Below are 72,089 nucleotides of genomic sequence, written 5' to 3'. Positions count from 1 at the left end.
TGAAAATTATTCGACAGAGTGAGTACAGGGTACTAGATCAATTGAAGAAAACCCCTACAAAGATTTCGATCTTGGAGTTGATAATGAGTTCTGAACCGCATCGACAAGTCTTGATAAGAATGTTGAACCAGGCGTATGTATCAGATAAGATTCCTACAGATTCCTTTAATGGCATTGTGGGAAATGTGTTGGCATTTCATTTGTTGTCCTTTACTGAAGATGATATTCCCCCTGAAGGAATAGGGCATAACAAAGCTTTGCACTTTTCAGCCATGTGTCATGGAAAGGAGCTAGCAAGTATCTTGGTGGATAATGGGTCATCACTCAATATTTTACCAAAGGAGACTTTTGAGAAGCTGCCAATTGACATATCTTATTTAAGACAAGTGTCAATGGTGGTGAGGGCATTTGACGAAACACGTAGAGAAATTAAGGGAGAAATTGAAATACCTTTACAGGTTGTAAGTGTAACTTTCAGTGTACCGTTTGTGGTAATGGATATCTCACCAACCTACAGTTGCATGTTGGGACGACCTTGGATTCACACCGCAAGAGCCGTTCCATCATCGTTGCATCAGATGCTCAAGTTTGTTCATGATGGAAGGGTTTATATAGTAAAAGGCCGGTCAGAATGGATGGTTGCTAGTTTGTCCAATAATTCTCCTATTGACGCTCCGATGGAGGGGATTGAGAGTTCATTCCAGTCTTTTAAAATTGCTAGTACTAGCTATGTGAAGGAAGAACTTTCTCCCCTAAAGCCACAAATATCCAAGGTTACGAAGAATGTAGCAAAATTCATGTTGAAAACGGGGTTGGCCCGGGAGAAGGACTTGGTAAGAATTGACAGGGAATTAAGAAGCCAGTTGAAATGATGAAACATCCAGAACGTTGGGGTTTGGGTTATAAGCCAACTAGGGTTGAGAGGAACCATGTACAAGCAGAAAAATAAGCGAAGAGGTTTGCTCGTCTAGAAGGAAAGGAGCTGGAAGTTGAAAAGAAATCGGTTCCCTGGCTTTATGACAGTTTTGTGTATGGAGGGATGTAGAACAAGATAAGTTTGGCTGATACCGGGGTAATTTTTAGAAAACTGCCATTTGAAAACTCGACTGATGAAACTGGGGCAATGTGGGCAAATATATATGATCAGTTTGAAGAGTTTCAAGTTGCTGTGGTGGAAGAGGAACATAGTTCGATTGTTAAACCTTGCTTTGTCATCTCACGTCCTTCAAATTTAAACTTGGCAACTGGACCAGTCTGGAGCTCCCAATATCTCTCAAGAACCTACAAGAGTAATCCTGAGTGCACTACCATCGTGGGCCCAACTCATGGCCTTCGTTTGGGTCTTTTGTAATGAGCATGCTACTTTGCTTTCAATAAATTTTATAGTATGGCGATTGCATGTTCTATCTTTGTACATATTTCCCTTTTCCATGAAATGAGAGTCTTTTGACAATTATCCATACTTATGTTTCTTCATTTCCATTTGAGTTTTTCTTCTCCATTCTCAAAACCATTTTTATTCATTTCTTTAACAGGATTGAAAATGATGATAACGAAGATGATGAACTTAATGAACCAGATTTTGATGCACCCATTAGCAATGTTGAATCTGACTATGAAATAGAGGAAGAATTTGAGATTTTACCTGAAATGTTAAGACAAGTCAATCAAGAAGAGAAACTAATACAGCCGCACCAAGAGATAACTGAAGTTGTTAATTTAGGAACTGAAACGGAGAAAAAGGAGGTTAAGGTAGGAGCTACCTTCGAAGGAGAAAACAAGAAGAAATTGATAGATTTATTGTATAATTACCATGATGTCTTTGCATGGTCTTATCAGGACATGCCCAGTCTTGATACAAGTATTGTTGTCCACAAGTTACCATTGATTCTATAATGTACCCCAATGAAACAAAAGCTAAGGAGATTGAAGGCATATATGCTTTTGAAAATCATAGATGAAGTGAAGAAACAGTTCGATGCTGATTTTTTAGCAGTGGCTAGATACCCAGAATGGGTGACAAATATTATACCTGTTCCCAAGAAGGATGGAAAAGTGCGGATGTGTGTCGACTATAGAGATCTCAATCGTGCAAGCCCGAAGGATAGTTTTCCACTTCCCCATATCGATGTTTTAGTGGATAATACAACTAGACATTCAAATTTCTCTTTCATTGATGGATTTTTAGGATACAAACAGATTAAGATGGCACCAGAGGATCATGAGAAAATGACTTTTATTACCCTATGGGGAACTTTCTGCTATAAAGTCATGTCGTTTGGTCAGAAGAATGTCGGTGCTACTTATCAACGGGCCATGGTCACTTTGGTTCATGACATGATGCACAGAGAAGTTGAAGTATATGTCGATGATATGATAACAAAATCCAAAGAAGGTAAAGATCATATTAAGAATCTTCAGAAGTTGTTCGAGCGATTAAGGAAGCATCAATTGAAGTTGAATCCAGCTAAATGCACATTTGGGGCAACCTCGGGGAAGTTGTTAGGATTCATTGTAAGTAGCAAAATGAATTGAGGTAGATCCTGATGAAGTGAAGGTGATCTTGGATATGCCACCTCCTCGGACAGAAAAGGAAGTTAGTGGTTTTTTGGGAAGATTGAATTACATTGCTAGATTCATCTCACAGTTGACGGCTACTTGTGAACTTATCTTTAAATTGCTGCGTAAGAGTAACTCTACTGAGTGGAACGAAGATTGTCAGATAGCATTCGAAAAGATCAAGCAATACTTGAAAAGTCCTCCAATATTGATGCCTCATGTGGCTGGTAGACCGCTTATTCTCTATTTGACTGTCTTAGATAGTTCGATGGGATGTGTGCTCGGACAACATGACTCATCGGGGAGGATAGAGCATGCCATTTATTACTTAAGGAAGAAGTTTACCAATTGTGAAGCAAATTATTCAATGTTGGAGAAGACTTGTTGTTAGTTGGTTTGGGTTGCACATCGACTGCGACAATATATGCTTTATCATACGACGTGGTTGATTTCCAGGATGGACCCTATCGAGTACATTTTTGAGAAGCCGTCTCTTTCAGGGAGGATAGCTAAATGGCATATGCTACTATCAGAATATGATATTTTGTATGTCACACAAAAAGCAATCAAAAGGAGTGCAATAGCAGATTATCTGGTGGATGGAGCGATTGAGGACTTAGCCTATGGATATGAAATTTCCAGATATTGATGTCATGACTATGTCGACAGAAGGGGAGAATTAGAAGGATTTGGAAAAATGGACTATGTTGTTCGATGGTGCGTCTAATATCATAGGATGCGGAATTGGTGCAGTATTGATATCACCTAAAGAGAATGTTATACCATTTACAGCTAAGTTGTATTTCGAATGTACTAACAATGTGGCTGAGTATGAAGCATGTATGATGGGAATTCAGGCTGCTATTGATATGGGGATTAAGAGCCTACAGGTTTATGGTGATTCACGGTTGGTGATTAGGCAATTAAATGACGAGTGGGAAACCAAAGATGACAAGCTCATTCCATATTACCAGCATATCAAAAAATTAGTCAAATTCTTTGATTGGGTTGAGTTTGATCATATCCCAAGGGAGGAGAATCAAATATCGGATGCTCTGGCAATCTTGGTAGTAATGTTTGATATAGACCCAAAAGGGGAAGTGCAAGTAATTAAAATCGAGAAATGAGAAGTTTGAGGTTACAGTTCAAATTTGGAAGGAGAGCTTGACGGTAAACCATGGTATCATGATACCCAACAATACATTGAAAAGAAAGAATATCCATCAGAGGTACTAGAGAATGGTAAGTGTACCATTAGGAGATTGGCAGGATCTTTCTTCTTGAGTGGAAATGTTCTTTATAAAAGGAATGATGGAATAGTTTTCTTGCGTTGTGTTGATGTTGCTAAGACTAAACAAATTATGGAGGAAATTCATGAAGGAATATGTGGGACTCACTCTAGTGGATATGCAATGGCACGGAAGATTATTCGTGTAGGGTATTATTGGTTAACCATGGAGAGGGACTATATAAGTTATGCAAACAAATGCCACAAGTGCCAGATTTATGCAGACATAACACATGAAGGCTTCTAATGGGCATCGTTTCATTTTGGTTGCTATTGATTATTTTACTAAATGGATGGAGGTTGCTTCGTATTCTAATGTGACGAGTAGCGTGGTTGTTCGGTTTTTGAGAAAAGAGATTGTTTGTCGATATGGAGTCCCGGAAAGAATTATTACTGACAATGGCACGAATTTCAACTGCAAAATGGTGAAGGATTTTTGTGACCAATTCAAAATTCGTCACCATAATTCGACTCCATACCGCCCGAAGATGAATGGGGCTGTCGAAGCGGCGAATAAGAATATCAAGAAGATCATCGGGAATATGATAAAGAATTACAAAGATTGGCATGAGAAGATCCCTTTTGCTCTATATGGTTATCGGACATCAATACGCACATCTACCGGGGATACTCCTTTCTCTTTGGTGTATGGTATGGAAGCGGTTTTGCCTATTGAAGTGGAGATTCCATCCCTTCGAGTAGTTCTGGAGGTAAGTTTGGAAGAATCGAAATGGACTCGAACGCGATATGAACAGTTGAATTTGATTGAAGAACGAAGATTACGAGCAAAGAAGATTGATGAAAGCACATAATAAGAAAGTTCGACCTCACAGTTTTAGGGAAGGAGATTTAGTGTTGAAGATGATCTTGCCACCTTAAAAGGATCATCGAGGGAAGTGGACAGCGAACTATGAAGGACCATATGTGGTGAAGAAAGCCTTTGAAGGAGGGGCATTAATTTTGACGAGAAGGGATGGAGAAGAATTGCCTAATCTGGTGAATACAGACGCCATCAAAAAGTATTACCCATAGCAAAAAAAAAAAAAAACTCGCTAGATTGAAAACCCGAAAGCGCAGTCTAGACAAAAATTAGAGTAAAAAAAAACTCGCTAGATTGAAAACCCGAAAGGGTGATCTAGGAAAAAATTAGAGTTAAAAAGCTCGCTAGATTGAAAACCCAAAAGGGCGGTCTAGGTAAAAATTAGAGCAACAAAAATCCCGCTGGAGTGAAAACCCCTCGTGGGCGCTTCAAGCAAAAATTAGGGAAAAAAGAAAAGTCTCTACTAGAGTGACAACCCTTCATGGGAGCTTCAAGTAACATTGAGATCAGAAAAGGCGTGGAGAAAGCAATTAAAGGGAATTGGCAGAGGCCTTTATGAAGATTTGAAAAGAATATGGGGAAATATAGCGAATGACATATGGTAATGTTGTACACAGGTGAATTGATTATGTTCAGGGGTATGCATGATGAGTCTGCGAAGAGAAACTTCGTATGGAAGTAGTTAGATTCAATAATTGTAAAATGGGGGCACACAAAACTGGGGCAGTTTTGTGCAGAATCAAAGTTATCTCATTTTATATCCTGTAAAGATTTCTGCTATTTCCTTTATTTCTAACCTTCTTGAATCATATATGTACTTGATTAGTCTCTCTTGTTAACTATCTATTCTAAAATAAAACTCTATGAGGTCATTCATTCATTTCTGAATTCCTTATTCATTGCTTGTGTTCTTCACGATTTTTATTGCTTGTATATCTTGCCTTCAGAAATCTCATGTGGTACAAGCATTGCCATACTATTGAATTTATTTGTAAGTTAAGTAAAGTAATAAAAGAATTATGACAAGTGCATTAGGACATTGTTCTTAGCAGGAACCTGAGAGATTTTGGTGTTCTTGACTGTAAAGGGGCTAAAAGAAATTAAATGACGCTAAAAGGCATGGTGGAGTCTGAGAGATTGTGGTGTTCTTAACTCCAAGGGAGCTAAAAGAAATTAAATGGCGTTAAAAGGCACAGTGGGGCAGGAGAGATTTTGGGGTCGGAGAGATTTTGTTTGGCGTTAAAGGTATGTCGGATTTGATGGAAATCAGATGTAAACAGTAAATCGATCGAAAGACCAGACAAAAAGAGAATGAAAGATACAAGAATAAGTGTAACATAGCAGATTGAAGATAGGATGGACTCAAAAGATGCAGTCTTCTCATGATGGATGATTATAGGATGATACGGATGATGGTGCTTACAACAATTAATGAAAATCAAATTTTTAAAATGAGAAAAATAAAAGAAAATACAATTTTCTTGATGCATTCATACACTCATGGATATTTTCTTGCATAAAATTCAAACAAACATTATTGGCCAAACTGGGAATGGGCGTAGTGATCCCATGCACTTTCTTTTCATCAGCCAAGCTGGGAATGGCTATAGTGATCCCACACATTTTTTTTTCTTGCTGGCAAAGCTGGGAATGACCATAGTGATCCCATGCAATTTCTTTTCTTGCTGGCCAAGCTGAGAATGGCCATAGTGATCCCATGCAGTTTCTTTTCATTAGCCAAGTTGGGAATGGCTATAGTGATCCCATGCAATTTCTTTTCATCAGCCAAGTGGGAATGACTATAGTGATCCCATGCAGTTTCTTTTCTTGCTGGTCAAGTTGGGAATGGTCGTAGTGATCCCATGCACTTTCTTTTCTTGCTAGTCAAGTTGGGAATGACCATAGTGATCCCATGCACTGTCTTTCTTGCTGACCAAGCTGGGAATGGCCATAGTGATCCCATGCACTTTCTTTCTTGCTGGCCAAGCTGGGAATGACCATAATGATCCCACGCATTACCTTTTACAGTTATTTTGTACGAAACTCGATTGACTATACCTTTGTTTGCCTTTTATTTCATAAAATGCCGACAAAGGGGGCAGCTGTAGTAACCGGTTTTCATCCAGTGAAATAATATAAAGATACAAAAAATACAAAAATTGAAACCCAAAAATTCATTTCTTAGACCCACAAGCCTACAAATATTCAAAAGCCCGTTTCTTGGACCATAAGCCCATAAAAATTCAAACCCAAACCCAATGCAACTAAACCCTAGAAAATATCTAACAAATAAGAGAATTAAAAATTTTAGAAAATAAGACCTTAAAAAAGAAAGGTGGCACCTTTTTAGGGTTTTGCAAAAAGAATGGAAAATACAAAAGAGTTAGTTTCCTAGGGTTTTTTAAAAAGAGTGAAAAATAGGGTTTGGGGGCATTTTGGTAAAAAGAGGAAAGTAGGGTTTTAGGAGAGAGGTTGTCTCATTCTCTCTTAATATAAAAGAAAGGTAGCATTTCTTTGTAAAAGGGGGGATTGGCCGCACAACACACAAAAGGAAGAAAGAAAAAAACAGAGAGAGAGAAGGGGGGAAATCGGGGAAGAAAAGAAGAAAAAACAGAGAGAGAAGGAGAGAAATCGGGGAGGGAAGAAGAAAAACAGAGGTAGATTGTGAGAGTGGAAACTGCCACCGGAGAGGAAGAACCAGAGGAAAGGGAAATCGGGAGAGGTAAATATCAGTACAAATTTCTATCATTCTCTGTCTCTTTGCCTTGGTGATAATCTAGTTTTGGTTGCTCTAGGTTTTGTTCTCTGATTGCAATGATTTGCTCCCAGTATTAGCTCTGAATTCTTCGATACATGCAGTAGCATACATCCTTGGTTAATGTCCGTTCGTAATACTTTCTTTTGATGTTTGGGATCTTGATGTTTGATATACAGTGGCTTTTCCATTTCTTTCAGACACAAATATGTGTATATATATGAGTTTATATGTATATATGTATGTGTGTATATATTATATGCAGTGTGTGTGCATGTATACGTGGTGCGTTTATATATATAATACACAAAAATTCTCTTATGTGGACAAAAAATGTGGACCAAGTTTGTGGACTTGTTTTTCAACCATAGATGTGGTGAGTCCCATAATAAATATGTGGTCTCCACTTATGTTGTGCTTTATTACAACCATTGGATTTTGGTCCACATAGGAGAATTCTTGTATATATTGTGTCTGAGTGTATATTATATATATGGTGTGTCTGTGTGCATATATACATGTGTTGTATGTGTATATTTGGATCTGTTTGTGTGTATATACCGTAGGTCTGTGCATGTATATTTTATGTGTATATGTATGTATATGTACATGGTATGGTTGTATATATTGTATATGTTTATATGTGTATATGAATCTTTAAATATGGACTTGGTTTGATATTATGTTTGAATACCCATTTGACTATTCTTATGTTCGATTTGTTGGGATTGGATCGGGCTTGACCCTACTTGGGCCGGAGGGCACACTTAGAAGATTTGAACCGGATTTGAACAATGGGCCCCCATGGGCCAATGTTTGATTTTTTGTATATTATATTTGCGTTATTGTTGAGTTTATTTGTCATGTATATCCTTATAAAATGTAAACCTTTGTAATAGTGTAGTGAAAAATAGTGAAAATGCATACATAGATATTGTAGGGTGCTAGAAGCATATAGACATTAGGATGTGATTTTGTGAATGATGATTGCATTAGAATGCATGCTTAGGACCTTGAATTCTCATATTATACGATGATGCTTAGATGTATGCTAGGCCATGTTTGAATGCCATGAAAATTAACTTAGCGCGTTAGCTTTAGAATTAATCCAAGCCTTCTCACCTTAATAAACACATCAAGATTAAATTATGAAACATTTTTGGCCAAGCCGGAAATGGCCATAGTGATCTCGTGCACCTCTTTTATCAAAAACCACTCCAAGTGGAATTTTTCATTAAACATTTTTGGCCAAGCCGGGATTGACCATAGTGATCCCGTGCATATTTTATCAAAAACCACTTCAAGTGGAATTTTTCATTAAACATTTTTAGCCAAGCTGGGAATGGCCATAGTGACCTCGTGCACCTCTTTTATCATAAACCACTTCAAGTGAAATTTTTCATTAAACATTTTCGGCCAAGCCAAGAATGGTCATAGTGATCTTGTGCACCTTTTTTTTCTTATCAAAAACAACTCTAAATGGAATTTTTCATCCATTTCCAACAAAACCCATTAAAATAGGATTTTCAAAATCAAAGCTTGGTCTAACATTAATGGAACATTTGCACCCATTTGATAATACGTGATTTTTCGGGCATACATTCATTCCTCAAAATAAAGTAGAGCCAAATAGGAAAACATTTTTTGAGGTAACCATTTTCGGGAGTTGTGAGGTGCCTAACACCTTCCCCATTCAATAGTCCCCCTTACCCACTTTTCTCGTAGACCAAAATGGATGTCCAATTGCATCCTAAAAATTAATTGGTGGCGACTTCATTGTTTTTCATGCCGGTTGTTTCACACCTCCTACAAAACCACAAAGAGAACCTTATATCCAACCACAACAGCAACATTACCAACCTTATCCTCAGAACGAGCTTAGAGTAGGGTTAGTATGACTATTAGCAATATTACTGTCGGCTATAGGTGATCCAACGTTAAACTCAATAGACGGTCAATAGGGACAAGGTCATGAACATTGTTCAAGACATTTTGGGCCTAAAGCGCTTGGGAAGACCTATGTATTGCAAGTCTTTCACAGAAAGAGTAGACCGCATTCCACTTCCCAAAGGGTTTAGACTTCCAGACTTTCCTCTTTCCTCAGAGAAATATTCTCACTCAACTATGGCGCACATAGCGCATTTCACCATCTAGTGTAGAGAAATTGACTCGGAAGTTTACTACAAGCTCAAGCTATTTGGAAACTCTCTCACTGGTTTAGCTTTCTCTTGGTACATTAAGTTACTTGCAAATTTCGTTGAAACTTGGACAGAGATGGAGGAAACTATCCACAAACAGTTTTACAAAGAAGAATCACAAGTCACAGTGGCAGACTTGTCTAGGATTACTCAATTTTTAGGAGAGCCAATTCAGCCTTCCCCAATAGGTTCAAGGAAGCCATAATTCGATGCAATACGGAGATATCAAAAGGAGAAATAGAGACATTGGCGGTAAAAGGCATGCTCATCCAATTAAGAAAGAGGTTTTAAGATTTAGACTTCCATGATTTCTCTCATTTAACTGCCAGAGCTATCCGGTACGAAAGAGTCTTGAGAGAAACAAGACATGGCCAACTCATCCAAATGAACTTGCTACAGAGACTCCAATTACATGGTGGTCATTATCGATGAGGAACTCAATCAAGAAGTGGTGGTAACCATGATTCTGAGCAAGAAGTCCTACGTCTGCAAAGTCATTGCCACATCAGAACCTCCTAAGAAGTCAGGAGTAGCAGATTCATCGAAATTAGCTAAGTTTTGTACCTATGATGTATCCAAAATAGCTAAGATCTTTGAATGCCTTCTAGCATACAAGATGATCAAGTTATTTCCTTGGCATAAAATTCCTCCTCTAGAAGAAAATTTGAAGAAGGCATATTGTAAGTACCACAATTCTTGAAATTACTTAACCAATGATTGTGTTGCTTTCAAAAATGAAATTCAGGCCAGGGTAGACATAGGAGGTTTCATCGTTCCTGGACTAGTAATGGGAGTAGATGTCAATCTATTCTATCTGGAAATGGGAACACACATAGGTTCAGTCAACATAGGCCAAATGTCTATATCAACTCCAAGACTAAAGGTGATTCAGGAAGATATCAAAAGGTCAAACCTCTAAGTAGATAGTTTTTTCAGAAGCGGCAACCATCAAGACCTTCTAGAAAACCATAGTTTTGTTTAGAATGCGGCCAGATACTACTCATTCAGAAATAGACACTACACAAAGAATGATGATTCATCCAAACTCTAGGGAAGGGGTTGAAGGCTCCTTTCAATAAGTCAGAAGCTTCATGCTTCAATGCAAGGAAGGTAAATTCAGATGTTCTAGCTTATTTAGGTTGGATTTTCATGAAATGCTGCTAAGCCTACCCAAATCCGATCTAGACAGCCCATTCAAAAAGGTGTGTAGTTCATTGCTGGTGACTTCCTATCCTTAGCCTTGGGAGGGATCGATTTCCAATTTCTTTTTAGGTAAATGGTTCAATCTCCAGCAGATGAAGTACTTATTCAGCAAAGGAATTAATACCAACAAGAAACTCATAAAAAAGACACTTTTGACTCAAATAACATAACATTCTTGAAGCGTTAGGCTACTGTGTAGAAGGAAAAGGGCTTAGGGGCAAGGATGAAAACTATTCTCCAACCAAAGTTATTCCAATGATATCTTCTATACTATTGCTTATGTTTTGTCTAGAGATATAGGAAATGTTGAAGATATCCCAATAACAAGTGTATCCATCATGGATCAACCATTAGTTGCTACTATTCTTAACGACCAATTGGGGAACAAACTCAATAGTCAACTTAGAGATCTCCTTCAGAGTCATCTCGGGGAAACCATCAAACAATTCTCATTCAACAAGAGGCTTTTGAAAATTCAGAAGATGAGGTAGCATCCTCTGTCATGCTCGAAAAACTGACACTCTGTATGATTCACCACTTGTGGCCAAAGTATCTTTCAGGCCATGTGGATGGAATGTTGGTTAACAGGTTCTTGTTGGATAACGGATTAGCAGTAAAGTTGATGCCTCAATCAACCATACACAAAATTAGTAGGCAAGAGTCTGATTTAGTTTTCACTAATGCGAGTATATCAGACTTTACAGGAGGTATATCTACAGCTCAAGGCATGTTGGCTGTAAATATCACTATTGACAACAAGACTTTGAACACTCATATACACATTATTATACACCTATTAACTTGTATTTTTTGGTTTAAATTGATATTTTCTTTATCAAAAAGAGATCGGTTTCTGCATAAATTCTTCTTTTGTGCTTTCAACTCCTTATTTCATTTTATCAAAGATATCAAGTAAACTTGGAGCTCTACTATTGATGAGATGAACTTGTGCCTAATTTATGCCCAATAGACACTCGAGCATCCTGACAAAATAAGAAATTTGAAAATCAGAAGTTTGACTTGTTTTAAGAGTTTCCTTTGAGGTTTATGTGTTTGATTATTTTAGAAGGAAACACTAGGAGGTTTAGGTTAGTTTCCAAATAATATAAATACCTCCTTACAAACCAAATAAGGAGGACCGAATTTTAAAGAGAGAGCAAAAGTTGTGAAGACGAAGAAGCTTCTCCATTCTTCCAATCTTTAGTGCTTGATTATTTCTTATATCGATTCAATCTCTACTATTGTTTTGTATTCCTTCATTATGAACTAATTCTCTTTTGCTAGGGCTTCATGTTACCCAACTATGTGAACATATGCTTATGATTTATGTCAATTGAGTTTATTATTTGGGTTTGAGTATTTATCTTTGTTCTTAATGCTTTTGAATGCTTGATCACCATTCAATTGATTTGTTGATTATAATGCGACTGAGATGTGATTTATAATGTTTACTACATGTGATAAATACCTTAAGTTGAATGCAATCCGAGAGGTGCTACATGATTTGTGTGATTTTTCTTAAAAATTTTGTAGAACTTAAAGTGTTTGTATGAGATTAAATCTATATAAATATATCATAGGTTGACTTATATGGGTAATTATGATATAACTTGAGAGAGAGTATTGGATATGATAGGGAATTTCAATCATCAAATCTGATTATATACCTTAATTGACATGGTTATAGCGAATTTGGATGCTTTAACTCTTGAATCAATTGGATACTTTTGCGTTATTAATGAATACTTAATCCTGTGGGTTCGACACTTTTCTCTCACTTTGTTAGTTATGCGATTTTGTACACTTGCGAAAATCCACACCAAGTTTTTGGCGCCGTTAGGGATTTTTTGTTTGTTAATTTCAATACCAAGTATTTTATTCTGTCATGAACTTTTTAATTTTCGTTCAATACTTAATTATCTTTGGATGCAGACTCAACATGGACAACAATCAAGTAGGAGACAATGATCAAAGAGTCTTGAGAGATTTTACTACTCCATCCGTTGATAGAACTATGTCAAGCATAAGGCAATAGGAGTCAAGATAACGCAAGGTACCTTTGACAGAACCATCCTAATGTAGAGAAGATTATTACATTCTATCAAAAGAATGGCCCTTTCCGTTCTAGATCTTTTCATGTGGAGATTTCAAAAGCATATTGGAGACATTCTATGATCAGTTCCTAAAGCATTCACACTTGAAGACAAATCAGAAGACCAAGAGGAAAGATTTCAACCATGTGTTGGTGGATCGAGAATTATACAAGAAGAGACCACAAGATAATTTACTCCTAAATTCCTAAGTCATGAGGAGTCTATGAAGATTATGCTAGAAGTACATGAAGGCATCTATGGAGCTAATCGAGTTGGAATGAAGATGAGGTGGCTCACCAGAAGGTATGGATACTATTGGCCTAATACTCCAAAGGGTGCCAACCTTATCTGATGCACGAACAAATCTAACATGTATCAACCACTGCCATACAATCTATTATGAAACCATGGCCATTCATAGGATGGGCTATGGATCTTATTGGAAAATTTTTCTCTTCTTCTAATGAAGGACATCATTTCATCATCATCGTCACGAATTATTTTAGAACATAGGTGTAGGCCTTTCCCCTTAGATCTTTGACCCAGCAGGATGTTATAAAAGTCATTAAGAAGAACATCATTCACATATTCGGTCTTTCTCAGAACATTATTGTATATCGAGGCACACTCTTTTGTGGTGATCAGATACAAACCCTTGCCTTGAAATATAGTTTTAAAATTTCACATTCTACACCATATTATGCTCAAGGTAATATCCAAGCAGAGTCTACTAACAAAGTTTTGAAAAATATCGTTGAGAGGATGGTGGAAAATAGGCCAAGAGACTGGAGTGAAGCCATATCAAAAGCTACACCTTTTAGAACATCAAAAAGGACAGTAATAGGAGCAATACCTTTTATGTTGACTTATGGGCAAAATGCAGTCCTTCCTTTAGATAGGACACATCACAAGCATCCCATAAATGGAAAACATCTCAAGAGGTATAAACTTATCCTCTGAGAAGTTATGGGTATAACTGTTTTAGACTAACCTTCTATTATGTAGAAAATCCAAAAAATACCTTTAACTAGAATAAATTTCCCCACATCACCACATCCATATGCAGAAAGTTACTAGAAGTGTTCATAAGAAATACCACCAGAAACCTGAAAAAAGAAATAAAAGTCTGCAACAAGAAAATTCTAGAGATTGTTCGAATGAAATCAGGGGTTGTTTGTAGGAGGAGTTACACCTTCAGAAGGATTTTCTGCAACAACATATCACCAACTTGGGGAACATCTTTTGCTAGTATGTTGGTTGTGGGAGGAACAGCTTCTCTAGGGGGAGCACCAATTCATCAAAAATATCCTTAAGATGATCCATTTGGTAATAGAAGTTGTAGCATTTACTTCAATATAGGCCTTTTTGTAATGCCCCGTCCCGGAATGTGTTACTTTTGGTACCATCTAAATCAAACCCTAATAAATTCAATCATCACACCACCGGAAATTTCGACAGCACCTCCCCATATTACGGAGGATGCCAACCTGGAGTAAACACGTAGCAAAATCACAAATATATTCACAGCCTAGACAGGGCCTCCGACCATCTAACGATTCATAACACAGTTAAATTCTCAAATCTAAGCGGGGCCTCAGGCCTCCTAGCATGTCATATCATCAATCAATTTCACATCTAAGTAGGGCCTCAGGCCACCTAACAGTCACACATAATTTTTCCACATAACAACATATATAATCAACATCCAGCACAAATAGCAATCTAGCAAACATAAGAAGTCGTCAGAACACAAAGTCCACAAACCCGGTTCGGAAGTCTCGATCACACGGAGTACCCTCCCTACCATCCATCCCCCAGTCAAGAATAGGGATATCACACAACGTCTCAACTAAGAAATATAGATACGACCAAAATAGTAATAACATAAATCAAGTTTAGAACTATCTAGTCCTATCACTCTCCAGGGGTCCATCCATGTCACGCTCCCTCCTCCTGATCCGCGACCCTGGTACCCGAACTAGACTCACCTGCGAGGAGGAAATAGGAGAAAGAAAAGGGTGAGCGAAAGGCCCAGTAGGGGATCATAAAGAGTAAGTGAATAATATAAGGCTGAAATATTAAAGAAATGCACAAATGCAACAATATGATAGCTAACATCATGTACACCAAACACAAGTAGATAACCACACCATAAGAGATCCTAACTTGGCCCACCAGCATCCCTACACATATCGGGACCCTGAACAGCCCAACGACATCATTGCATGGTGTTTCGAGCACATACGGAATCCTGATCTGGCCCACCGGCATTCCCGTAGTCATGGGAACCCTGAACGGCCCAACGGCATTCCACATTTCACATCAATCACAACTAGGAGATATACGGGTCCATACCCAACATCTTCCAATGCAACTACAATGCATGTCCAACATAGTTATGCAATAGGGCATACATACAACCTAAATATATATATATACTAATACATGATGCATGTGCAAGAGTAAATCATGCTCAATGGAAGATTGAACAAGTAGGGTATGCAATGTAATTCAAATTATACAATAAGGATATCACAATGTGGGGTTGTTCTCCCTTAGGTTCAATTAAGGCGAGAACCAATTTTAATGAACATTGGGAAAGAGAAACATTCGTAATAGGATAACATATTCAAGGGAAAAACAAAGGTGGAATTTTCCTACCTCGCACTCCAAAAATTAGCTATGTAAATCAATACTCAACCTTAACTTTTCCCGGCTTCAACCAACCTATTATTCGGGAAACCCATCCTCCAATTAATATACAAACAACATCAATTTCACATATCTAACACAAATTAATCCAATAAATTAGGAACCCATTACCTTCTCTTACCCAAAACTTTCCAAGCTCTTGAACTTCACCTACTCAAGCTTGTTACTCCAATCAACAATAGAATCTAGCAATACAAACATAAACAAGTCTAAATCAACCTATTAGATCACTAATTTCATCTAATTTAAAGATTTTCCCCCAAATTTACAAAACTCATAAAACCCTAGAATCCCAAATCACCCAATCTCTAAATACTAGCTTTTAGGTTTAAGAAACTTACCAAGGTTATAGAAACAAGTAGAAGGAAGGGATTCAAGCTTCCTTTAGGCCTCAAATGATGTAGGAACTCATGGATTTGAGTTTGGGTTCAAACCTTGAAAGATTAGAATAAAGAGAGGAATTTAAGAATATGTAAACTAGAGAAAGAAGTTATGAATCCAACCTGAAAGAGGATAATCTTACCTTGGTTGATGATCTTAGATTGATGGGAGGGAGGAAATTTGAGAGAAAATGAGGTTTAGGGTTTGTTTAGGTCGGGTATTTTGAAAGAAATCGCGAAAATGGGTGTTTTAAACACATCTTGGGTGAAAATTTTAAGGAGGTGTCCGGACACCTAACACCTATGCTAAAAATCCACCTGTTTCAATTCTTCAGTAATCTTCTTCTCCTCGTTTCCGGCCTTCAGGGAAGATTGCAGTTCATTCCCAAGCTCCTGTAGCTTGGCGTCAAGTTGTTTTCTTCTGTCTTCTTCAACAGTTAATTCTAAAAGGCATACTTGGTTACTGCTAAAATCTTCTATGGTGATCTTTATGTTAGAGAACATAGACTAATGCATGCATGAATCAGCTCCTAACACATAAGATTTTCAAGAGTCTCTTGGTAGACACGATTCTGTCATTAGTAAGAATAGTTGAGCTGGATAAACCTAAGGCACGAACATCTGAAGGCCTAGTAACATAAACTTGAGTCTGGATAGATAGCTAGGCTAAGAAGCCCTAACCATCAATGCTCTTCGGTGGAGTAGAAGAGAGGTAACTTTTTTTTGTTGGAGCATGGGATGATAGAGAATCATAGTCAATCTGTAAAAACACCAAACATGCAATTACTTTCAATGTTAGTTCTTGCAGAATGACTCATTTGAACAAACAACATACCTTTTTAGGGGAGTCAGGAATAGTGTACGCCTTGGGTGGACCAATAGAAGGAATAGTTTGCTTAGCCGATCGTAAGCACTGGCCAACTTCTATCCTCTTAGGGAAAGGTCTAGTGGCAACAGTCTTCCCAAACTTTTGGATTGTAGTAGGAGTGTAGTAGAATCAACCTCAACATTCTGACTGCCATCTTCGTTGGAAGAGTCATTGGAGGATCATACATAGGAAAAGAAACAATCAACGTCTACACCAAATGAGCAAAAAGCAGTATGATTCAGGAACTTACCAGAGCCGTTAGACCCATTTGCTCTAGGGTCATGGAAACAACAACCAAAACTTCTTCAAAATCCTGAGCATTTTGTTGATTGATTTATTTTGTCCACCAGAAGGTGAATTCAGGGATTGCCTTGATAGCAATCGATGAAGAGAGAAATTCTTACTAAAGACAAGATGGAAGCAGATATAGAATAGAAGTCACATAGCAAGTCAGTCGACCACACCCCCTACCTATTAAAGAATTTGGACTAATTACAATGAAACTTCAGCTCTAGTTCCTTTTCCAAATGGTTTTCTTACTGTTTTTCGAGTTAGGCAATGCTCACATGTGGATAAGTCAACCTTATCAATGTTACCCAATAATCCCTCTTTGACTAAATGATTAATTCGTTGTTGGCCAAGATGACAATAGACACATAACAAGTCCCATTAAACCCTTGTTTTCTAGTTATATTGGAGCAAGGAAACTAACAAAGAAACCAAGAACAATTATAAGTTGTAATCGACGTCGTCTTTTAGGATATCTTGTAAAGCCAGCATTGCAAGGCACGATTTGAGTCTAGCTTGACCCAAAATGAAATCTTTAAGATCTGTCAAATCTTATTGGACCTCTAAGTTTCCATTTGGCCCAATCGCCTGAGAATTAAAGGAAAATATTAGCATGGTCCTTCGTCAATTTTTTACTATAATGGATGAACTCCAAGAGATGTACGATTCTTACATCGACATTTTTCTTATTAAAAATCTATCCCTATCGTGTGAGATGTGTATGAATATATCATCCGTGCAGCACCTAGTAAGTTAGAGCTAGAGTTTGTGTACTATAAAACACCCCTAAGTTTATATTTTCTTTGAGCTCTCAGTTCCTTTGTAGCTATCCACTAAGTGTATTGCATTGACCCGTCGATCATTCTAAATACCAACACGTGATCCATAAAGATCACTGTGTGAGCTTCTTGGTAGATTAATTTGAACCTCAGGTGGGTCTTTACACTTTCATAATCCGAAAGTACATGAATGATTGTGTTGTAGGTGTACTCTCACACCCAAGTTGCATACGTCCAATCCTTCGAGCATAATAGTGCGTGTCTCACTCATTGATGAATCAAAATGCATGCGCTATAAGTGTGAAAGTATTGACCTACTCAAGCTTAAGAGATATCGTACTCTCACAGCTATAGGATGAACAACTCATCTATAGCACTTTTTTGATTGTTCATTCCTATGTAAGTCTCAATTTATGTTGCCTTACATACATTAGTGCACCAATCCGAGAATCCTCTCGAGTAGTGAAGACAAACCAGTCCTCTATTTGGAGATGTAATGCACTACAACCTATATTAACAAAGTGCCTAACTTTGCTAATATAGGTGAGACAAATATATTTCGAATGTAATAGTGAATCTTATGTCTGTCTATATTCACAAGTAAAATGTATCTGAGATCCAAGATTACTATAAATAACATTCCTAGACATTAATAGAACATTCATACATAAATGATATATTAAATAAAATATTTTTAAAAAATGCAATAATAAATGTGTATCCATATATTTCAGAATTGTCATCATACATGGTATGTTTTTAGGACACACTCCCAACAAACTCCCAATTGGACTAAAGAACTTATGTAAATCAAACTCTCAATCCTTGTTGATTCCGTAGAATACCAAGTGATTGAAAGGCAACAGAGAGAAATTATCTCATCTATTCATCATCAACCAACCAGTTCAGAGCCAAACAACAAGCCAACCCAACGCCAAAAAGGTCTAACAATGCAAAGAAAAGGCAGAACAAAAGTAAAGAAGGTCTAGTTTAGACAGAACTAAAACAAACCACAAATAACATAACTGAAAGAAAACTACAGGTGCTGATTGTCATGCTTCTCCATGAATCGAATGGCCTCCTGATCCACATCATCCCCTCCAAGTAAGGAAAAATTCACCCCTAAATAACCGTCATCGTATGACAAATCACCGATAAAAGAAATAAGGTGTCGCACGTTAAACATGTGTCTAGTGCGGATATGACTAGGTAACATGAGCTTCTAGGCATTAGGATTGATTTTGGCTACGACTTCAAGTGGACCAATTTTTTGAGAAGACAACTTATTGTAATGACCAGGCGAGAAACGATCATTCGTCAAGATTTCCCAAAAAAAAATCCCCCACTTCAAATTCGAGATGACACCGCTTTTTGTCGGGACAGGGGTTGAACCCGGTGCTGCGATTACAAGAATGATCAAATGTAAATTTCGAGTGGCATAATCGTTGATCCCACGATTTGAGGTTATCTTCCACCAAGCTCCGCAACAGATTACCCAATGACTGATTGACCATTTCCATTTGACCATCGGTTTGAGGGTGGTACACCCTACTAAATCACAAATTCATCTTGGTGAGTTTGCACAAACTTCACCAAATGTAAGAAAGCAAACGAGTGTCCATGCCCGACACAATAGTGAGAGGAAGGCTGTGAGGCTATAAACATCATGAAAGTAAAAATCAGCAACCCAGCTTGCATCCATGGTTTTGTGGCAAGGTATAAAGTGAGCCATTTTCGAGAAGCAATCCACCACCACATAGACTGAATCATGCCCGCGTTTGGTGGTCTATAGGCCCAGAACAAAGTCCATGCTAACATTCGTCAAAGGTTAGGATGGGACCGACAGGGTCATTTGTAGCCTTGTATTAGTAGTTGTGCCCTCGGAGGTTTGCCAGATATGGCACCCCTCAACAAAACGCAAAATTTCGCTTTGCATGCTCGGCCAAAAAAAAGTAGCAGGTACAACAGCAAAGCTCTTGGCCTATCCCATGTGACCACCATTATAAGTTTCCAGGATTATTTTTAGACGTAAACTTGACTCAGGAATTCATAGTTGATTGCCACAAAATAAAAAGCTATCTTGGAGGTTGAATTCAGAAGGTTCCTTAGCCGCAATAATATCCAGAACAGTAGTGAAATAGGGGTCAGCAAGATACAACTCTAGAATGTTGTCAAAACCCAAAACTTGAGGATGCAAGATAGTAAGTAGGGATGCCCGACGACTCAGAGCGTCGGCCACGCGGTTCAAAGACCCTATAGTATGCTTACCTGTGAAAGTAAATATATGTAGAAAGTTAGCCCAAACTACATGTCGTGAGGAGAGTTTAGTCTGGTTGTTTATATGTTGGCCTCATTATCTGAGTACAAGACAAACTTATTATGAATAAGATAGTAGTACCAACGTCGCAAAGCCCGAATAATATTGTAGAATTCAACGTCATAAACACTGTAGTTGAGCTTAGCCTCAGATAATTTTTCACTGAAGAATGCAACAAGCCTCTCGTTTTGGCTCAAGACTGCCCCTATCCCTACTTTTGAACCATCACAGTGGAGTTCAAATGGTTAAGTAAAATTTGGCAAAGCAAGAACATGAGCACTGGTCAGAACACTTTTGACTCTTTCAAATGCCAAAGTAGTCACCTCAAACAATGAAAATCGTATGCCTTTCATACAATTAGTTATGGGCGCCATTAGAGAACTGATATTAGCGATAAATAGCTGATAAAATGACGCTAGACCATGAAAACTTCAAACTTCGAACAAGGTCTTCAGATCGGGCCAAGCTCGAATCGTTAAGATTTTAGCATCGTCCATTGCAATACCATCAGCTGAAAATACAACCCAAGAAAGAGTACTCTATCTTCCATAAACGAACGCTTTCCAATTCCCCCAAATAATTTATCCTTTGCAACACTGTCAAGACTTCCCTGAGGTGTTGAAGGTGAAGTTCTGGATCTGCACTATATATTATAATTTCGTCAAAATAAACGACAACAAATTTACCAATGAACGGCAACAAGATATGATTCATGAATCGCATAAAGGTGCTTGGGACATTAGATAGCCCAAATGGCATCACAAACCACTCATAAAGACCTTCCCAAGTCTTGAAAGTAGTCTTCCACTCATCGCCAGGCCGTATACGGATTTGATGATACCCACTTTTAAGGTCTAGTTTACTGAATACAGTGGCACCTATGAGCTAATCCAGCAGGTCATCAAGTCTAGGAATTAGAAATTGATACTTGGTGGTGATTTTATTGATCGCCCTACTGTTAGTACACATTCGCCAAGACACATCTTTCTTCAAGGTTAATTGTCACGACCAAAATTATGGCACATGACCAGCGCATGACCCAAGGGAACCAATGACCCACTGGGATCACACAAGCCTCAGAATGAACAAATAAGATATGCAAAATGGATAGAAACACTCATAACATAGTGAAATCTGAGTATAGTCAGGGTCTACTAACCATACATAATAGCAATGTATAATATATCGTAGAAACTACCCGAACAGTAAGTCTCGGGCTCACCACATTCGGACAAAACTCTAAGAAGCTATAGACAGTTCGAGATCTGCCAATTCTACTCTATCTGAAACAAAGATGTCAACAAAGGAAGCGTGAGTCACAAGACTCATTGAATGAATAGTGACTTAAACAATACAAGGGGGACAAGTAACACAAGGAGATCAAAGGTACAATAATCTAGGCAGAAACCATAACAGTCAGAATTAGATGGGAGGACCATCATACAGAATCAGAACAGACATCATATCATACAAGTCGGGCACTCTCACAGTCCCATCATAACAGATCACCACGTGTTGGCCTACATGGGCAGTTAAGATCATCCCTGCTAGTTGAGGATAACTCGGTGCACTACGGCTAACATCAATTGTCGTTAGCATACAATATCCTGACAGATAGTCACTCCTGAGTAATAAAAAGTCAATAGTATTAGGCTGACATATTCAGAATCAGAATCAAACACATATAAGGTAGAAACAGAATCAGCATAGCATAACATCGCTCAAACTTGAATCCCCATAAAAATAAACATCCCATTCAGTTCACAATGCAAACCTTCTTCAATTATACCATTCCATATATACCCACCCAGGCTTCAAAGAATTCACGTCCCTAACGGGATTGCAAATACCCACTTGAGGTGGCTTATAGGGTTTGGATTTGTGCTTAAGTGTTGCAAGCGGATTTTAGTTAATCCGACACAAGCAAATGAGTTAAGCGAATTTGCTCAAGGATTATAAACATCGATTAAATATATGATGTCAGTGACATGTATTTAATTGATGGGTATTTGGTACTTCACGTGAGGAGGCAAATTAAACAATTATAACTTGAGGGACTCAAATTATAATTGAGATAATATAGGGAGTTATTCAATATTAGTTTTTTGATGGAAAAAATTAATATTCATATTTAAAAGTAAAACCTTGTATGATGGTTTTAGACTTTTAAATATGATGTAGCCCATATATTATTTCCCTTGTAGGTCCCCTACTTAGTCCAAATAAGAATTGAGTTTGACCAAATTGGTTATGAACTGAATAAGAGAGAATTGGGCTTGTTGTAATAAACAAGTATATGACTGACCCATTCTAGGAAACCCTCTTTTATATATTCTAGCTCTATCTCACCATCTAGAGGAGTTACCATGAATATTTCCCCTTCAATCTCAAATCGACAATGGGGAACATGTTCACACGTAGTCTTCCACGGTTGAGATTTAACATGATCTTGCTCGTCTTGAGCATTTTCAATTAAAGAGTCACTCCAACTGTTCCCAAGCAGTTGAGATACATTTTTGGTATCCTCGATTGGGCAACTGTTAGCGCCTTTGTTGATGTTTGCAGTTTCATAAAATTGAAAATCTTTATCAACCTCTCCAAATTTAGGGAATTCACTCTCTAAGAATGCGACATCTCGTGACTCAATTTCTGTCACGCTACCAGTTTCATCTTCTCCAATGAAGACATATCCCTTGGAAGTATCACTAAATCTTATAAAGATACACTTCTTACCTCGGGCATCCAACTTTCCATATCTAGAAGCAGGGGTATGAATGTAGGTAGAAAACCCCATGGCCATAAATGCTCTAATTTGGGCTTTTGACTAGTCCATAATTCATATGGGGTTGACTTGACAGATTTTGCTGGCGCACGATTTAGTATGTTGACAGCAGTTAACAATGCATCTCCTCGATATGAAATTGGTAGATTTGTTTGCGCCATCATAGATCTAACCATGTCTAAAAGGGTTTTGTTCCTCCTTTTTGCAACACCATTTTGTTGTGGACTGTACAGAACAATTAGTTGTCTAGCTATACCCTTTTCATCACATAATTCTTTGAATTGTTCCGATAGATACTCACCACCACGATCATTCTTTTAAAGTTTTAACGCTCTTATCTAATTGTTTCTCAACCAACTTTAAATACTTTTTGAAACAATCCAATGCTTCTAATTTATGGGAGATCGAATAGATATGAACATATTGGGTGTTGTCATCTATGAAAGTGATTAAATAAAAGGCACTATGTCTCACCCTCATATTCATTAGGCCACAAATATTAGAACGAACCAATTGCAAAGGAAGACTGGCTCTTTTTGCCTTTTCAAATGGTTTTCGTGTTGCTTTTCCAGCCAAATAATTTTCACATGTGGGCAAGTCACATTTTGCTAATGGGCCCAAAAGGCCTTCTTTAGCTAGATGATTAAGTCTATCTTGCCCAATATGTCCTAATCTAGTATGTTGTAACATACAACTATCAGGGACATTACTAGAACTAGCAATTAAAAATGCAAAATCTATTTTATTCGCATAATCAATAATATCCAATATTATAAAACCATTAAGCAAATAATCAAAGCCATAATAAATCTTGTCCAGATTTAACTTAACACAATTATACGCAAACTTAACTAGAAATCCCAATTTCTAGAAGAACTAAAATGATAGTAGATTATGTGTAACTTCAGGGACATATAAGATATCTTGCAAATACAAAGTGTGATCGCCTCGCTGCACCAGCTTGCAAGTATTAATCCCAAGAACTTCAGTAGTAGTATGATTTCCCATGAAGATATGGCAGTTCCCCTTCAGAACGCGATGATAATCTACAAAGGCTGAGCTCTCCCTTGTTACGTGATTTGTTGTTACTGAGTCTACAATCCAAAAATGAACTGTTTCAGCCAACATAAAAATAATTTATATACATTTGTTTTAAGGACAATTGAATGGTCATTTATCACATTCGCTTCAAAACATTCATGAGCGAAGTGACCTAGCTTGTCGCATTTAAAACAAGTCATTTGAGCCTTATTGTTCTTCATTCCACCACGCCATCCGCATTTGCATTGCATGTTTTAGGGACTTAATGCATTGTACTTGCCTTTTTGCCATTTCACCTTACCGTTATTATTGTCAAACCCAAAACTTTGCATTTAGAAATCTAAGCCATATTACCCTCATAATTCAATTTTTTAAGCTAGAAGATGATTTTGTTCTAGCTCCACATGTTTTGAAAACATCATCAAAAGTCTTGATGTTTTTCATAATAGGTAAGGTTTACCCTCATTTATTCTTATGAAGGTGGCGAGGGTCGAATGAAACATGTAATTGTTATTTATCCGACAACTCATGCCCATCTCCCCTCAATTTACTAATTATATTAGCATTCATGGTTAGGTGTTGCACGATCATAGTACATGGGTGCTTCACAAACCTTTCAAAGTTGAGAGCCAATTGGTGCAATTAGGTTGTAAAAGTACCCCCTAAGTTGTAACTTCACTGTGTCCCACAATGCATGAGTTGATTTGTGCTTTTCAAAACGAAGCATCAAATCATTTCGCATGCTACTCAGCATCAGTATTCGAGCTATGCGATCTTTGTGTTTGAATGCATGATACAATTACACATCACGCATATGCTGATTAGTGGTTCCAGATCAGGTTCAACCATTGGTTGTGTTACAGTTTTCAGTATTTCTTGCTCTTCAAGCAAGTACTGGATTTTACGATACAAACTATTATAATTTTTCATAATAATTAGTATCGACAAAGGATAATAAAATCCTTTGAATTGCTTCATCATGTTGGCTTCAACAACAAGATAATCAAATCCTTTGCATCAATTCATCATGATTAGTTTCAACGATAGGTTAGCTAAGCCTTTGCATCACTTCATCATAATTACTATCAACAATAGGATAATCAAATCCTTCGGATAATATCATGATGAACAACAAGATAATTAAATCTTTTGGATCATTATATTGTGTTTAGTATCACAACAGCATAGTTAAATCCTTTAAATCACTATATATTATAAATAAATAATATGTACAATGGATAAGCAAATTATAATTAGCATCACAACAGGATTATAAAATCCTTTGGATCACTAATGGGCCCATTATTAGAGATTGGAACATATCATTCCGACTCCCATGGCCCAAAAATAATAATAACTAGTTACATGCTCGCGCTTCGTGCGACACAGAATTAATTTAAAAAATAAAGCTTTTTGATAATTTTTCGATACTTTGTTACGATGATGAACAACATAGCTTGAATTATAGAAAATGAAGATAATTGTGAGATGAACAATTACACATAATTAATTTAAAAAATAAAAATTTTTAATAATTCTTCGATACTTTGTTACCATGATGAACAACAGAGCTTGAATTATAGAAAATGAAGATAATTGTGAGATAAACAAATAACTACATTACATTTTTCTCGATATGTTAAGAAATAATTTTCTAAGAGGGAGCGAAAAATCTGATGCATAAGGAAAAAATATGCTCAGAGTTTAACAATTATTGTTTGCGTTGGTTTTTTGAACAAAGTTGTAAAATGACTAAAAAACACCTCATAAATTCTAAATTCTATAGAAAATATAGCGCACCTCCTTTGTCTCCTAGTTTTTACATCTCATTTATTATTGCTTCTTATGTTAACAAACCACAATTTTTCATAGTATGTCAATAAGCATATATAATATATAATTTGTTGTACTCTGTATCTCACATTTGATTAAAATCCTCATTTGTACGATCATCCACTAAGGGATTATCTTATACGGGATCATCCTCTATGAAATCTCCTAAGAATGCATCCTAAACTGGATCTTTTTCATCATCAGAGTTTATTGAATTGTATAATTTGTTTGTTATTTGACAACTAATTCTATGATTTGTAGGGTTATATCGTTAGAAATTTTGTTGAAATTGTTCATTTTTCCCATGAAGTTTTTGTAGTATCTCTTAGAATTTTATTGTGATCTTGTATGTTTTTGTGTGTTATTTTATACCTATATTGTGAATATGTTTCATTTAAGCTTTTATCTTTTTGTTTTTCTATGCAATTAATATGTGATAATTGACATGACTATTTGTTGTATTATTAAATATGATTTTAAAATTATTTGTATATTATTAACTGCATGTGCTTGTGGGTCTTAAAGTTATTTAATATATTTAACTTTTTCTTTTTTCTTTTTTTGTGTAAATTTTTTTAGAGATATCCACGTGGCATCAAGGAGAAACCTTTTAGATCCTCCATTATATATATATATAAATTGATGATTGATGATAATAGGCGCCATCTTGTAATGTAAAGCAATCCACAAAAAATAATCGTAATTCACTTTCCAATGTGACATATTTACACTAAAATTCAATTTTAGTACTTTCATGCTTTGTAAAAGATCAAATTCATCTTGGGAGCATATATGACTCAACCAACTCAACCCCAAGTTCAAAACAGTGTTAAAAAACACTTTCAAGCAATCTGAAATTTTTTCGGAATTTTTGCATGCATTTTTCAACATAAAATCAAGCAATTTTCGTCCAAAAATAGACTTTAAAATAGTCACAGAGGGTCACAAAATTTCGCAAAATTAATACTGTACCAGAATTTAATTTATAGTTTTTCCAAAAAACATTTGGAATATTTCTGGTATATGTGGGGCCCACACGCGCCCACAAATGCAAGAAAATAAGAAAAACAGTTTTTTTTTTAATTTAAAATATGAAAACCAATGTTGACCTGGATCCGACCCGGTCAAAGGACCGCCCATAACCACTTCCTGATTCGGGTCAAAACCTGGTCTGAAGAGAACCCAACGCCGCCCATATTGACGAGTGGAGACGGGATTTGGCGTGTGTAACACGCACCGTCTCCCAGTGAAGGTTTTCGATTTTGGTCACCGCTACCAGAACCTCCTTTCACTCCAAAAGCCGACTGTGCTCTTAAATTTTAGAAACAATAACATTATGAATGGGTGTGCACCACACTCTCCCTTCACTGAGAGTGAAATTGTATTCAGACGAAAAATAGATTTTGACAAAAAAATTTCAGATCTGTAACCAAACTTCAAAAATTCATAACTAATTATCCAGAGATCTAAAATTAGCATACTGTCTATCGTTGGAAAGCTAACGAAATAAGCTTTCTAAAGATACCAGATTTGGCTCCTAATTCAATCTGTAAGATTTTGTATGAATTTATTAAGTTTCGGGTACAAACAAATTGGGTTGGCAATTTATCTTTCTTCAGAGCTCCTTTTGGCACGAAATTTATACAGTAATCACATAACATGTTAGATAATATATGATAAAATTTTCATGCAATTTGAACCACATTTGATATTTATAACACAATTTTTAGAGAAACATGCATATAGAAAAACGAATTTTCAAAATCATAATTCAGAAAATTTAATCCTAGCATGCTTATCTCTAAACAAACATCAAACATCAATATTAAAAGGCAAAAATGTTGTAGAAAAAGTTGGTTAGGCTCAACCACATGCTCTGATACCAATGTTCAATAATAAAGAATACCATAATACCAATACAAGAGATCCATCAGCGGAATTGATCTTCTTGTATAATATAATCGTTCAGGTCTCAGATACGGTACTAGACTGGATTCAAAATATCCACAACACAAGAACCTTCTTGATTTGCAAGAATAAGCTTTTGTTTCGCCAAGAACAGAATAATAGTAGGAGAAGAGTAAAAGACTAAGAGTAGTCGATTATTGATGTGTGTAATTTTTAACTCTCTGCAACCCCTATTTATAGTGGGGAGATTGAGAGTCCTACTAGAACTCTTAAAAGAGCTCTAGCTCATCTAGAACTTAGTCTCCAACTTCCACATGAATTGGACTAGTCCTCACAAGTCCTTATAGAATAGGACTACCTTGATTCATATCTCTTTATCTAGATAGGATTATTTCTCTTATCAATAAATTGTATATTGGGCCGATGTAAATTGTCAGCTCAAGCCCACATTGGACGAACCCGACCCAATAATTCTAACAATTGTGGCCCAACCATGTCATTTAAAATAAATCCAATGTGACATGATTATTTGTCATGCCACATAGGTTATGTACAATTATGTACAAAAAAAAGTTATGTATAGTTATCATTTTCCTTCAGGTCATACCTCAAGAAGACTAAATGACACTTCTTCCCTTTATAATGGGCTGGGTAAATTGACATTGAATGGGCTTTAGATGGATCAAAAGGAGAGTTGGGCTGATTACTGTGCATAATTCACGATTTTTGCTTCAACTTTGAAGTTTTGTAACTTTCTCACCTATGACCCGAATTAGGCAAACTTGATGTCCATGTGAAGCTTGAGAAGTCTCCTATCTAATGCCTTTCAAAACACTCGATTTCGAGCTATGTAGAGAAAGTTCTGAGCATCCGAACTCAGCACATCACATGACCTGTTTTGAGCTCATATTGAATTTATTTGCTTATACACCTAAAAAACACAAAACAAACCAAAAGTGTAACGGCGTGTCCCTAAGAGGAGTCTACGGAATTATCAAATTATCCCAAACACATAAATTCTATACAAAATTTTCCAAATGCATTTATTTTAATTCAAAATAAATATACTAACATATCCTTAAATATGATAAATAGGATATAAGCATGCAGAAGTTCAATTAAACAAATCCAACTCTACCCATAAACCCATAACTGTATCCATAGGAAAACCATTCACGCCTCGGGATGCTGGCCACCATATGCATACTCACCTGAAATAGAAGAAAAAATAGAGGTTGAGCTAAATAGCTCAGTAGGGGTATGATAGCCGATAAGGACCCGAATATCCATGAGGTGAATACTGAGAGAGCAAATCACAATGATATAAAAGAGTAGAACTAGTCCACGGATGAAGCAATCAACTTGAATGATGTAAAGGAATGCTATAGATAATATGAAAATGAATCATACCACAATCACCATTCATATGCATGTATACATACATACAGAAATTCTCCTATGTGAATCAACTTTGTGATCATTGTTGAACTTTCCCGTATTTGGAATGGACTAGAGTACAAGAAGAAAAGGGAACATGGGAAGAAAAATCGAGCATCTGAGGATAGCTGTGCTCACACTGGTGGCTCCATTCCTCACTGGAGTACCGTAAGAAAATGATAAATTTTGAGTAAATTTAACAATTTTAATTTTTTATTTAGTTTAAAATCTAAATATCATACCTTTGTAATTTTAATTGTAGTAGTCTACAATATTAAATATAGAGTTGTATTGCTGGCATCTCTTTTACAAAGCTAGAATGAGATTGGATAGGACTCTAGGTTTTATTTGGCATGCCTTGAACCCCATATGCAACAAACAGTACTTGGCTCTCTGTTTATAATATTTTATGCATTAATCAACCTTTTGTTTTGCCAGAAGATCTATGTTTCCTGAAATTTAGAAAGCACTTATGTCTTAACTCAGTTGAAAAGTTTTATGATGTATTTATTTTAGCTCATCTAATTGTAAGTTGCATATTTTTTTGTTTGTGCTTGCTTACACACCTGGGATACCCTATTATTCTCTCCTTTTTTCAACTATATTGTGTTGCTTCTTATTTTTATCTTATCAGTATTCATGAGCATTAGTATCTTTTTTTGTAGGAAGAATTTTTACAAGCTGAAGGAGGACATGTTGATACAGCAATCAATCTCCTCCACCAATGAGTCACCTCATGAGTCGTGGATGAGGATCCTTTATTCATTGAGGTGACTGGTGGGAGGAGTAAGGAAAGTCACATATACGGGCTTGGATCTGAGGCAAGTTTATTGACTAATATTTCATATTGCTCTAGATTATATACTCAAATGAAGTTGGAGCAAGAGTTAGCGGAGCGCGTGGCTCGGAAGAACACTGAGTCACTGAATGACGTCAGTGACTTACAGCTACAGATGCAGGATCAGGAGTGGAGGATGGAGGATTTCTTTCTCGGATGCATATGCGATCCCCCAGAGATGAAGATGGACACCCTTGGTAGGGATTAGGTCGAGTGTTGTATTTTTTATAAAAATATTGAACCGTCTATTTATAAAATTTATTTTTATTGTATATTATTTCATAAACATTTTGATAATATAGTTTTAATGAAATTATTTAGTTGATAAGTATATTAGAACTATAATAATACACAATTTAAAAATTAAATATATTAAAATGTAAAATAATATACAAAAGTAATAAGATATTTTTATTATTATAAAATAAAAAATAATTTACCAAAATAATAATGTATTTAGCGATGTAATTTTTAAAAAATTCCGTTGCTATTCCTTTTTTTAAAAATTTCATTATCTATTTAAGAAATTTAAATATTTTAAAATTCAAAAAACTAATATCATTAGGGACGGAATTTCATCGCAAAAATTGTGATTTTTCATCGCTAATAAACGAAATTTTATTTATTAATTTGCGATGGAATTTTCGTTGCCAATTTTATGGTAAATTGGTGACGGAATTTTTCGTCGCTAATTAACAAAATTCATTTTTCAATTCATTATTTTTTAACGGAAATTTCGTCGCTTATGTCTGTCGCAAAGCAATTCCGTCGCTAAAATGTTGTCGCAAAATTCTGTTGCAAATATTCCGTCACAAATTTTTTGCGATAGGAATTTTTGCAGCAGCCCATTTTCCGTCGCAAAACCTATTAGCGATAGAAATTCAATCATTTGCGACAGAATTTTCTGTCGCAAAAACCCTGTTTTCTTATAGTGAGCATAGCATTAAAAATATATTGATATTTTTCCTATAATGTTTATGAGTTGTGATAAGTCACTTGTTATTGATATAACCTTCGTCATTAAGTGTAGGTTGAATATAATGTTAGAACTTGCTTGCGAAGAACCTGGTATTTCTAAGAACAACAAAGATCGAGGCGAGGTTTACACCTCCGATATTAAGGTGATGTATTGCTTGCCTATAGTGTGCTTGCAGTTCTTTCAATATCACCTCACAGGTGTACTCTATCACACATCGATATAAATACGAATACCTATGTAACAACGAGCCAGGAGCAATACTGAAATTCTTTCCTAACAAAAACTCAATAGAAGAGAAGACGGAATTTCAAAAATGATGAAAGCGTAGTCTTATAAAGCTCTAAAAAATTAAACTGAAAAATCGAAGTAATAAAATAAAAATTAATTTCAAAATTAATAAGTTAGTTACATATTTTGTGTCACGCCCAAGTGTGGGCACATGACCGACTCATGTTGCCAATGAAGGTTAAGCAAACCTCAGAAACGATAATAGTGTTGTGAGTGTGTCTTAAAAACATACCATGTATGATGAAAATTCTGAAATTTATAGATAAACATTTACGATTACGTTTGTATTTTAAATATTTTATTCAATATTTCATTTACGTATAAACATTCTGTAAATGTCGAGTTTTCTACATGAATTCTTGTGTTGGTATTCTCTATTTCAATTTATTTTTAGTTCTTAGTATTTCTAAAGGAGGATGTTGGTTAAATTTTCCAACAGAGTTGTTGTAAATTGTCAAAAAGTGATTTTTGACTAGGTAAAATAAAGAATACTCTGATAGTTTGATACGAGTGTTCTAAGAGTACTAGACCGAACCACAATATGTAATTATTGAATATTATTTATATAGATATTTCAATAACATTAAATACTTGAAAATTATTAGATATATTATAGGGTCCAACCCTATTTAGGGCAACATCATTCATTTATTAGTAAACAACAATAAAATTATAAAACTATTGAAACTTATTTAATCACAAAAGATTCATAAACCAAATCTGACGGGACAATGCAAGAGACAGAGAGTCTTCACTGTCTCTACAAATATAATTATTACTAATTAATTAAGGACCCCTTGTTAATTAGTAATTAATTAAAGCTTTTCAACGAATATTTGCTTGTCCACACACAAATATAGATGGCCAATAACTTGATTAACAATAGGAGTATCTTCGTAGTTCATGATTTTAAACGCAACGCAGTTGTAGGATTTAAAAAAGATTTACCGCATGTTTAGTGGAGTGGATCCGCTAATGGAGTCGCTCTGTGTCTCCGTCAAACATCTCATAACATATTACACAGTTTTAAGCTCAGTTTTTTTTTCACTGCGTTTTCCGCTGGCATTGAAAATCAATCTAACTGCTCTACCAAACGCACCCTTAGATTAAGAAATTAATCTGAAAATGAAATTAGTTTGAGATAAATTAAAGCTGAAAAGATAAAAATAATTTTATAACAGTTTTGTACAAATCATTATATACTGAAATATAAAGAACAAATGAAATATTATGTGGGAAGTTATTGTCGGCTATCACGGGCTAGCTAGTGAAAAAGAAAAGACAATAGTCACGACAAAAGTGGTCGAGATACCCCGTTCATGGTCCCCCAAAACTTTAATTTCTCCCCAAACAAGGAATTAAAACTAAGAAGTAATAAATATTCATGAATAGCTTTCAATGGTTTTATGGTAAAGAAAGCAATATTAATGAAACTATAGCTAACGTAGAACTAGCTTGGCATGGGAGTGCATGGCACTACGAAGAAGAGAAGAATTTAACAGTCAACTTAAAGGAATTCAAAGGGAAATAGGTAGAGAAAGAAAGGTGTACATGTCCATGGAATGTCAATATTGAACCTGTAATTTGGATTCTAGTTTATAAAAAAAAATGTATTATTTTTGGGGTTAGGTATTAGGTGGCCGAACAAAAATTCTTTTTCTTTTGGTCTTATATGTACACATTTTTCTGAACCTATACAGATAACATAATATATAATTAGTTGTTGGAACTCTCACTTGTCGATTCTCTTGGAATATCTCTAGCATGTGAATAAGATCATTAATTAATAGTATACGAATTGTTTTGCATATATACTTTGTTATTATTGACATTCCGTTCATTGCATCACATTCTTACAAACATGCATATATATATATATATATATGGGGTCAAAAATAGATGCTATAAATTGAGATTTATGAAAGAAAGCTAGCAAGGGATGCACAATGAAAACAATGGAAAAAAGTTTAAAAGAAATCCTTTAGGCACGTTCAGTAATATTAATTCAAACCTATCACATGGAGTCAAAAACAAGTAGCTGATATATAGAGAGAGTCGACATATATGCGCATGCCTACCTAAAACATCTTGCACTTTCACTGCATTTTGGCACTCCCAAATGGTTGACTTGCATGAGTTGACTTTATTTCAGGATTCTCCAAAGATCCCATATTGATGCCTCCGCCACCAGTCATGTTCCTCACCATCCCACCAACACCAAGAAAATCCAATGTCAGCTTATCAGAACCACCAATACTTACACCAAGTTGATGATGATCATGGTGCAACTTAGAAGTATTATTGTTAGTAGTTGTAGCAGCTTCATCAATGTTGCAAAAGTTGTTGCTGTTCTGATCCAATGTTGTGTTAAACCCACCAAAAATTGAACCTCCACCATGTGCAGCAGCAAAAGAGTTCATCAACCCTTGGAGACTATTATTGTTTTGGTTCTCCACATTAGCATTCCCAAAATTGCTCCCAAAGTTGATCCTATCCGCCACGGATTTATTAGCACCACCGCTCGATGATGAAGAAGTGCAACCTAATGCCCTCATCAATGTCGGTCCTCCACCGCCACTATTACTTGTAGTTGATCCCATCTGCGCCGCCTTCTGGAGCAACGCGGTGGCGGACATATGTTGTGTGACATGCTCATGTTGTTGTTGTTGTTGTTGTATCGAAGTGTTGTAAAGAGACACGAGTCCTGAACCAACCTGTTCTCCCATGTTGAACTGATTAGCGTTCAAGAATCCCGATCCGACTAGATTATTGGTAGCATTACTAGCATTTGCAATGTTGTCACCATCGTTGAAGCTAAGGTTGAAGATGTTCGCCGTGGATGACGGGGACGTGTTGGTGTTGGTTTGGAGATCAGGAAGTTGCATTAGGCCATGTAAACCCTTGTTTGGGAATGATGGTTGATTTGAATCTTGCATGAAGAAGTTTGAGGAAGGCATTGTTTGAAGTGAAGAAGGGTTCGATGGAGGGATTAGGTGGTCGAACTTGGTGCTGCCTAGCCGGAGCATGTTATTGGAAGGGTGGGTTTGGTCTTGTGAGCCTAAGCTCATGTGGTTGGTCCCATAGAGATGTGAACCCATTGAGGTCAAACTTGTAGGATGTCTTGCTGTCTCTTGAGCTAATGCATCACAAAAGGCTCTGTGAGTGATGAAGCTGTCACGCCTGTAATAATTGCAATGCCAAAAAAAGTTACTAAATATTGAATTGTAATAAAACAAAGGAGAAGGCAAGAATATGTTTGAATATGTTGAAATTACAGTCAACTTTGTAAGAATTTTGTACAAGTTTTTTTATTTGGGGACAATTTTGTAATCCGCTGCCTTTTTCTCTTTTTTTTTTATAATTTATTTCGGAAAATAATAATCCATTTTACCTGGTTGAAAATCAGATAGAAAAGAATTTAAAACCCAGTAGAGTTTCGAAATTTTTTTAAATTATCATTATCTATATTTTTTTAAAATAAACTATCATATAAGTATTTTTTAATATCACAGAGAAATATGCCTAACCCAATCGATTGTCAACCGAGCCACCTCTCGTTAGTTATCATATATGTATTTATGGGAGTAGAAAACAAAAAGACCAAGATTAAAGCAAAAATTATCATAAAATAACAAAGAAAAAATTGAAATGTGTGCACGAAATTCGAAATCATTAATCAATCAAACTCAAATTCCATATCAAGAAAAACATGTCCAATAAATGAAGTAGAGAATTGTATGCAACTTTGATGAATAACCCAGAAAGTCTGAACCCTTTGTCTTGGACTATCTTCATTCAATGAAGAAACCCCCATAAATAGTGTATTTTCTATCACTAGAATTTTTGCCATAACCATGAAAAACTAGCAATAAATGATGAAAACATCTCATTTTCAAATTGACAAGAAAATTAAATTGAAGAGAGAAATTTTTTGGGACATAATTGAACATTAATTAGACCCACAAAACCCTAATAGTTTGAAAGTTGAAGGAGTAAGCCAAAGAGGAAGAGAACAAATCCAGCAAACACAACCAACTCATATAAGAAATCAAGAACAAACCCACTAACAATATTGTCCCTCTGACACACACACTCTCTCTATAACCAACACACGTGAATATAAAAAAGAGACGAAGGGGCGTGCTTACCGAGGAACAAATAAAGCTCATCACTTCTTTTAAAATTATTTTCAAATATGTATATATATATATATATATATATGTATATATATTGTGTTTTAATTTAATTTCTCTGCTTAAACTATACAGATTATTCACATGCAGATTAAGGAGTCTCTCCCAGAAAGATCCGATCCACCAAGTGAAAATCCAAAAACTTTTTGATTTCTTTTCACCTCAGACTCAGTCCCTATTCAAAACTTTTGTTTCTTGCCTGTCGTTGTAATGATGAAACAATAATTACTTAATTATTATCATTACATGCACATAAATTACTGTAAATTTCGTTGAAAGTAAGACATGTGAATCACATCAAATCAAAACACATTTGAAGGAGAAAATCAGAAAAGTGTCAATCTTTAGAATCTAAACCCTATCACAAAAAATGGGTTTGATGAATATATATATATTTTTTAATGTATATATACATATATGCATACCTTGAGAAGAGAGTACCACAGTCACATCTATACTCTCTAGTGCCACAGGTCTTAGAATGTGCTTTCCAATCAGACTGCACAGCATACTTCTTTGAGCATTTCTCACACTTCCATTTCTTCTCACCATGTTTTCTTGAGTAGTGTTTCTTGATCCCAGTGAGGTCACCAAGAGCCCTTGAAGGTTCATGGTGGACACAAGTGGGTTCAGGACACAAATAGACCTTCTTCTTCACTTCCTTTGTTGTCTTCTGCTTAAGCTTCCATGGGAGGTTGTGTCCTCGTCTGTGGAGTTGTAGGTTTTGCTCCCTTTGGAATCCCTTATTGCATACCTCACATATGAATCTGTTTTTTGCCATTAGTGTCTTGGGAGATAGTGCTATCACTTGTGCATCTGGATCTGTTCTCTCAATGGTGAGGAGATAAAACATTAGAAATCAATTACACAAGACAAAATTGTATGAGAAGATAATTAAATCAAAAACCCATTTCAATTTCTCTATATATGTTTCCAAAATTGAAGAAAATATATAAAACTAGGGTTTTGATTGAGGACTCTTGTGTTTGGATACATGAAATGGAAACAAAAATTATGTAGATGACAAAAAATAGGTACTTGCTTGGAGTTCCAGGTTGATTTCTTCGCTTCTTGGGAGGCGGTGAGGTGGACGGAGCGGTTGAGGAGGAGGTAGGTGTGGTGGTGGAGTGTTGTTGCATAATCAATTGGTTTTGATTGTCTTCCCTTGTCATACCAAAGAAAGGCGGTGTCGATGATGAGGCGGCGGCCATCACTTGATGCTTTCTTCTTCAAAGCTCTTCTTCTTCTTATTCTTTGTGACAGAAACAAATCTAGAATTCAAAATTTAGTTAGACAAAAAAACTATACCAAACCTTCATCATATATATGTATGTATATATGAGCTGAATTTAGAGAATAAGATGTAAAAAAGAAGCTTCTTGTTCTTGGCTTGGTCTGTGTAAAGATTATTACCTATCTTTTAAGAGGAAACATAGATAGATAGATACAAATCCATACAAATCCAAAAGAAAACAAGTAAGAGAGGGAGAGCTTAATTGAGAGAAGAAAAAACCATAAAGAACCAAAGAGAAGAGCATATATTAAAAAAAATCAGGGATATATGGGATGGGATGATGAAGAGAGGAAGAAAACAATCAAATAACCTATTTTGCTTCTTCTTCTCTTTCTCAGTACTGCTACTTGTTGTTCTTTAGTCTTTTTGATGACATATATATAACTAAATTAAAAAAAAGGAAAAAAATATATATCCACTCAATCATTTTACTTTATGACACCATCTTTTCAATTTAACCTCTCAAAAGTTTATATATAATATTATATAGGGGGTATTAAATATTAAATTAATTAATCAAATATCATTAGAAGGCGAAACCAGGTCATCGTATGTGAGGGTCGCAGGAACTGACAAAAGATTTTATGTCAAGGTGAGTAAAGTTAAACGGGATTCATTCAATCATATTAAATATTTAAAAATCTAGATCCACTCAATCATTTTACTTCATGATACCATCTTTTCAATTAAACCTCTCAAAAGTTTATATATACGGTATTTTTGTACAATATTAAATATTAAATTAATTAATTAAATGTCACTATTATTGAAGCTGTGAGAGTGTGGATGAGGCCGCAAAAAACGTGTCGTATGCGGCGACGGTTTGGGGGCCACTGAGCTGTATGGCTTACCCTCTGTTCTCCTTCTCTAATTTGGGTAGCATCAAGACAACCCTCCCTTCCGTCATTTACTCATATATTGATATATAGCATCACAACTTGGAAAGATAATATTCTCTTTTATTTTATTTTTATTTATAAATGTACCGCCATTACTTTTCATATGTGTAGTTAGGGGTCACAAAACTCTGTCCGATCTAGATGACTAAATTTGTTTGACCCGGATTAAACCAAGTTCGGACATAAGTTATATGTCCAAAATCCGGGTATGGTCAATTGAGTATGTCCAAAATCCAATCCGGATTAGGGTCCGGATATTTAAATATTTCGTAACCACATAATGTTGTCCGACCCAAAATCGAGTTTTTGCCACCCTTATGTATAGTAAGTAAATTCATCAAGATCAATAGTTCACAAAACACGCATACTAAGTAAGCCCATAAAAAATATGTTTGTGGGCTCGTCTCTAGAGAAATTGAACTCTGATTCGAGAGTATAACTTGTACGACTTTAATCAATGAATCATCTTAAGAAACAATAACATTATTTTTACATTGTTACTAATTACATGGGGAGAGAAATAATTTTCATTTTAACACGCATAACTTTTCTTGTTTTTTTTATTCTTTTTCATTTTGATGAAGCAAAGACTATATGGTTCTTGTTTTCCGTTTAAAGCCCTGGACGAAAATTTTGATTAAGGCCTTTTTTGTTAAAATATATATTTTTAATTTATTTCTTGAACAATGACCTTTATTTGTATTTGTAGTGAGATAGTACAAAAGTCTTACTATTATCGATCTATCAATCTATTTTTGTCATAGATACTATATTAAAATAAAATTTTATTAATCTATACTTTAAATAGGGATAATTATCAATAAGGACAACTGAAAAAAAATAATTATTAATAAAGATAGAGATTGTCCAGTTACATATATGCCCCTTTTCATTTACAGATATTACATAACGCTATGCATCAACGCCTCCCTCACTTTTTTTCCCGAACGCTAGCTTGACATCATCAGTATGTGACTTTTTTTTTTCTTAAACGAAATTTCAAAACGATTTATTTCTTAAAATGCATGACGAAATTTGAAAAAAAAAAAACACATATTCTAAATCATTGTGAAAAACTCTTTCAAATAAGATTCACCATTGATATGAGAAATTTTATTTACGCCGCATTAACTACTAAGTTTACACCATCTATTTTAACCCTAAAAGTTTACATCCATATTTTATAAGTTTACACCAAATATTTAATGGATATCTCAAACTACCCTTCACTTACAAAATTGTAATTAACAAAGTGTTAAGTTTACACACCTTCTAATATGTTGGTCAATAAGAAAAATACTAATCTTGCACGGGATCTAAATATATGATTTCCGCCCTTGGCGATGCCCAACGAAATCGAAGTACGTTTTTCAAGATCTTCAATCCTGTTTTAGCTAGCCTCTGTTTCTTGAGGGTGATGAATAATTATCTTCAAGAAATTGCAATTCAAAACCTGTACCGTAGAAGAATTCCATCCTTCTCGAAGCTGATTCAGGGAATACTCCCAAGACTCTTGAGCTTTGAAAAAACTCTCTATGGAAAAGTCCACAAGATAGTCGCTTGCTAATTCTGCACTGAAGATTTAAAGGACTAATTTCAACTTTACCATTCAAGACATAACGCATTCAAAACAGTAGCATATTTCAATATTAGACCTTGACTCTAAGTTTCTTTAGGTTAGGAAAACTTTTGATCAAACAGATAGCAAATGAGGCCACCTCCTTGTATTTTCATATATAAATTTAGTATATATAAATTTATCTGCGATGCATATAATTTTAACTCAATCGGAGTTGATTTGGTTGGTCATGTTCATATTTGAGCTTAGGTAAATAGAACATAAAGGTAGAGCATAAATTGTGTGCACGAATTTCATAGTGTCTCGCACATTTCTCGACCAACTAATCTTAAAATAATGAAATCTAGGTCATGTAAAAATCAGGAGTTGGACTCAAATATAAGATTAACGCAAACCCTAATTTGACAGATTTCATGTTCTAAATGTATTTAGTTTCATTAAATTCTAGTTTGACATCAAATAATACACCTATAAGAGCATGTATTCAAGTTTCAAGTCAATCACATTTGAATTGGTCAAGATATGGTCAATCAAAATTTTCAATAAGGTCAATATGCAATGCACAGCATCTAAATCTTTTAAGTTCTTCTTTCTTGTGATCAGCTTTCATGAGATTTTCCCACTTTTCTGTTTTTCGAAATATTTCTTTGAATATTTTTTATATAGACTATGTGAATTTTTACATTATTTTTGATGATTTTTTTTTTTAATTTCAATGATTTATGTTATATGGTATTAACTCACTATCTTCTTCATTTTTTCCTTTTTTTCAAGGAGAGACCTTTTTTTGTGCAAAATGTCTCTGACTTGGCATATATGCATTCGCCTATGTATGCACATATGGACCCCCAAGGCTTAATATCCTCAATATATAATTTGGACTAATGCAATAACATCTCATTTATATTAATATTACTATTATTATTATTATTAATTTATTATCATCTCTACGTGAATTATTGGTTAAGAAAATACCTTATATGACAATGTTCTATTTATTTTTCCTCAAATCATGAACTTTTTGCAAATTGTGCCTGTGAACACACACAGACAAAATTGATAGAAGAACTGGACTATGTTCAAATAAAAGCAAAAGGAACATAAAAAATAACAACTTACCTTGATAAGCTGTCTTTTTCTACTTTTTTTTCTTTTATGATAACTTGAAATTTTTTTCATAATATATTATATATATTGTGTGTGTGTGTGTGTGTGTATCATTTATATTTTATAGTCACTAAGTACAAATAAAAGATAATGATAGTTCCATTGTAGCTACAAAGTTTTGTAGTTTCAATGCATAGAATTATTCTTGAAGAAAAGATAGAATTCCATGCCTTTATTCGAGACAATTTTAAGCGCCAACATACCTCTGCTTATATGCTCGGAGGAATGTTTGGATTTTACTCAAAACAGGATATGTATTCCATACATACTGACACACATAAAGGGGACCTTTTATGCTCTGAAGATTTTGATGAAAAACATCAAGTTATACCTGCAAGACCCGATAGAGTTGTTCTTTTCCTTCTTTTATAAGGAGGAAAACAAATTTGTGTAGAATCTTCTTGTTATCTAGTAATCTGTTCGGTTGTCTTTTTGACATCCAACGTGGTGTGATATATACAAAACGGTGCATTAATTTTGATTGTTGTTGCGAACTGTATTGCAAGTGCACAAATCGTTTCAAGTAATAAAGTGAATGAGTAGAGTATCATTCCACGAGGATATTTTGACAATTCAATCAAGTACCAATTATGGTTAAGTTTTACGTTATTTGGAAAATCGAGTTGTGAATAACTAACATGAAACAAGTAATTAAAGCAATTAATAAGTGGATTATAAAGCAAGACAATCAAACGAAATCAAGTAATTAAATCCAGTATTCAAACACTAGGGTTTATAATGTCACCTCCACCTATCCAATTCAACTCCCTTGGTTCGTTAATCCTAAATTCTCAATCCAATTGTCTTCTTGTCAACAATATAGTAGGACACGTTGCATATCCAGCACGTAGGTATAATGGTATTGCTCCCACTTAACTAGTGATTAGCAACATAACTTGTAACAAAAAATCAAAACAAAAATGAAATGAAAAGGCGAACTATGATTAAGCATTTTTTTTCCCAATTAGGGAAGATAGCATTTGGTTTGTATAGAAAGCAAGAAAGTGAATGTGTATACCCTAATTTTTGCAAACAACAAGTCCTCAAGAAATATGTTCTTTACCGAGGAGAACAACCATTTTGAAGAGCTTGTCTTCCTCGTGATCCATGTAGTACTATTGCTGTTTTTATAATTCCAAAGTGTACAATTATTAATTACTACTTGAATTAACACTAACCAAGCCTAGGTAAAGCACTTGGGCTTATCCAAGAATAGGTAATTTATAATCAATAGAGATAGACAAAGACAAATTACCAAGGCCACATACATGATGTTCCCCTCTTACCTAAATTCTGTTAATTAAGTCAACAAGTTGACTCAATAGATCAGCCATGCATCATTACTCACATGTCATAAGTTTTTAGATTTATATGGAGAATGAAAATTACCTTATAATAATTTTCCAATGCTTACAAAAAGTTCCTCGGTTACATTATTCATACGTTTAGCTATGAAAAAGAAAATTACTAGTACTATTTATATTGATAAAAAAATGAATCTCTAGAACCACTTGGGTGATAGTGTAGTTGGTGAATCTTTTTGAGTCAAACTATATGGACTCGGGAGTTCCTAAGTTTGATTCGCACTTAGAGCAATAACCTTATGGCCACATTTTAGGTTTTGACTCAATTTATCCTGACGGTTAAAGTTTAGGCTCATAAATGGTGTCCAAAGGAAAATTTTATATGATGTCGTTCTCGAGAAATTGCTCAACCATACTTGTCCCAAACCCTAACTATTGCTGGAGTTTGAATTCCATCTCTCCTTTCAACAATTTAAAAAATTTATGGGTTATATACTAGTTCGAAACTTATTGTCTTCTACAAACTTGTATGTAATAGCCTCTTCAATTCCCTAGCAAACTAACTATACATACACATTCAAACTAGTCATACATAGAATATCAGTGAAAGACAGAAAAGAACATACACAAATGAATAGGAAGACAAACAATTTTAAAAAAAATAAAATATCTGAGTAGTGTTGAGGAATCCTTCAAAGAAACACTTTTTTCCTTTACATGTGTTTTGTTAGTCTACAACTTTGATATGATATGAAAGCTTCTTTTGAACACTCCTGCCAAGGAAACTTACACTCATGTTTTTTTCCTTTACATGTTTTCCAACTTTATGTGAAGTTTCTCACTTGACCTCATTTCCACATAGACAGAGACATTTATTATTGTCAGTTTATGGAGGCCCCAAATTCATTGGTCTTTCCTTTGTCAACCTCAAGAGTAGTGACTTGGTCACCAATTCATGCAATATATGTAACTCTCTTTCAAAACTTTTTCCCTTAATTATTAAATTAAATTTTAAAAATCATGGATTCACATGCAGGCTAAGTGGGGCCCATTTGTGGGCCAATGGGAATATCTCATCAAATAATTATGATATTTTTTTTTAAAATTTGAGTGGGGACTCTGATCATGACCAGCTATATAATTGTGTAGCTATAGGCTATAGCTGGTCATTTTTGTTTTTTAAAGAAGTCAAATTGATTCTTGTGTGTGTAAGTCACAACTACATCCATACATCCAGTAATTGACACCATAGGTGCCTTCAGAATGGGCAATCATGTGGGGTCCATTCCTCAGATCCATGTCAATGTCCATAATTCCATATGGGTTGCTTCTAATCTCTATTATGGTACCCACTCCAATACTCCTACAATTCTTGAAGAGCATACATATTATAATGGTATATATAGTTTTTGGCTAAGTTGCTATGAAGAGCAAAAGAAGGAATTAAAAGAGACATTATGAATTTTTTAAGGTAGATATACATCAATTGGGTTTAGTTTGATCTTTACAATAAATCATTCCTAAGGTTCTATCATGTCAATGAAGACATAGCAATGTATATGGTGAATATATAAATGATTGATTAGGTTTGAATTCGACGGATGACAAAAAAAGCAAAAGTATTAAATTATATAAATAAATTTGTGTACGTAATTATTTTGCCGGCTGTACCATAAAGGCATCTTTATGCCATTGAATAAGGTTATAAAAATAAGGGATATGTTAAGACTCAAATACCACATCGGAATGGACATTCCCAACCGATTGGTTAATAAGGGCAAAACCCACCCCTTACAACTAACAAACCTTCTTCCTAATCCAAGTGAGTTGGGCTTTGACTCATAATAGTTGGGCTTTGACCCAATGAGTTAGGTTTAAGCCTGTAGTAATTGGGTTAAGGAAGAATAAATCATGTAAGCCCTTTGTATTTACGAGAATTAGATAACCCAAAGCGGATAATATTGTTGGTATGTATGGGGATGTGGATTTCTAACTGAATCCAAAATCAATATTGTATAAAACTAGCTTTGGTAACCTACAAATTGAAATCTTGATCAAATTATAGGTCTTGAGAAATATGAGGTGGAAAATATCCATATGTTGATCAATAAAAAGAAAATTGTATACCGGCAAGTACCGCATCACTATCTTCTTCTTCTACCTAATAAAGCAAGACCGACCAAATATATATAACAATTCTGTTTACTAAATTAATAATTCTGTTTACTAAATTAATAATTAATCCTTACCAAAATAATATTGTAAATATATCATCTCTCTCTCTGCCTCTCTCTACAACTACATTCCAAAATTCAAATTTAGTATTCTTTCAAATCAAGAGGAATATTATTTTTATTCTTCATTAGCATATAAATGTAGCTTGTGTATGAAGGAATAAGAAAACCAACCATATCTATTAATCAAATGTATTTCTACTTGCAATAATATTCTTTTGTTAAATAATGGCTTATAGTATGAGGGTATAATATGAATAGTTGATTAATTAATTAAATTAAAAAAGTGGGATTAATGAAGTTAATTATAAGAGAGAAGAAGAAGATATATGTGTAGGGTTTGTGGGTCACCTTATCTTAACGTGAGAGTTTTAGCGGTTTGTAAGGGATTCCCTATGTCCCACGATTGAGTGACACCTGCTAATGTAAGCCAGACCACCGCCCCAAACAACTCACTGCTCATGGACCCAAACCTGGATGATCGAACCTTATTTGAAACTAAGTGAAGCCCCAACCCACTCACACACAAAAATAAAAACCTTTCAACTATTTTACACCTTTTACGGTTTGGCATAAATATCTATATCTATATAATATTTTTAGTAGACTATTTCACTCTCTACAAGCACATTAATATATAGTTATGTTTGTTTTAAGAAAATTATTAAAATTTTGGAAAATTTATAGTATATTCCTTGAGAAAAATAGTTAATTTTTTAACAAATGTCTTATGAAAATATTTAAATAAAAACCCCTAAAACCGGAAAATTGTGATTTTTTCTAGAGTTTGATTTTTCTTGAAACAAGCGGAGTGTGCTAAATCAATTTACGTTTTCTTTTTCTTTTATTGTTTGTTTATCACAAAACAAGTAGAAGAGAGACACCTACCAAAACCTCAATGTTTTTGTACAATTTAATTTGTTTCACAATTTGCATCATCATGGAAGTGGCCCCTCAAACCAATTATTTGTTTTAGCTTTCAAATTATCATCAAACATATATCCTAATCCCAAGTAATTAGACACATCAAATGTAGGAAAGAATATACAACTTATTTTATTATAAATTTTAATTTAGAAAGAGCCCATAAAGGAGTCATATATAATATTGTAGATGAATACACACAAGAGAGTATATACAAGAAAGTAGGACAGGAAAACAAAACACAGAGAAACATGTGACTTGCCTGCCGGGTACCCATGTGAGTTGATGGCGACATCGGAAGGAGGGGGCTCTGCCCTAATTTTGGTGGCCCAAATGTCTGTCTTTTATAAGATATCACCTACGTACACACTGTCTGTCACAAAAACAAAAGGAAAGTACTCTCTGTGTTTTCCTTTTCTTTTTCTTTTTTTTCTTTTTCTTACAAAAAAAAAAACACAAAGAAGGGTGGTAACTCCGTAGGTAATCTTATTGTTTGTTGTTTTGTTGCAGTACAGAATTCACGAGCCAAGAAATATTTAAGATTCCATTGTTACTTAGTTAGCTAGTGATGAATCATGCAACAAAAATATCCTTGGAAGAATAAGGACATACCAACTACCCACCTTTTACGTGCCTTCATCTTTTCTTGCCTTGATTGTCTACTTTGGGAATAAGACTACCCCACAAACCAGGCTTAAGTATAGATTATTTCCTTATTTAGCCTGTTAAGTATATCTATCTGATTTCATATTCTTGGGTGTCATCCACTATGACTGTAACCATATAATACAAATGTAGATAGATACAGGGAGGGATTCAAAGTTCTTTCCAGTCTCTAGAAATCAGAGACTTCAAAATTTGAACAATGTAGTTAAGTGCATCAGCAGTGATCAAACCAAACTGAATTCAGATTGAATAGCAACTCTATCAGTCTTCATTACTTTTTGCACATCACTGCAGTGAAGTTACTATCACATAATATAGGTTTAATATTGTTGCAACTTAAATCGCGAAATGGGCAAGACTAAAAAAAAAAAAAAAAAACAGAGGAAGTCGCCACCAATTGTTTTGGAGGTGCAATTGGTCACCTTTTTAAAATATCGGTCTACGTTTTGAAAATAGGGTTTGAGGGTCGATTGAGCGTTAAAAAGATATTAGCACCCTACAGCACTCGCTCATACGGTTACCAACACTTAAACAAAGCTAATGTATTTTTTGATTTTCTCGAAATTTATTGAAAATATTTTGGAAACTCCTTCTGCACGGATACAAAATACCGCGAACAAGAAACTTATAAAACTTTTGTAAAAATGTATTTTTTTTTGAAATTTATTTTTAGAAACTCCTCCTGCACGGGTATAAAATACTATGAAGAAAAAGTTTACAAAACTTTCGTAAAAAAAGAAAGAAAAAAAGTATTTTTGAAAATTTATTTTTTATGCTTACTTTCAAGTTTGACAATAATTATTTAGGTTAAAATCATTTTTCTCGAAAAACACTTTTATCTTGGAGTGGCAGCTATCCCGATTTTAGAGTTAAAATGAAAATAAAAAATTGTTAAATCAAGTGTTGGCCAAAAAAAAGAACAAAATCACGAAAATAAATATTGGGCCAAAAAGAGAACAAAGGCATGAAAATGAATGTTGGCCCAAAAACTGAATATTGACCCAAGAAGAAAACACAAGCCATGAAAACAAATGTGGGTCCAAAGAAAAGAACAAAATCATGAAAACACATGTTGGTCCAAAAGCAAATATTGGCCCAAGAAGGAAGCACAAGCCCAAAAATGAAAAATTAAAGGGCAATGACATAGATACATAATATATGAGATACATAAGATACATAATCTATGTGGCATACCAACTAAACATGCCACATAGATTTTTTTTAAAAGCCCTAAATCTTACCTTCAATTTCCCGCTTCTCTCTCATCAAGGTAGTTTTTTGTTTTGTTTTGTTTTTTTTTTTCCTTTTTTTGTACTTCTTTCTTCTCTCTCCTCACCTCTTTTACTTCTTCATTTTTTCTCTCGAATTTGTGATTGATGACTTGCAATTTTATTACAGTGTCAACTGCACATTGTAATAAATCGCTGGACTAAATACATTGCCAATTGCATAGTGTAATAACATATTCGGCTAAATACACTACTGATTATAGTGTAATAAGCCATTGGAGAGCTAAATAGACTATCAATTACACAGTGTAATAAGTCCCTGAAAAGCTAAATAAGCAAACAATGACAAGTTTAATCACCAGTGGTTTATTGCTACTAAAGAACTTGACAAACTCATTTATGATTGTAAATGAAAACCCAATTACCTTGTCTGGCAGCAACAATATAAATCAAAATGAATTTACACCAAAATCCTAATTACATTATGCATTGAAAGTGTATTTAACTCTATATATACCCATGACCTGAACCAACTGAAAGGAATCGAACAACGATCACGCAGCGGAATAATAAAAATTTTCGATTCCTAATCCAAGGATCTGTTTAAAAACTACATTCGATTATGAGTTTAGAATAGTTACCCTTGTAGCGCGCCTTTCGTACTGTCGAAGCATACAACGAACACGAACTTTCTGATCGTGCCTCTACGGTATCCACACGAACGATGCAATCTTCGTGTACGTCTCACGTCCACGAACGAAACTCATGAGCCCTCCGGTTGCTAGACCGAAACGAACCCGCCGTATTCAAATCCGATTCAGCACCTTGAATCAGTACAGTGAGCAAAATAGGAGAACACCTTTCGAAAGACTCTCGGCCTTATTCTTACTTCTATGTTTTTCACAAAAACGTCTCCTCACTTAAAAACTATCTTTCTATATATACATATATATATATATATATCTTCCAAATCCTGTTATGTTTTTATATATATCGGATAACATATCTATATATATATATAACTTTCAAACCTTTTTTTTTTGTTTGATATATATATCTCTATATATATATCCGTAACGTGTATATATATATATATATATATATATATATATATATAAATATATCTTTATATATATATACATAAAGAAATTGAGATCAAATAGAATTCCAAAATGTTTGAGTCCTACTCAAAAACTTCTCTTGGTTTTTAGAAATTTCTTAATACCAAAGTCAAAATATCCTAGTCCAACTAGGACTGAAAAATGCTCACATTAAATATGAAATTCATCTCATGAATTTTACGTTCCGTATTGCTTACCATTCTTAGTGTGCGACCCTGTAGGTTCCCGTAATGTTGGTAGTAATTATAAAATCCTATTTTAGAATTACAAGTAGTGAGTGATGTCTAGCAACATATCACTGCTACCCAAATTACGAGAAAGTCAATGTTTCGACTCAACCTTTACCGCGACTAATGTTACCGTGTTGTAAAATCCTTTTATCCTCGATATCTTGATTGAACACGAGACATGGATATGTCACCCTCGTATAAATCAATGTTTCCTGATTCCCGAATAAGCTAATCGAAATAAATGACATTGATATCATTATATCAACTCATTTGAGCATGGCCATGCATTTATCAGCTCTATTCAATCAAGAGGCCTTAGATATCAATCTCGTGTTATGAGAAGGACAAATTCCATCTTGATCACTCACATCCCTCTACATAATTTATTATACACCTGATCACCACCTTTATAGCCACCTTGTTAAGGGCAACGTTTGATAGTGTCAAAATGAACAATTTCTTATGTCGGGAACAATGGTGATCTCAGGTCGAAGGACTACAAAACACCATCATCACAATGAAATTATTTATGACATCCATAACACGATCCATGTAATGATTTCATGGTGGGTCGATCCAGTACATAAATTCTCCAATTTATGTACCTACATGTTGACTTAATATCATATATTAATCAAACACATATTAGCCTCTACACATTATTGTCGTCCCTGTTAACAATAATATTTGGCTAAGGACATTTAAGAATATACATTATATTCTAGGGACATTATTACAATAATTCATACTACACAGATATAAATAATTGCAATAACTAAAAATAACTTTATTAATAAAATATCCATGATAATATAATGTGCTAAAGAATCATCATATGATTGACTTTAGTGCACACTCTCCAACAAACTCCCACTTGCACTAAAGCCAATCACTCATGTATCTAATACCTAGTGAATTGTTGTGTTGATCATGCTTCTGCTGTGTCAGAGGCTTGGTCAGTGGGTCGGCAATATTTTCGTTTGTGGAAACTCTGCATATCTTCACATCTCCTCGATTAATGATCTCTCGAATAAGATGGAAGCGCCGAAGTATATGTTTGGATCGTTGGTGAGATCGGGGTTCCTTAGCCTGTGCTATTGCTCCATTATTGTCACAATATAGCTCAATCGGATCAGCAATGCTAGGAACAACCTCTAGTTCAGCTATGAACTTTTTGATCCAAACAGCCTCCTTTGCTGCATCGGAAGCTGCTATATACTCAGACTCTGTTGTAGAGTCAGCTACTGTCTCTTGTTTTGAACTCTTCCAGCTCACAGCACCACCATTTAGGCAAAACACATATCTTGACTGTGATCGGAAGTTGTCCTTGTCGGACTGGAAGCTGGCATCAGTGTAACCCTTTACCCTGAGCTCTTCTTCACCTCCATAAACCAAAAACATATCCTTAGTCCTTCTCAAGTACTTAAGAATTGTCTTAACGGCCATCCAGTGACATTCACTAGGATTTCCTTGGTACCTACTCGTTACACTAAGTGCATACGAGACATCAGGACGTGTACATACCATGGCATACATGATAGACCCTATAGCTGACGCATAAGGTATCTTACTCATGCGTTCTCTCTCATCTTGTGTCTTAGGACACATGCCATTTGAGAGAGTAATGCCATGTGACATAGGGAGAAGTCCTCTCTTGGATTCTTGCATGTTAAACCGATTTAACACTTTGTCAATGTATGTACTTTGACTGAGGCCCAGCAATCTCCTTGATCTATCTCTAGAGATCTTGATACCTAAAATATAAGTAGCCTCGCCTAAGTCCTTCATCGAAAAACAATTCCCTAACCAAACCTTAACAGATTGTAAGGCTGGAATATCATTCCCGATGAGCAGTATATCATCTACATACAACACCAGGAATATAATGGTACTCCCACTGAACTTTTTATATACACAAGGTTCATCTTCGTTCTTGATGAAACCAAACTCTTTGACTGCGTCATCAAAACGAAGATTCCAGCTTCGAGAAGCTTGTTTCAATCCATAGATGGATCGTTGCAATTTACACACCTTTCTAGTAGCATCTGGAGCTACAAAACCCTCAGGTTGTGTCATGTACACATCCTCAAGGAGCTTTCCATTAAGAAAAGCCGTTTTGACATCCATCTGCCAAATTTCATAATCTTGGTGTGCTGCAATAGCAAGCAAAATCCGAATGGATTTAAGCATCGCGACTGGTGAAAAAGTTTCGTCATAGTCTATACCATGAATTTGTTTGAAACCCTTAGCCACCAATCGCCCTTTGTAGGTTTGCACATTTCCGTCCATGTCGGTTTTCTTTTTGAAAACCCATTTGCACCCAATAGGTTTTACTCCTTCAGGTGGGTCAACCAAAAAACCAAACTTGGTTGGTGTACATGGACTCCATTTCGGATTTCATGGCTTCAAGCCATTTCTCAGACTCCGGGCCTGTAATTGCTTGTTTGTAAGTTGTAGGCTCATCTTGTTCCATGAGTAACACGTCTCCAGGTTGCGTAATGAGAAAATTATATCTCATAGGCAACCTACGTGACCTACTCGACCTACGCGAGCCTTGTGTAGCTTGAGCCGTTTCCTGTTCCACAACTACTCTTGGAGCGGGCTCAGGTTCCACAACTACTTGTGGAGCGGGCTCAGGTTCCACAACTATTTGTGGAGCTAACTCAGGTTCCATCAACGGTTCATTGTTTTCTTGTGGTTCTTGAACTGTTTCAAGTTCCACTCTCCTCCCACTGTTACCATGAGATACAAATTGTTTCTCTAGAAAGGCTCAAGTTCTAGCGACAAACACTTTGCCCTCAGAAGGATTGTAGAAATAATATCCTTTGGTTTCCTTAGGATATCCTACAAAAAAAACATTTATCAGATTTGGGTGCAAGCTTGTCGGAGGCTTGACGTTTTACATAAGCCTCACAACCCCAAATTCTGATGAAAGACATACTGGGACGTTTCCCAGTCCATAACTCGTATGGCGTCTTTTGAACCGCTTTAGATGGAACTCGGTTCAGTATAAAAGCAGCTGTGTCCAGAGCATATCCCCAAAAAGAGATAGGAAGATCTGTATGACTCATCATAGATCGAACCATGTCTAACAAGGTCCGATTCCTCCTTTCAGATACACCATTCAACTGTGGTGTAGCTGGTGGAGTGAGTTGTGAGACAATCCCACACTCTTTTAGATAGTCACGAAACTCTTTGCTCAAGTATTCGCCACCTCGATCTGATCGAAGTAATTTAATACTTTTGCCAAGTTGGTTTTGTACTTCATTTCTGAATTCTTTGAATTTTTCAAATGATTCAGACTTGTGCCTCATTAGCTACACGTACCCATATCTACTGAAATCATCAGTAAATGTAATGAAATACAAATAACCCCCTCTAGCTTGTGTACTCATCGGCCCACATACATCACTATGTACTAAGCCTAATAAGTCAGTGGCCCGTTCACTGTGTCCAGTGAATGGGACTTTAGTCATTTTTCCCAATAAACAAGATTCGCATGTCTCATATGATTCAAAATCAAATGAGTCCAAAAATCCATCTTTATGAAGCTTGGAAATACGTTTCTCATTTATATGGCCCAAACGACAGTGCCAAAGGTAGGTTGGGTTTGAATCTTTTGATTTAACCTTCTTTGTATTTATGTTATAAATGGGCATGTCAAGGTGTATAACATATAAACCATTCGACATTTGAGCATTACAATAAAACATTTCATTGAAATAAATAGAACAACTTTTGTTCTTTATTATAAATGAAAAACCATCCTTGTCCAAACAAGAAATAGAAATAGTGTTTCTAGTAATTGAAGGAACATAATAACAATTATTAAGTTCTAAAACAAGCCCAGTGGGTAAAGACAAGAAATAAGTTCCTACAGCTAGGGCAGCAACTTTTGCTCCATTCCTAACTCGTAGGTCCACCTCGCCCTTGCCCAAAATCCTACTGCTTCTCAGTTCCTGCACATTTTGACAAATGTGAGAACCACATGCAGTATCTAATACCCATGTTGTAGGAGCAGAAAGATTTATCTCAATAACATAAATACCTGTAGCAGAAGTCTCACTTCTTTTCTTCTTAAGATCTTCCAAGTACTTCTTGCAGTTCCTCTTCCAATGCCCGGTCTCACCGCAATGGAAGCATTTTGCATCCTTAGCAACCCCTCCTTTGGGTTTCAGTGCAGCAAATTTGGATTTGGACTTTTTATCTTTCTTTTTGCCCTTATCCATTTTCTTGCCCTTGCCTTTGCCCTTTTGGACCATCATGATGGACCCGGGCTTCTGCTTCTTCATGCTAGGCTCAGCTGTCTTCAGCATATTTAGAAGCTCTGGCAAAGTTTTTTCAAAACTATTCATGTTATAGTTTAGAACAAACTGACTATAATTGTCCGGCAACGATTGCAGCACTAAGTCAGTGGCTAAATCTTTATTTAGCTTGAAGCCCAATCTCTCAGGATCCTCAATGTACCCAATCATCTTGAGCACATGAGAATTGACAGAGCTTCCTTCTGCCATTCTGCACTGAAACAATGCCTTGGAAATGTCATACCTCTCCTGTCGAGCTTGCTCTTGAAACAATTTCTTGAGGTGCTCGATCATCTCAAAAGCTTCCATGTTCTCATGTTGCTTTTGAAGCTCAGAGTTCATGGTAGCCAACATGAGGCATCCAACATCCAAGGAATCATCTTGATGCTTCTTATAAACATCTTTTTCTGCCCTAGGGGCAGTAGTTGGAGGTTCCTCAGGAACAACACGCTCTAGGACATACAACTTCTTTTCATGTTTGAGAACAATTCTCAAATTTCTGTACCAATCGATGAAGTTTGTCCCATTCAGTTTGTCCTTCTCAAGGACAGATCGCAGAGATAAATTGTTTTGATTTTCTGATGCCATAGTGATCTACAACAGACATGGATATGTCACCGTGTTGTAATGTTACCGTGTTGTAAAATCCTTTTATCCTCGATATCTTGATTGAACACGAGACATGGATATGTCACCCTCGTATAGCTCAATCAATGTTTCCTGATTCCCGAATAAGCTAATCGAAACAAATGACATTGATATCATTATATCAACTCATTTGAGCATGGCCATGCATTTATCAGCTCTATTCGATCAAGAGGCCTTAGATATCAATCTCGTGTTATGAGAAGGACAAATTCCATCTTGATCACTCACATCCCTCTACATAATTTATTATACACCTGATCATCACCTTTATAGCCACCTTGTTAAGGGCAACGTTTGATAGTGTCAAAATGAACAATTTCTTATGTCGGGAACAATGGTGATCTCAGGTCGAAGGACTACAAAACACCATCATCACAATGAAATTATTTATGACATCCATAACACGATCCATGTAATAATTTCATGGTGGGTCGATCCAGTACATAAATTCTCCAATTTATGTACCTACATGTTGACTTAATATCATATATTAATCAAACACATATTAGCCTCTACACATTATTGTCGTCCCTGTTAACAATAATATTTGGCTAAGGACATTTAAGAATATACATTATATTCTAGGGACATTATTACAATAATTCATACTACACAGATATAAATAATTGCAATAACTAAAAATAACTTTATTAATAAAATATCCATGATAATATAATGTGCTAAAGAATCATCATATGATTGACTTTAGTGCACACTCTCCAACACCAACATCTTCAAACTAATCAATACCTTCAAACAACTTTGAAAGGGTATGAAGAATATGAGCAAACCAGGAGAAATTGCAACCCAAGGGAATAAAAAAATAAAATCCAAAAATATCTCAATACAAGCATATCAAACTAGATAAAAGAACGTCAAAAAGAAATCCAAACTCCTCTCCACCAACCAGAATCCACGTAGTCCTTCCCATTGCTCTGCCCTTCTTCACTGACTTCGTTCGACATCTTTCTCTCTAACGAGCTTGCTCACTCGATAGGTTGTTTGTGATGAGTGCACAACATGTTATGTGGGTCTCTATCACACCAAAGAATCTTGAACTCAGCTCCCCATCTTGATAATTAAGATTTTTCTGGACTAAATACACTATAAATTGCATAGTGTAATAACATATTGGGCAAAATTTCAATAGTGCAATTACATTTTACAATTGTGCAAAGCCTACAAACAACCAATTACATTGTGCAAACTTCAAGGTTATAATAGACTGGGCAAAATTTCATAGTGTAATAACAGACTACGCAAAATTGCTCTCTCAATAGGCTGTTTGTGATGTGGGTCTCTATCACACCAAAAAAACTTGAACTCAGCTCCCCATCTTGATAATTAAGATTTTTCTGAACTAAATACATTGTCAATTGCATAGTGTAATAACAGACTGGGCAAAATTTCAATAGTGCAATTACATTATACAATTGTGCAAAGCCTACAAACAACCAATTACATTATGCAAACTTCAAGGTTATTTAACCAAAAAATTGATACAATACCCAATTACATTATGCTACTAATAGTGTATTTAACTATGTGTTTCCCCATCAATCGAAATAACCAATACCTCAAAAGAACTTCACCTTGCAAATATTAGTACACTACATAAAGCGAAACGACAGTGTAACAAACATCAATGGTCAAAAACTAATTACATGGTGCAATCTGTCAATGTAACCAAAACCTACTTCTATTGTGCAAAATGCCAGTGTATTTACCCCTGTGTTTTACCCAAAAGAGTTTGAAACAACCAAAATCAAATAATTTGTTGTAGTTTCATACAAATCCTATTAAAAAGTTGATTGCTTTCCACAAACCATAGTCACATTCAATCGAAATTAACGATTTCAAGACAAAGACCAGTAGACCATTGACATTAGAGAACCCCGGTCCAAGTTATTATGCTAGCTCCTTTTTTAGCTTTTCCTTTTCCCTCTTGTTTGTACACGAGAAAGATCATATAGATAGCACACAATTTTGGCTCAAATTGTGATGATTGTTCTCTCAAAAAATACTGCAGTCTAAAAACCATAAAACTATTTATTTCTTCAAAAAGTATAAGATAAGAAAAAGTGAGAAATATTGTTACCATAACAACTCAGACATTTCAAGTCTTGTACAAATTTTTATTAGTGTATTTGTACACCCACACCCACACCCACACCCACACCCACACTCACACCCCTACACACATAGAGAGAGACCTCACCAAAGAGAAACTCAAAAATAGTAACAGAAACACATAAAAAACCTTCAAAACGGCAAATAGACCCATTTATTTACCTTGATTGTGCGTCGTTTGTGTTCCTTTGAAAGTTTTTGTGATCAAACCCAAATCTGAAGAAACCAGACCAAACAAAGCTTGATTTATGCCAGATCTACTAAATACACTTGAAGTCGATGCGGTCTATGACAGAGAGCAGTTGTCGGAATGGTATCTCCATCATCATCAGCGGTCTAGCTTTTTGGGAGGAATTTGGGACGGAGGTTTTGTCTCGAAATCCTAAATCGCGCTTTCCTCCGTCATATTAGGTTTTCGTCCTTTTAAGTTTTTGTTTTCCACATTTGAATTTACCCAGTCAGCTGCACAGTCAGCGTACCATATCATTATGGCTCTTTATGTAATCTTATGTATGATTATTACTATCGAAAATTAAAAGAAAAGAAAATAAAATATAAATACATTTTTTGTTATACCCAAAGCCCAAATCTTTTCTTCTTTCCCAACCGAAACCTATTGTATCAGAAGATAAAAAAACCACATGAAGCAACAATCTAGATTTGAGAATGATGAAGAGAACAAAAACCAAAATCACATCAGTGGAGAATCTTTCCTTGAACAGGATATAATTGAACCAAGCACAAACAAGCATAAGTCAAAAACCATCCAAATGAAATCATGAAGAAGAAAATGAGAGATAAACTGCAATAACAGGGTGCTAAAATGGAGTCCATCGAATTAGAAAATAGAGTTCAAACTTGTGAGCTAAGATACAACCGGCTCCCACCTATGCGGGGAAGAGAATCCCACGAAGGATGAGAGCCCCCAAATCCTCATATCATCCAAGAACAATAACCCAGTAGAGCCTGCTTAGAAAAGTAAAGAATTCCTCTGGGTAGAGCAAAACTTCAAAAAAAAAGGATCGATGAAGAACTTGGTCACTCACAGAAGTCCTCTAATTCTCGTGATTCCTTGACACTCAAACTAACATTTTGAGATACCAACAATGGAACAAAGATAAAAGAGAAAAGTAGAAGAGGGCTAACAAAGGAAACAAAATAACATTCATTTTTCAAATATTAATTTCCTTAAGGAGAAGAATTGAAAAGGCCCTGAACTTATACCATTGGGTCAATTGAGCCCCTGAACTTCATTTCGGGTCAAAGTTCAGGGGCTTGTTTAATCTAAAATGAAGTTTAGGGGCTCAATTGATCCAATCATCAAAGTTCATGGGCCTTTTAGATTTTGGGTTTTGGGTTTATGGGTTTGGATTTGTGACTATGTCTTGAAACTAATTGGGTCTTAGCCTCATGGGTTTGGGTTTGTGGGTCAAGGAATTAATTGTATAATGTATATACATATAAAGAAAATAACGAGAGAGACAATATTTATTGAAAAATTGACCCGAACAAAATTTAGGTATTACAGCTGCCCCTTTATGTGTCTTTTACGTGATAAATGACAAATAAAAATGTAATGATTTGATTTTGTCGGTTAACTAATTTCACCATCTCTACGTGGAAAATAAATTTTATCATCACGGCATGGAAAACAAGTTTCGCCATATCGGCACTTCCATCTCAGTTGGAAAAGTAAACTTTGTCACCTCAGCATGCAAAAAAAAATAATTTTCTTCTCGACCTAGGATTGGCAAGTAAATTCATCTACTTGATGTGGAATAGAAAAGTAAAGTTTGTCTTCTCGACGTGGAACATGAAATAAATTACGTCTTCTAGACATGGAACAGAAAAGTAAAGTTCGTCTCTTCGATGTGGAATAGGAAAGTAAAGTTTGTCTTTTCGACGTAGAACAGGAAATAAAGTTCGTCTTTTCTTGACGTGGCACAGGAAATAAAAGTTCGTTTTCTCGATGTGGAACAGGAAATAAAAGTTCATCTTCTCGACGTGGAACAGGAAAGTAAATTCATCTTCTCGATGTGAAACAGGAAAGTAAAATTCTTTTTGCCATGAATTTCATTGATTTGGATTTCATCTGTGGTATCATCTTTGAGGAATTATGAAATGCGTTTGGACATGCTCTCATCCCCATGAATGCTTGGTTGATGAAACCACCGGTGAACTAAAAGTCATGGATCTTCGTGGACTGTGTGACTGCCTCAATCTCTCATTCATCTTACTACATCTTGCTCTAGCTTTTCTTTCGTTGCTTTCAATAATGTCAAATGTGAATTAGTATTTGTGTGCTTCTCTAATTCTTTCCTCGTGTCTCTCTTTTTGTCCTTCTTTTCTTCTCATTGCCATTTGTTGCTTGCTTCTATCATGCTTTTGACAGTCATCTCTGTACCCTAATCAAATGTTTATCTTGAAAAAGTGTTTCCTAGTCGCTAACTTGGAGTTAGTTCATCATGATCGCCGCTTCCACGTCAGGATTTTCGATCTCTGCTGAGAGTGCCTGTTACTGTCTAATCCTAAACAAATCGTCAAGATAAGCATTATACCAGCACCCAAATCTCTATAATACCCATCTTTTGGCAAAATCTTATGTGCATGGCAAGAAAGTAAATATGTTCATGTCGTGAGAAAAACGATAATTGAAAGTGCCAAATGTTGTGAATCATGATTTTCATAAATATCAAAAAAAAAAAAGATACATAAGTTGATGGACTGTCCCAGTTAAATGTGTATAATAAGGATGAAAGGCAAACTAGTAGAATATCATAGACTCCTAAAAAACGAAATATGAAATATACAAGTTGGTGAAGTCTTTGTCGGAAGCCAAAATTTCCCTAGTTTAACAATTATAATGAGGACTGGAAGGCAAAATGGCAAAATATCGAAGACTCTTGATAAACGGAAACATGAAAAGTGAGAGAATCAACGCATTGCCCTAGTATCTGTGAACACCTTTTTAGCACATGCTGAACTGAACCACTGACAGAGCCATTTCCGAGGATCCTTCAAGAACTGACCACTTTTCAACTCCTGTAATTTTGTTGCTGATAATTGTTATCTCTGTTGAGGCACACCTCCCTTTTGTGTTTTTGATGTACCTAGGTTTCCCTAATTTTTGTTGGAGGCCTGCGAGCCAAAGCCCTACCCGAAGTTGCATCGGGCTTAGGCAGCCCGACCCCATGCCTCAAACGGGCTTTTTGGGACCTTGTGTCGCAACTGGGGTCACGACGGGGATCGGCGTTGGAGGATAAAAAATGTTTAGATTCGCCACCAATTGATTTAGGGTGCAATTGGACACCCTAAAGTCGTGCGAACCAGAGAAAAAGGGTACGGGGATTGATTGAGTGTGTGGAAGGTGTTAGGCATCCCACAACTCCCGTTTGAAAACGGTTTCCCTAATTAATTTAATGGTTATCTCATGGAAACTTGCTCTTTGTAAGATATAATTGTTTTGAGAAAAAGTTTGTATGAAAAACACTATCAACTTATGATAGTTTTGGAAAAAGGGTTTGAAATAACACTATCAACTTATGATAGTCTTTGAAAAAAGGTTTGGAATATTACTATCAACTTATGATAGTTTTGGAAAAAAAGTTTGGAATATTACTATCAACTTATGATAGTTTTTTTAGAAAAAAAAAAGTTTGAATTATTACTATCAACTTATGATAGGTTTAATGAAAATACCCACCAACTTTTGATAGGTTAAATTTTAAATACCAACTTATGGTAAAAATAATTATTTAGGAAAGTGTCATCTATCAATTTAACCTATTATTGCCAACTTATGGCAAATTCATAAGTGAAATCAAATAAGACCCATAATCCAAATAAAGAGAATCAACTTATGATTTACTTAATTAAATTGACCTACATTCAATTTTAAATTCATACACTCATACTAAATAAAAATAATACGAATAATTAATGCCCAAGTTATACCAGTCAACATAGATGAATTAAAGTACACAACATGAGGCCCAAATATACACGGATTGCAATAAACCAACAAAATCCTGAAATCGCACAAGTTTCATTAATTTTGGTCCAAATAAAAACCAGAAACCTGCCCAAAAACAGCCCCCAAATTGTCCAGAAAATAAATCACAAAATTGCCTAAAAACTGCACAGAAATCTGCTCAATACAACCCTGAAATTAACCAGAAAACCAACACAAAAAACTGCACAAAACTGCCCATAAATTAACTAGAAAATTGCACAAAAACTGTCCATTACAGCCCATAAATTAACCAGAAGACTGCACAAAAACTGGACAAAAATCTGCCCAAAAATTAACAAGAAAACTGCACAAAAATCTACCCAAAATAACATCAAAATCCGATATCAAAACCAAATATTAACATGGTAAGCATACAAAGATCCTAGCCAAGAAATCAAATCTAAATATTCTTTTCAGCAAGGCAAAGTGGATGCAAAGAATGTTTACCTTTGAAGAACATAACTCAAAAGATGATAATCAACTAAACTCTCTCTCTCTTTTCTTCTTCTTTTTCTTTCTCTTCTTTCTCTTTTTTTCCTCTCTTTTTCCTCTCTCTTTCTCTCTTTTCCTCTCTTTCTTTCTCCTACGCCTCCCATCTTTTTTCTTTTCTCTCACGCCTCCCCTCTTTTCTTCCTCTATCAATTTCTTTTTTTGTGTGTCTCTCCTCCCCCTTTGCTCCCTTATATAATGTTGTACCCTCACACAAAAACCCTAATTCTACTCTTTTACCAAAAAGTCTCCTTAAACCTTATTTTCTTCCTCTTTAGAAACCCTAAGAAAATTACCCCTTTTTGTATTTTTCGTTCCTTTTACAAAACCCTAAAAAATTGTCACATTTTCCTTTTTAAGGTTTTATTTCCCAAAATCTTTTAATTTCCTTATTTTGTAAATAATTTCTAGGGTTTGGTTGCATTGGGCTAACATTTGGGTGTTTGTGGGCTTAAGGATCCAAGAAACAAACTTTTGAATATCCGTGGGCTTATGGGTCAAGGAAACGAGTTTTTGTAGGCTTGTGGGTCCAAAAATGGTTTTTTTTTTTAATTTTTGTAAACTTGTGGTCTCAAGAAGGACTTTCGTATTTTTTATGTTTTTCTATTTTTTGGGCCGGACGAAAACCGGTTACTACAGCTGCCCCCCTTTGTATGTCCTTTATGAAATAAAAGGCAGACAAAGGTGTAGTTAACCGAGTTTCGTATGAGGATACAGAAATGCGCGGGATCACCATAGTCATTCCTGGCTTGACCTTCCAGAAAAAAAATGCACGGGATCACTATGGTCATTCCCGGCTTGGCCAGCAAGAAAAGAAAAATGCACGGGATCACAAGGCCATTCCCGGCTTCGCCAACAAGAAAAGAAAAATGCACGGGATCACAAGGGCATTCCCGGCTTGGCCAAATATTTGTGCAAGAAAATAAAGTACACGGGATCACAAGGCCATTCCCGGCTTGGCCAAATATTTGTGCAGAAAAATAAAGGGCACGGGATCACAAGGCCATTCCCGGCTTGGCCAACAAGAAAAGAAAAATGCACGGGATCATAAGGACATTCCCGGCTTGGCCAAATATTTGTGCAAGAAAATAAAGGGCACGGGATCACAAGGCCATTCCCGACTTGGCCAAATATTTGTGCAGAAAAATAAAGGGCACAGGATCACAAGGCCATTCCCTACTTGGCCAAATATTTGTCCAAGAAAATAAAGGGCACGAGATCACAAGGTCATTCCCGGCTTGGCCAACAAGAAAAGAAAAATGCACGGGATCACAAGGTCATTCCCGGCTTGGCAAAATATTTGTGTAAGAAAATAAAGGGCACGGGATCACAAGGCCATTCCCGGCTTGAACAAATATTTGTGCAGAAAAATAAAGGGCACGGGATCACAAGGCCATTCCTGGCTTGGTCAACAAGAAAAGAAAAATGCACGGGATCATAAGGCCATTCTCGGCTTGGCCAAGTATTTGTGCAAGAAAATAAAGGGCACGGGATCACAAGGCCTTTCCCGGCTTGGCCAAATATTTGTGCAGAAAAATAAAGGGCACAGGATCACAAGACCATTCCCGGCTTGGCCAAATATTTGTGCAAGAAAATAAAGGGCATGGGATCACAAGGCCATTCCAGGCATGGCCAAAAAGATTTTTTTGATGATTTTTTTTTTGGAGAAAAAGGTGCTCGGGATCACCGTAGCCATTCCCGGCTTGGCCAAATAGATTTTTTTGATGATTTTTTTTGGAGAAAAAGGTGCTCGGGATCACTGTAGCCATTCCCGGCTTGGCTGAAAGATGATTTTTTAAAAATTTTATGTAGCGATGATCCATGCGAGGACCTATTTTGCTCAATTATGAATGTCTCATGAATGAATGAATGCATGTTTTCTCAAGGCTTTGCCATCCTCCAACAATCATACAATTGCGAATTGCTAAACCAAATATGCTTCCCTGTAAGGATTGACTTTCTGACTCACTGAGCTTTTCATATATCTTCTCTAATATGATTAGTAAAGGTTTTTTCCCATTCTAGATCCCAACTCTTGAGCTATCTCTTTTCCTTGCGTATTTCCACAATCAATTCCTTTTCCCTGAAATTTGCATGCACATACGCTTTTGAATTCAAGGCTGTCAATTTATCTGAAATTCTTTATTCAATTCGTTGTTCTTTTTCTTGTTCTTTCCTCTTTCCTGCTAACACTTGCTTCAACCTCAGGCTTTTCATTCAGATCATTTCCAGCTTAGGATGCCAAAATCCATCAACTTCCTGTCAAAAGTAATGTCCTAATGCACTCATTACATTTCCTATCAAAACTTTGTCAATGACAAATTCAATAGTACGGCCATGCATGCCAATTACTGCAAGCAAATGATAATTTTTTCTGAGTATGAAATGGGAATTGAATTGGAATATGGAAAAGGTGACAACAAGTACCAAAACCCAAGCAATGAATGTCCTCACAATTTTTCTTGAAAAGGATGGGTGACAATCGAAAAACCTCTAGACGAAGATATGTACAAGAATGTAGAGAAGTCAAAGAAAGGAAGGACAAATTGTGCTTCTCCAAGATGAAATATGTGATAATTCAAAGATTGCACCAAAACTGCCCCAGTTTTGGTGTGCACCCAATCAACAATGATCAAATTTGACTCGTACGAGGCTGTCTCTGAGCCTTCCATTTCTGCCAACAAACTTCACCTTCTATTTAACAGACTAAGCACCGTCGTAAGGTGAAATACATGATAGCATAAAGAGCGCATCGAAAACTGCCCAAGTTTTGGGTGCGTGTCCAATTAACTATCGTCCAACCTAACAACTATGACATTAATTCTACACTCCCACGAATGTTAATGTGAGACAAGTTAACCGCCAAATCAGGCACCCGTCATCAACTCAACAGACTTGTGATCCAACCATCCTTCTTCAAACAATCTAAAACTTGAACTTGCAGCCCAAATTGAAACACCAGTGAGGGTTTTCACTTCTATGAGATTTTCCTTTGTCCCTAATTTTTGCCTATTGCACCCTTTTGGGTTTTCACTCTAGTGGGAGTTTTCTTTTTCCCTAATTTTTACCTAAAGCGCCCTTTCGGGTTTTCACTCTAGCGGGATTTTTTCTTTCTTTTTTGTCCCTAATTTTTGCCTAGAGCGCCTTTTTGGGTTTTCACTCTAGCGGGATTTTTCTTTCTTTCTTGTCCCTAATTTTTACCTAGAGCGCCCTTTCGGGTTTTCACTGTAGCGGGATTTCTCTCTCTGTTTTTTTTTTGTCCCTAATTTTTGCCTAGAGTGCCCTTTCGGGTTTTCACTCTAGCGGGATTTCTCTCTCTTTTTTTTTAATCCCTGAGTGCCCATTCGGGTTTTCACTCTAGCGGGATTTCTTTTTCTTTTTTTTTTTAATTTTTTTTTGTCCCTAATTTTTGCCTAGAGTGCCCTTTCGCGTTTTCACTCTAGCGGGAATTTTCTTATCCCTAACTTTTGCCTAGAGCGCCCTCTCGGGTTTTCACTCTAGCGGATTTTTTTTTTGCCATTAATTTTTTCCTAGAGCGCCCTTTCAGGTTTTCACTCTAGCGGGATTTCCCTAAATTTTGCCTAGAGTGCCCTTTCGGGTTTTCACTCTAGCGGGATTTTTCCTTTTTTACTCGTAATACCACCTGAGAACATCGACATTCATTGGGTGAGGCAGATCATCGTCATCCATCTTTGTCAAAATTATCGCTCCACCAGAGAATGCTTTCTTCACCACATATGGTCTCACATTGGTGGGAGTCCATTTTCCGCGATCATCTTTTGAGGCTGTTGAATCATCTTTAATACTAAATCCCCGTATCTGAAACAACGAGGACACACATGCTTGTGATATGCTTTCATCATTCCTCTTTGATAAAGTTATCGTCTACAAAGTGCTCTCAATCTTCTCACCTCAATAAAAGTTAAATGTTCGGGCCCATTCCATCTCCTCCAAGTTGGCCTCCACCACCACCCCCCCCTAGTAAGGGAATTCTACTTCAATAGGAAGGACCGTTTCTGTCCCGTATACCCAGGAGAAAGGACTTTCGCCAATAAAAGTACGTACAGAAGTTTGGTACCCATATAAAGCCAAACGGGTAGCTTTTCATGCCAATCCTTGTAATTCTCTATCATCTTCTGAATGATCTTTTTAATACTTTTGTTAGCTGCTTCAACAACTTCGTTCATCTTGGGACGGTAAGGAGATGAATTATGATGCTTGATCTTGAACTGCTCACAGAAGTTATTCACTATCTTGCTATTGAAATTTGCCATTGTCCATAAGGATTCTGTTTGGAACTCCATAAAGACATACAATATCTTTCTTCAGAAATCGAACAATAATGCTACTTGTCACTTTGATATAAGAATTTCCTTCCACCCATTTTGTAAAAATAATCAATTGCAACTAGAATGAAGCGATGTCCATTGGAAGCTTTAGGCTCAATAGGGCCAAGAACACCTATACCCCACATCGAAAATGGCCATTGGGCTGCTAATACACGTAAAGGGTTCACTGGAACATGAGTCGTATCAACATAAATTCGGCACGTGTGGCATCTGAATGCATAATTAATACAATCTCTTTCTATGGTGAGCCAATAATAGTCGGCCCACAGTTTCTTCCTTACCATCGAATATCCACTTGAATCAGTACCACATATTCCTTCATGAATCTCTTCCATAATCTGCTTGGCTTCGTCTGTGTCCACATATCGAAGAAGTATAAATCCTGAGCTTCTTTTATATAACACATTCTTATCCAAGAAGAAGGAACTTGAGAGTCTTCGGATGGTGTATTTGTCATTATTTGAGGCATCTGGGGGGCATTCTCCTTTCTCAAAATATTGCTTCACATCATAATACCAAGATTCACCATCAGGTTCTGCCACTATATTCAAACAATATGCCTGAAACTCATATTTCTCAATATTAATAACCTCAACTTCTCCACAAGGGTCTAAATCAAACATGGCTGCTAGGGTGGCAAAAGCAGCTACTTCCACACAATTGATAAAAACTTGATCAACTCCTTGATATGCTAATAGTACGGGACAAACTTGACATCCTTGGTTTCCCATTCATCACTCAATTGCCTGATACTAACTGAGAGTCACCATAAACATGAAGCTTTTTAATCCCGACATCAATAACAGCTTGAATTCCCAAGGCGTATTCCTCATACCCGAACACATTGTTGGTTCGCTCGAAATAAAGCTTAGCGGTGAGCACGACCCCAATCCAACATCAAACTGCTTCTTTATTTCGTCTCTGATTTTCAAAAACATCTCTGACTTTAATATTCTCAACTTTTGCCTTATCGGAGGACAATTTGGCTTTAACGGCCACTGGTGGACCATTATATTTGGTTGAATCCTGGCATATCCTAATATGACCATGCAAAAACATCATGGTATTCATGCAACCATCATGTCGATCTTTTCTATCTTCTCCTTCACAGGCTGCCCGTATTCTAACCTTTTTTCGATCTTCGATTCCTAAGTTAACAACCTCCGTCGTTTCCTTGTGTGGTTGACTTATCTTTTCTTCTTAGTTAACTTATCTCAACATTTCTGGCGATATATCAAATTCATCCTCGGTGTTAAAGTCAGATTCAACATTGTTAATGGGTGTTTCAAAATCTGGTTCATTAGGTTCATCTTCTTCATTATCATCAATTTCAATCCTTCAAAATGGAATGTGTGAGATTTGGAATTTGGAAGTGAGGGACAAATAAAGGTGAATAAATGTGGGAATTCTAAACGAAGATGAGTATAATATAAACACCAGACACATAAGGACATAGAAATATTGAACATGCAAAAGCCATACTAGGGAAATCCATCAAAGTAAAGTAAAGACATGCTCATTATAAAAACCCAATCAATGGCCGTGAGCTGGACCACAGATGGTGGTGCATATAGAGATTACTCTTGAAGGCTGTTGACAGAAACTGGCAATTTCCAACTGGTCCAGTTGTTGAGCTCAAAACCTAGAGGACGTGGCAGGGTTTAGTAGCAAAGTTCTGATCCTCTTTGACAACAACAATCTTTATTAATTGAAATTCTTTGAACTGATTACATAAATTTGTAAAAATTACCCCAGTTACATCAATCGAGCTTTCAAAATCTGCGCCAGTATCAGTCAATTTTACTTGGTTTTGCATCCCTCCGTAAATGAAACTATACTCATTTATTTTCATCTCTTTTTTTAATTTTTTTTAATGCGTATGATTTTCTATACATTATGAAAACAACAACATTAGTTCTCATTCATTTCTCTTTTTTAAAAAATGTGTATGCATGTGGTTATTATTTGTGCAAATCCTGCTTCAGTTAATAGATGTCTTGAAAATATTACCAAACCAAATTGCAATGACCATGCCTATCAAGAATGGAGATTACTATTAAAAATATGGGAAACAGACATTAGCATCAAGTACTGGAAAAAAGAGATAAATGAATCACACAAAAATAGAGTATGCCATCACAAGTGTATCCTAAATTTCTGAAAGTTTCGAACATGGATCTAGGGTTTTGTAAAGTGCATGGTTAAGTTTATCTAACTATGTCGAGAGGTCCCGGATCAGGTTGCTTTTAAATCCCAACTATTGGAACAAAAGCTCCCCCCTTAACTTTTAAGGGAAGTCAATCCGGTAAGGATGTCTTCCACTATCCATGCGTAGACGGAATCTCACGAGAATAGTGGTCAACCCTCTCTAATGCTAAAGGTAGAGCCCGGGTGGTAGGCCATAGTGAGTGTGAGTGTATGAGATGACAACAAAATTACCACAACAAAATAGATCAACATCTTTAACATATAAAGGAAACAAACAATTAATCATACAAAAATAAGTAACCATAGCCTTTCAATTAATCATATGGGCTTGACCCTCTAAGGTTTAAAAAAAACCTGGTGTCCCCAGCAGAGTCGTCAGTTGTCGCAACTGGGGTCACGACGCGGACCGGCGTTGGAGGATAAAAAATGTTTAGAGTCGCCACCAATTGATTTAAGGTGCAATTGGACACCATAAAGACCTGCGAACCAGAGAAAAAGGGTATGGGGATCGATTGAGTGTGGGGAAGGTGTTAGACACCCCACAACTCCAGTTTGAAAACGGTTTCCCTAATTAATTTAATGGCTATCTCATGGAAACTTGCTCTTTGCAAGATATAATTGTTTTGAAAAAAAGTTTGTATGAAAAACACTATCAACTTATGATAGTTTTGGAAAAAGGGTTTGAAATAACACTATCAACTTATGATAGTCTTTGAAAAAAGGTTTGGAATATTACTATCAACTTATGATAGTTTTGGAAAAAAAGTTTGAAATAACATCATCAACTTATTATAGTGTTTGAAAAAAAAGTTTGGAATATTACTATCAACTTATGATAGTTTTTTTAGAAAAAAAAGTTTGAATTATTACTATCAACTTATGATAGGTTTAATGAAAATACCCACCAACTTTTGGTAGGTTAAATTTTAAATACCAACTTATGGTATAAATAATTATTTAGGAAAGTGTCATCTATCAATTTAACCTATTATTGCCAACTTATGACAAATTCATAAGTGAAATCAAATAAGACCCATAATCCAAATAAAGGGAATCAACTTATGATTTCCTTAATTAAATTGACCTACATTCAATTTTAAATTCATACACTCATACTAAATAAAAATAATACGAATAATTAATGCCCAAGTTATACCAGTCAACATAGATGAATTAAACTACACAACATGAGGCCCAAATATGCACGGATTTCAATAAACCAACAAAATCCTGAAATCGCACAAGTTTCATTAATTTCGGTCCAAATAAAATCCAGAAACCTGCCCAAAAACAGCCCCCAAAATTGTCCAGAAAATAAACCACAAAACTGCCTAAAAACTGCACAGAAATCTGCTCAATACAACCCTGAAATTAACCAGAAAACCAGCACAAAAAGCTACACAAAACTGCCCATAAATTAACTAGAAAATTGCACAAAAACTGTCCAATACAGCCCATAAATTAAACAGAAGACTGCACAAAAACTGCACAAAAATCTGCCCAAAAATTAACTAGAAAACTACACAAAAAACTACACAAAAATCTACCCAAAATAACATCAAAATCCGATATCAAAACCAAATATTAACATGGTAAGCATACAAAGATCCTAGCCAAGAAATCAAATCTAAATATTCTTTTCAGCAAGGCAAAGTGGATGCAAAGAATGTTTACCTTTGAAGAACATAACTCAAAAGATGATAATCAACTAAACTCTCCTTCCCTCTTTTCTTCTTCCTTTTCTGTCTCTTCTTTCTCTTTTTTTCCTCTCTCTTTCTCTCTTTTCCTCTCTTTCTTTCTCCTACGCCTCCCCTCTTTTTTCTTTTCTCTCACGCCTCCCCTCTTTTCTTCCTCTCTCAATTTCTTTTTTTGTGTGTCTCTCCTCCCCCATAGCTCCCTTATATAATGTCGTACCCTCACACAAAAACCCTATTTCTACTCTTTCATCAAAAAGTCCCCTTAAACCTTATTTTCTTCCTCTTTAGAAACCCTAAGAAAATTACCCCTTTTTGTATTTTTCGTTCCTTTTGCAAAACCCTAAAAAATTGTCACATTTTCCTTTTTAAGGTTTTATTTCCCAAAACCTTTTAATTTCCTTATTTTGTAGATAATTTCTAGGGTTTGGTTGCATTGGGCTAACATTTGGGTGTTTGTGGGCTTAAGGATCCAAGAAACAAACTTTTGAATATTCATGGGCTTATGGGTCAGGGAAACGAGTTTTTGTAGGCTTGTGGGTCCAAAAGTGGCTTTTTTTTTGAATTTTTGTAAACTTGCGGCCTCAAGAAGGACTTTTGTATTTTTTGTGTTTTTCTATTTTTTGGGCCGGACGAAAACCGGTTACTACAGCTGCCCCCCTTTGTATGACCTTTATGAAATAAAAGGCAGACAAAGATGTAGTTAACCGAGTTTTGACAGCAGACGTTCTTGTCATGTACTCTAATCATATGTCTCTGATATAACATACCTCTGTAAAGTGCTTCCATCCTCTATTTTTTAATCAAGTTCAATTGCTCGTATCTTGCATTGGCCCAATTTGTCTCTTCTAAGCCTGCTTCCATGGCAGCTCGGAGGGATGGAATTTCAACCTCAACGGGTAGCACTACTTTAGTTTTGTAAACCAATGAGAATAGGGTTTTGCTTGTTGAAGTGCACACAAATGTTCTATAACCATATAAGGCATAGGGAATCTTTTCAGACCAATCTTTGTAAGTCACCACTAGTTTTTCTATGATCTTCTTGATGTCTTTGTTGGCCACTTCGATGGCTCCATTCATCTTGGGCCTATAAGGCGCTAAAATTATGATGTTTGATGGAGAATTGCACACATAATTCTTTCATCATTTTGCTATTGAAATTGGAGCCATTATCTGTAATGATCCTTTCAGAGACTCCATATTGACATATGATATATTTCTTCATCAAGCGTACTACTTTGTGCTCGTGACCAAAGCCAAGGAAATAGCCTCAACCACTTGGTAAACTAGTTGATGGCCACAATATGAATCGATGTCCATTGGAAGCTTTAAATTCAATCGATCAAATAACATCTAGACCCCACATTGTGAATGGCCAAGACGAGACTTGGAGGTTGGAATTATTCACATAAATCTGATACTAATGGCATTTGATAGTATATATGATACAATCTTTCTCCGTTGTCAACCAATAATATCCAGCTCATATTATTTTCCTCGTCATGGCATAGCCATTGGAACGAGTTCCATAGCTTGTCATGCACTTTGTTCATTATCTGATTTGCTTCATCTATGTCGATGCATCGCAACAAAATCATCCCCGAACTTCGCTTATACAGAACATTGCCATTCAATATAAAGAATGCGGACAACCTCCAAAGAACTTTCTTGTCACTTTCCGACGCTCTATCCGAGTATTATTTCTTTTCTAAATATTGTTTAATATCATGAAACCACAGTTTCCCAACTGGCTCTTTCTATGTTTGAACAATAAGCACGTGTTTCCTTTTTCTCAATCTTGACGAATTGAACTTCTCCCTTGGGATCTAGGTTGAACATTGAAGCTAGTGTTGCCAGCATGTCTGCTATCTAGTTCTCTTCCCACAGGATGTGATCGAACTTGATGTTATTAAAGGATTTGATTCTTTCTTTAATGAATCGGTGGTATGGTATCAACTTCTCATCTTTGGTCTCCCACTTGTCATTCAGCTGGCGAACCACCTATCGAGAATCACCTTACACTTACAACTTCTTGATCTCATCGTATATGGCTGCTTGAATCCCAAGGCGAGACTTCATACTTAGCTATATTTTTGGTACATTCAAAGGATAACTTGGTGGTAAACGGTATGACTTTTCCTTCTAGAGAGATATGAATGGCACCAACTCCTAACCCCACCATATTGGAGGACCCATCAAACACCAAAGTCCATCTTTCCTTTACTTCCCTTTCTCTATCATTTAAGGACAATGTCATCATGTCTCCATTCGAAAAGTTGACATTCATTGGTTGATAATCATTGATGACTCGATCAGCCAGATAATCTGCTATGGTACTGCCTTTCATTGATTTCTGCGTGACATATACAATGTCGTATTCTGCATGACATACTAACACACAGGGACTCTTCAAGTATTGTTTGATTTTCTAAAAGGCTATATGCCAATTATAATCCTATTATTCAGGGTTGTTCTTACGCAACAGCTTAAAGATAGGTTCACATGTAGTGATCAACTATGAAATGAATTGAGTAATGTAATTCAGATACCCTGAGAAACCCTTGACTTCTTTCTCAATTTTAGGGGGTGGCATCCTTAAAATAGCCCAAAATTTCTCTGGATCCACCTCAATCCCTCTGCTATTGACAATAAATCCTATTAATTTTTTGGATATGGCCCCGAATGTGTATTTAGTTGGGTTCAACTTCAATTGATGTTGTCGGAGCCTTTGGAACAACTTCTCAAGATTCTGTCTATTATCTTCATCCTCCTTAGATTTCATGATCATATCATTAACATATATCTCAACTTCTTTATGCATCATATCGTGAAATAGAGTTACCATAGCCCGTTGATAAGTGGCGCCCGTATTCTTCAAACCAAATGGAGTACCCCACGTGATGATGAAAGTCATCTTCTCCTGGTCCTCTGGTGCCAACTTTATTTGTTAAATCCTAAAAACCCATCCATGAAGGAGAAGACGGAGTGTTTGTTTGTGTTGTCCACTAGTATATCAATGTGAGGCAACATAAAGTCATCTTTTGGGCTTGCCCTGTTGAGATTGTAGTAGTCGATGCATACTCTGATCTTTTCGTCTTTCTTTGGAACTAGTATGACATTTGCTATCCACTTAGGGTATCGGGCCACCGTAAAAAATTTGACATCAAATTGTTTCTTAATATCATCTCGCACTTTCAACAACTCTTTTGGCTTCATTCTTCTCAATTTCTGCTTCACTAGAGTACATTCCGGTCTTAGCGATAAATGATGAACCACTATATCTGTGTTGAGACCAGACATATTCTAGTAGGACCATGCTAACACATCGTTGTATTTTCACAATAATTCAACCATTTTTCTTGTTTATCCCTATTAAAAGCAACCCCTATTTTGACTTCTTCTTTTGATTGAATTATCCTTTATTTCTAATCAATTTGCCTTAATAATTCTGGTGAGATGTCAATTTCATCATCAATGTCATGGTCAAGCTCAACGTGGCTAACATGTGTGTCAAAGTCTTGTTCGTTAAGTTCATCACTTTTGTTATCATCAATTTGGTCTTGAGGAGAAAAGCAGGAGATTATTTGGGAAGAGGAAACGGAAAGAAAAAATGACATGAGAAATGAAACTGAAACAAGACAAATTTATTTCATGCAACAGATATATTTTTAGACACAAAACATACATATTTTGCCATAAGACATAGATTTAAACATAAAATAAAGTACCGTCCATTACAAAAGTCCAAGTAGAGGCCTTGAGTAGGGCCAATGATGGTGTTGCGGTTGTGATAATTACTCTGAAAAAATATTGATTGGTTTTGCCAGCTTCTTCATAGTTTAATTGCTCAATCTGAATCCTAGAGATGCAGCACCACAAAACGGGATTTGCTAAGTGAACTTTCCCCACTTTCGAGCAAAGCTATACGAAGGTCATTGAACTGTTGGCCTATATCTTCAAAACCTGCCCGAGTTGCAATAGTGTCTTCTAGTATGCCACTAGATACAAAAGTGTCATACAACAAAGGAATTGACATCTTGTCATGGTTA

General features: G+C 35.8%; 2 protein-coding genes across 3 annotated transcripts; both read right to left on the bottom strand.

Moving 5' to 3' along the window:
- Positions 1–33,313: 33,313 nt before the first annotated feature.
- Positions 33,314–37,262, bottom strand: LOC119998462 (protein indeterminate-domain 4, chloroplastic-like). 2 transcript variants are annotated; one of them, XM_038845801.1, is made up of 4 exons: positions 37,164–37,262; positions 36,602–36,830; positions 35,985–36,381; positions 33,314–34,546 (listed from the first exon to the last, which is right to left on the bottom strand). In XM_038845801.1, exons 2-4 carry the CDS (start codon positions 36,768–36,770, stop codon positions 33,463–33,465), a joined length of 1,650 nt encoding a protein of 549 aa, XP_038701729.1. In that variant the 5' UTR covers positions 36,771–36,830; positions 37,164–37,262; the 3' UTR covers positions 33,314–33,462. The 2 variants fall into 2 exon arrangements, with proteins under 2 accessions (XP_038701729.1, XP_038701730.1); XM_038845802.1 differs by lacking the exon at positions 37,164–37,262 and adding an exon at positions 36,973–37,097.
- An 11,763-nt stretch (positions 37,263–49,025) lies between these two features.
- Positions 49,026–49,781, bottom strand: LOC119998077 (secreted RxLR effector protein 161-like). Its single transcript, XM_038845283.1, has one exon. The coding sequence runs from the start codon at positions 49,779–49,781 to the stop codon at positions 49,086–49,088; it is 696 nt and encodes a 231-aa protein (XP_038701211.1). The 3' UTR covers positions 49,026–49,085.
- Between the last annotated feature and the right edge of the window lie 22,308 nt (positions 49,782–72,089).

This window comes from Tripterygium wilfordii, chromosome 5 (assembly GCF_013401445.1).
Source record: "Tripterygium wilfordii isolate XIE 37 chromosome 5, ASM1340144v1, whole genome shotgun sequence".
In the NCBI taxonomy this organism is placed as follows: Eukaryota; Viridiplantae; Streptophyta; class Magnoliopsida; order Celastrales; family Celastraceae; genus Tripterygium; species Tripterygium wilfordii.
Note: the sequence above shows the minus strand (reverse complement) of the source record. Positions and strands in the feature narration are given on the sequence as shown.

Bases quoted from the DNA above. Each gene is read 5' to 3' on its own strand.
- LOC119998077 (XM_038845283.1), bottom strand. From the start codon at position 49,781: ATGAGTAAGATACCTTATGCGTCAGCTATAGGGTCTATCATGTATGCC.
- LOC119998462 (XM_038845801.1), bottom strand. From the start codon at position 36,770: ATGGCCGCCGCCTCATCATCGACACCGCCTTTCTTTGGTATGACAAGG. The intron at 36,382-36,601 runs GCAAGTACCTAT...TTGAGAGAACAG, and splicing joins AAATCAACCTGGAACTCCAA to ATCCAGATGCACAAGTGATA. The intron at 34,547-35,984 runs GTATGCATATAT...CAATTATTACAG, and splicing joins TGTGGTACTCTCTTCTCAAG to GCGTGACAGCTTCATCACTC.